Here is a 60,451-nt window from a genome sequence, read left to right as displayed (position 1 = left end):
CATATCTTTTATTTGTGTATAAAGGTGGTTTTACTAAAGTCTCCTCTCAATGAAATAAGCCAAGAAACGTACAGTAGAGGTATTCATAGTAAACCTCATAGACTGTTCCATACATACACAACCTGTACTTGAATATTGTTTATTGTGGCCTATTTAACATTGGAATCTACAATTATATCTTATACCTTATATTGCTGAACTTTACAGTGTATTTTAATATTTTGTCCACCTTGTTTTTTATGTTATTGATCAAGATGATTAGCTAACATTAACATAATGTTTTATAATGACAATACCAACCTTCTCATTTTATCATACAGAAATAGCCTAGTAGCACAAATGTGGTGAGTTAGGAATATGAATGTTAATTTTATCATAACCAAGGATGGATGTGGGCGTACCATACTTATTTTGGGGGTTTTTTTAAGCAGGGGCTTGTGACGTATGTAGTTAGCCTTGCATGTACAATGACCGGAAACACTGATTGTTTAACTCATGTATAGATAAGCTCTGTCATTTCAAAATGCCATTAAAGATGAAAAAAAAATGGAAGTGAGTTTGTTGAACTTTTCTGTTGTATTATTATTATTTTACTGTGAAATAAATATATATATAACACTGCTGAGCTAAAAAAAAAAAAACCTGTGTCATGTCTGGGTCCCGATTAATTTCCATTTTACATACGATTTACTGTAGTAACTCGGCAATAAAAGCAGTGCTATTTTAATATAGGCCTGTAATACACAGACGAGCGGTAAATGTAAGCGGAAAACCGCGTAGCTTGTCCCAATGTAATGAATGTTCGATTTATAAAGCGCTTATACAATCAAAAGATTGTCCCAAAGCGCTGAGAGAAAAAACAGAAAGAATTTGTATCTAGCCTGAGAAAAAACCACCCGTATGCTTTGCATTGTGGGTGAGTTAATGTGAGTGTGTAAATGGTCATGACATCAGGAATAACATTTATATTACCGCTACAGCTTGTCTGTGTAAATTGGCCTTTAGGGGTCATTTTTTTCCCTCTCTCACTTTTTGTTTTGTGTAGTTTAGTTTGCCAAAGCGTTAGGTTACATCTTTCCTTTAATCAGTCATCAACATGCACCTAATTACATAACCTATAAAGGTATTAAAAGGTGGTTTTAACCATTATTAAAATACCAAAGAATATTATTATTAATACTGTACTTAGTTAATAACTTAATAGCGCCCTCTATAAGTATCAACCAATTTTAAACCCACTGAACTGTAATTTTAACACTGTCGTTCGTCTTGAACGAGAAGGGATTGACTAATTTCCCTTGTAAATATGAAACGATTGATAACATAACCGTTCTGATCATATTCAATTGTTATTGAAGATTGACTCTTAAGGTAAGTTGAAGTTAAAATCTATATATTTTACTGATGATCAGATGGGAATCGTACATGGAAGTAGCTAGGTAAGTAGGAGACCCGAGCGAGAGGGTAAGCAAGAACAGAGAGAGAGAGGAGAGACTGGGTGGTTGAATCCTCTGATTGGTGGTTAAACTTTGCATATAAAGGGAGAAAGGTAGATGGCTTAAGACTATATAGGCCTAGATTGTTTTGATAACCCAGGTTAGGGCAAGAAAGGCTTCGTAGATGAGCCGGTGTTGCCCAGGCTAGGTACAGTAAGAATCTGGTTAGATTTTAAGTTCCCGTCAGTGAAAAGAAGTAGGCCTAGGAGGGCCGGCCAGGCCAGGTCTCAGTTTACAACAGTCATGATAATGATACTTGTTAATTACAGCATTTTTATTTCGTTTTGGTTCACCGGTAGAGGTCTATAGTTATGAATTATGGATAGGAATCATATCATCACTGCCAACCAACCAAAAGCTGCTGTCCAAAGAATGTAATTGGCCCCGAAAAATACTCACTCGGAAGTTTCAATTCCTCTTTTTTTTTGGCCAGAATACAGTATGGTAGAAACTTCCCTATTGGCTATTTGAAAAAAATTATTATTTTTTTCAATTTTTCCTTATTATTTCAATTTGAATATTGAAAGTCAACATTGACACCAAAGTGACCTCTACAAACTTGATAACGATTGCGATGTTTTGTATTCAATGATAACCTCTACCAGCCCAAATATTTTCTAGTCTGATAAATGTTGTTATAAAACATGGCAATGCTTTATAGTATTTGCTGTGGATGAAGTATTGTTAAATGTCCTTGATGATTTTTTACGCCTCAACAAATCAACTTTTTTTTTAATTCAATGAATTGGGACTAAACATAATAGTTTGACCTTCAGTGTATTGAATCATTGCCATCTTTGCATTTAAAATTAATTCTTTGCCAGTTTTCACTGAAGAATGAGCTACAAAAATTATAGTGTACACGTTTATGTTATGGTTTGATTATGTTAATATTGTCAAAAGCAGATATAAAGCTCTGTCTACACTATCAAACTAGTTTGACCAAAAAAAAGTGTGATGTGGCCAAATATGGCAGTGATATACCCAAATATGGGCATATTTTATTTTGTTGTTTTATAGTGTAAACAGAGCTTACAGTAAGAGAGTTGAGGACCTACGTCATGTTGAATCATGCGGGCAAGTTGAGACGTTTTTTTCAGCCTTTCTTGGCACTGTTTTGTCAATGTTCAATGCGTATACCCTATGACGTCGCATAAAAGCGAGATCAGCTTTGTTTACAATTTGTACCCAACTCACTAACGTCATTGCGGTTAACCATTACCCTCTATTGTTTTAAGGGTTTTCTAATCAAGTTGAATTTCTTTCTACTCATTTATCATCATGGCGTGTATTAATTAAGAATAATGAATTAAGAATTAATGAACATGACATTTTACGGCAACATAATGTTTATTGTTCCATAGAGTTTTGCATTCGGAATAATTAAATAGGGATGTCATTTAATAGACCTTTCCTTCGTGTCTGAGAGACTACTTTATGTGGTTGATTAACATGAACCATTGGTTACTTGGTCAAAGGCGCTTTTGTGCCTCTAAAGCTCTGTCTACACTCGAATATGGTAGTTATATACCCAAATATGGTAGTGATATACCCAAATATGGTAGTGATATGCCCAAATATGGTAGTGATATGCCCAAATATGGTAGTTATATGCCCAAATATGATAGTGATATACCCAAATATGATAGTGATATGCCCAAATATGGTAGTGATATGCCCAAATATGGTAGTGATATGCCCAAATATGGTAGTGATATGCCCAAATATGGTAGTGATATGCCCAAATATGGTAGTTATATACCCAAATATGATAGTGATATGCCCAAATATGACTAGTGATATGCCTAGTATATGTTAGTGATATGCCTAGACATGTTAGTGATATGCCCACATATGATAGTAATATGCCCAAATATGGTAGTGATATTCCCAGTAGTGATATGACATCATCATGTCCGTGGCATATTACACTTTTTTTGTCATACTATTACTAGTTTATGATAGTATGGACAGAGCTTTAGTGTTTAATTGTTTGTGTTCTACAATCGAAGAATAAGAACTGGATAAACAATGCTATGAATTGATTAATAATAATAGATTGCCTGCAAAACTTCCAGGCAGACTAATTCATGTTTCATAATAATGACCTATAAATGAACTCACTAGTCACTCCTAACTCAATAATTAATGCTTATTACATTTTGTACTCGATATGATTTAATGTGGGTTTTGTACTGTAAACAGAGTTGAACATTTTTAGATTTCTGGTTCGCATGTCCCTTTAAATTTCGGTATGATTTAATGTGGATTTTGTAGTTTGTAGAGAGTTAAAAATGTTTAGATTACTGGTTCGTACAGTAGGTCCCTTTAAAATTTGTTTCTGTAAAAAAGTAATTTCTTTATAATACCCTTCCTTTCCTCTGAGTAGGACATTATTCTCAATTGTCAAGACATATGATAATTATAAAATGCTATGGTGAAGTTATTTTTGTTTATAAAAAAAATGAAACAATGTCAATGGAGGATTCTTGAATGTGTTTTTTCTGTAAAAATAAGACTTTCTATCATAATGTTTCCTCTGGATCTTGTGATTGTTATTCCCAATTCTCAAGACAGACAAACAGACAGTAAGTTAAAGTTATCAATGCAAAGGGCAGTAGATGCCCTTGACATTGAGGGGAACATACTGTACTGTAACATCCAATATTGATTTTTAGTACTGTACAGCTAACTCGCCACCCTTGCCCTAATATGTCTGGTTTTCCAGAAATTCTGTTATTCCGATCCGAATGCTTTTTTACAAATGTTACAATAAAGGATTCGGGCCTTTAAAGCCTGGTGTACATTATCAAACTTTATGTGACAACAAAATTTGATGTGCCCATATATGGACATGAATGATGATGTCATATCACTACCATATCTGGGCACATCACTACCATATTTGGGCACATCACACACACCAGCCGGCCCGGTCCCCTCTAAATTTCCCAATTTGTAATGCAAAAGATAGGACACCATTTCAGTTCAGCACTCCATTTAACACCACTTTTAGGCCCTGGGGCTCCCCCTATTTCAAAATCCTGGATCCGCCACTATCTCTCAAGTCTAGTATTGAACATGGTTCTTCTTTTACAGTACATTACATAATACCAAAGTAATCAATAGGTTATTATTACATTCTCCTTGTCTTTATCCTCATTGTTGTAAATTGATTTTTTAATCTTGAATCTACTCAATGATAACCAACAGCAACTAACAACTATTTAACAATCAATTCTATACTGCTTGTCAGTACAATATGCAAATTCTAGCACTTGTCACTGTCAGACATTTTCTACACCTTTTTAAAAACAGCATGTTTTAAGCAAATACCGCTATCAGTATTAGAAAGCACATGAATCTAACGTCCTCTTGTTATCAAAGTTATTGAGTATTGTATAGTACACATGCATAGCACAGCTCTGATTCCATAGGTGTGGTAATAAGCTTGACGTTAACAAACACACCTTGCTATTTCCTTTCGGTAGTTCTTGTTACAATACATAATTATCAACTTTTGCTGGTGGTAATACCACCAGTATGTTTACAATGCAATTCATGGTACAGTACAAGGCTACTGCCAAATCACATTTGTTTTGATTAATAATAGGAATTAGGCTTTACATGATTAATCAATAAACTGACCTAATTATTAACTGGATAAACCTCTTGACCTATGTCCTGTAACACACTAAGTAGTGTAGTTTAGTGCTAGTAGTATGCTAGCATATATTTACATAGCAAGTATTGTAGTAACTATGGTGGTTTCCCCATTGTGTTACCTTTAAATATCTTATAAAATCTAATTTAGGGTTTTGTATATGATGACATACTTAGTGTACGTAAAGTAATTGTGCTTTAGTAATTGTTGATTTGAATTTTGAAAAAAATAAAAACCATTGTTTCATATTTTACTTTTCTAGTAGAAAAGGTATTTTGGTATAATCATGAACCTAATCAGTAGAAAGTAGGTCCATTAATAGTTAGTATGATTCACTAGAAGATTACAGTAGAAAAAAATTACCTGGCTTTATTTAAACACGAAAACTTGGCTCAAGTAGCAGTTGTTTTTCTGCAAGGAAGTGTATAAAAACAAAGTTCACAAACAAAAATCTTAACTACAATAGATTATACTGAAATATAAATACTAATAAACAATCTTAACTACTGTTTTGATGTTCATTTATGCTTAAAAATAACTACTGAATAGATTAAAAATAAAACTGGCAGAGATATAGTGTTTCCATTAAAATACACATATCTTAATACAAAGTTGTCATAATTTGTTTTTTAAATAAAGAAATGGTTTGGCAATTTTTAAGATCCTCATTAATTTCATTCCACATTTTTGCTCTATATGATAGGCTTTTCTTTTTATAATTAGTTTATGGTTTTGGTAGTGTTACAGTAATTTTGGGTTAGTTAAATAATTAGGTGCAAAGTTGTTCATAATTTTAAACATAATAATAGCCTCATTTATGTACAATTGTTGATCTAAATTCATCCATTTACAGAGTACTGTACCAATCACTATTCATTTTCCTATGTAATGTAGGCTATAACCAGACCTTGATTTATAAATATAAGAGGAGAGCTCCTAATGGCTCTCCTCAATATGTTGAGGAGAGCCATTATTTTGATTAAGTATTCGAGGCACAGGCCCACCATGGTTGGGCCTGTGGCGAGCCGAATTTTGATAAATGACACCTCTAGATGGCCGGAAATGGTACTCTCGCACGTAAAATTCATCGTAGGTCATTGTTCTCTGAACGTAGTCTACGATGTATTGTTGTGATAATTATCTACGCGTCGATCGTAGGGTTAGTAAACACCATTGTCATCGCCTTTACTTTAGAAGCATGGACAATGAAAACAAACAATGTATTGTTTGCTAATTAAAATCCTATCTAAAGATAGTAGACGTCAATTTTTGTAGCCACCCTAGCTAGGCCTACGCATCGGTTATCCTAATTTGGACGGAAATCCGCCGACGAGACGACATCGGGTCCGTGGACCTCTCAGCTCTCGCAGAGAGAGAGAGAGTCGAGGCTATCTATCTAGGCCTAGGCCTAGTCTAGTTTCGGCGGCCTACACTATAAATTATTTAATCCTACCTTGGGTTAGCGAATTATAAAAACAACGACACCTGGGCTAGGACACCAACAAAATATATGCAAAATAAATATATATTCCATATTAATTACTATAAGATTTAACATAAAGGCGACATGTGTATAAGAAAAGGCCCGACCAGAATTTGGAGGGGGGAAAACATGTGAGCAGTTATTAAGAGATCAGAGAGAGTGTTTCATGTCATGTGACACAAAATCCAGGTACACGATCTTAATTACTGTTTATCGTCGGCAGCCACCCTCACATACTGAGTTAAAAAAAAACCATGTGAGATGTTGCGGTAAAGCAGAGAGTATCGCATTTCATGCCATGTGACCAAAAAAACTAGGTCTGTATAATTACGGTCTTCTGACGGCAGTCTTTTTGAGCTACCGATTGAACATTCTGATACTATATTTAGAATGAATTGTTTACGATATTTTTCTCGCAACATCAAAGATCGTAGGCGCGCCTAGCCTATCGGGGGTCCGGGTAGCCATAACAAAGATCGTTTGCGCGACTATATATAGACTGTTTGTTGTATTCGGGGTTAATGTTCTTATCATTATATATATTTTTATGACGCACTGTAACAGGTTGGGGAGCGCTATTTTAGGCGCTCCTTTGATCGTTTTCAAGAGCGCCAAGGAGCGTCAGCGCCATGGCGCTCCTTTTAAATCAAGGTCTGCTATAACAATTTTTTATTGTAAATAAAACTGAAACATGCTTGTTTTTGATGTTGAAATCTGTTTTTACAAGAAAATGTATTTATTTACCGCAAGGTGGTAAATGTATATATTGACAATGGTAATAAAAACAATTGACATCCTTAAGGTTACAATTGTCATCAATATTTTTTTTTTTTATTGTCTTCGGATGTTGTCGGTGGTCACATAATTAGAGTTAATAGGTCTAGCATCAAAGCCTTTTGTTGATGTTAGTATTGCTAAACATCGCAAACACTGCAAACCTCTAAAAAACATACAGTTTAAAAAATCCCATCGAACCAACATAAAAGTTACTGAATCGTGTAGTCACATAGACCTGACTTCTGGTTTCATAGAAGGCAACCTTGGTATTTCCACATCATATCCTGATACTTAAAAACAAAAACAACACGGCATTCTGTCATTAGACATTGCACTTTTTTCAATGATTACTTGCGTTGGTAAAATTCTTGAGCTCTGTGAATATTTTAACTATTGAAACTATTTAAGGTATGGTATTTTTTATGGTTTCTGTTTAGTGGTTTAATGTAAATTTTAGTTGTTTTTTTTTGTTGTTTTAAAATGATGCTAGTTCTGTTAATAGTAGTATTTAATATCAAACTCGGAGACTTAACTAAGTACCTGTAGTACTTTAATTATTGATTTTTATTATTGATGTTTGTATTGTTTTGTTCATTTTATGTAAATGTACCACTTTGAAAACATGCATTTTGTACTTTTCCAGTTAAAAATATTTCAAGATCACTTTATCCAATTTTAAGGCTGTTTTTTCCTGAGGCCATGGTACATATTGTACAATCAACAAGTTGATTATTAATTTTAATGTCTGTTCAGTGTGTTCAACAACACTGTGTACTGTCATTTGGCGGTTTAATGCATCCCAACTCTACAAGCTAATTTGGTTAATTAATAAGTTCATTAAAATTGATTATAAAATAATGATTAATAATATTATAATATCTATCTTATAATATTTTTCTTGCACTGATGAAGGGCCAGTGTTGCCCGAAAGCTCTGCTAATTTTTCTGGCCATTTTACTTTATCATTTTGATTTAGCTTTTTGCTTATATTATTTTGTATCTCCATTGAAATCCAGCCACTGATACCCACAGCATTGTAAATTTTCCAGTGCTCATTTTATTTGTATCTTCATTGAGATCCAGCCACTGATACCCACAGCATAAATTTTCAGTAATTTGCCTTTGGATTTATAATATCTTTAAAGTATATTGATAATCAATAAAATTTGTATGACAGAAGATACAGTAAGTACAGTACAAAACTGTATCTTTTTTTCTACGCTGTATTTTGAATCTATCTTGAGCGTGAATAATAATAAAATGGAACATAAAACATGTTTGTGTATGCTTCAGAACACAGACACATTATTGGGAGCCTTTCATACTAATGTACTACCAGTTAGTATTAAACTGTTGTTTAGTAGTTGTACTTTACTGTGCTTAGCACTTTAGTTCATACTAACATAATTTTGTACAAAATACGGACAGAGATCACAATTATTTGACCTTCTTTCTGTACTTTTGTGGAGTGATGATTGAAATGGCTATTTAGGTGATCATTTAGAATAAAATGATCACCTATTGTTATTGTACAAAATCTTTATTGTTAGGTGATCATTTAGAATAAAATGATCACCTATTGTTATTGTATTAAATCTTTATTGGTTATCCGCAACGAAGTTGCAGGATAACCTCTTGTGATTGTACGAAATCATCATCTTTTTATTTTTCTTCTTTCTTTCTGTATGATTTTTGTGTAACGCTTTTCTCCAAAACTCGCAAACATAACATTTTGGTAACTATCTTAACATATTGACATTTACGTAACGTCGTCAAGCGAAGCTTTTCATGACGTTTACAATTGCGCAACGTGACTTACGCGCGATTTAACGATTTTGTCGTATTTAACATAGCTCGACAACCAAATAACATTTCAACTTGAAACTTTGCAAAAGTTTAATTTATATCATGCGCTAACTTTCTGTTGAAAAAAAATTGCGTGTTATACACAAAGTTACGCGTGCACGCGCATTTAAAATTTCAAAATGCGCAAAATTAATTTATAATCAACTTTCTACGCGTTTCATGTCGTTTTAAGCATGTCAAAAATTCCCACGCGTGCGCACATTTTTACGTGTGCGGTGCGCACGTAGAATTGAAAACATAATTTTTTCGCGTGATTTATGTTTTTTCAGCCTTTTCTAGTAATTTTACCAAATTTTAAACAATTTTGACTTAAAGATACGTCATACGAGCACGTCGAATTGGCCAATTTGCGCGCGTTTTTTATGAAAAGGTTAAAAAATTCGTTTAAAATATGACTTTTTTTAAACAGTCGTAATTTCTAAACTAGACGGTCAAATTTTTGTGGATGACATTTTCTAGAAGTAGATGAGTTGTAGATATCGGATCAGGTATTAATATGGCTAACCGGACATTGTGACGTCATCGTATGGCCACGCGAATATAAAATTTAGGATTTTTGCATCTTTCGTCATAGCTCATCACATTGAATAGAGCGCATCTCCACTTATCCGTTTTCCATTTTCACCCCGATTTTGATATTGTCTAGGTCAATCAACTATCTTTCGCATAAGTTAAAAATATTTTAATTTTTTTGACGTCATCATGCCTAAAAATTTAAATCACGTGTGGCATCAATTTCATCTTTACAGTAAATTTTAATCTGTTATAGCTCGTAAGAATAAAATTTGATAATCACGATTAAAACTTTTTCTGGAAGCTATTGGATTGTAGATACGAAATTATGTAAAAATGTTGCCAATCGGATGTTGTGACGTCATCATATGGCCAGTTAAATAAAAAAGGTCGTATTTTCATCTTTTGCGTCATAATTCATTACATTTAAAAGAGCGCGCATCAATATTTCACGTATTCAAATTTCTTCTACACGCTAATACGTTGTTGCTGAGATAATTTCCTTTCGGAATTGCTACCTTCCCGTTTCATTTTAAAACCGTCAACATGTTAAAAATTGCAATAAATAGCGGGTCCCGTAAGTTCACATATTCTACACTGTATGTGATATGGATACAGATTATACTGTGTATACTATATATGAATTTAAATAATAAAATTCAGCAATAACAACAGATCATATTCTTCAGTTCAGGTCATAATGCCAACGTGAACACTTCCTTTTGTCCTCAACCTATCCCCTTAATGTTAATGTTGCACCACTTGCGCGGCGGATAACCAAACTCGTCAAAGTGACGAGTTACATGTCTAGTTATTATTTTTTTTTTTTTTCTTTCTGTACACTTTTTGTGTAACAAATATCTCAAAAAGTTGAATAACAATGATCACAAAAATTTCACAATGTCTTTCAAATACTTTAACTTAGCCATAATAAGCTTTTCAGCGTGATCACTGACCCGTGACGTCACGTATACGCCATTTTGTGAAATCACACTATCAATCATATATCTATAATTCATTATCACATATTTATGAAATTCACTACACGTAAACTTCAGGTCAAGGGTAAAAATATTAGCAAATAAAAACGCGCGCGCACGTAGGGTGATACGCGTGAAATCGCGCATTAAAAATTTAAAAAGCTCAAAATTACGTTTTAATCAATTTAGAGCATGAATTAGGCCATTTGCGTGTTTCAAAAAATTACTGCGCAAAAAAATTATTTTGCGCGCGCGATACTTACAAAGTGTAAAAATTGCAATTTTTTATACAAATCGCATTCTACTCACCATCCTTAGTACATTCACCAAATTTGAGTCAGTTCCGACTTAAAATAACGGTATACGAGCAGGTTAAAAATATCAAAATGCGCAAATTAATTTCATCAAAGTGATGAAAATGGTGAAAAATAAGGCCTTTTTAAAATGAATATAACTCTTCAGAATGGCAGGTGACCCCCAATTTTTTTATGTTATTCGGGAAGCCATTGGGTTTTAGATACATATTCATGTACACATTAGACGTACAAAATGGTATGACGTCATCAAATGGCCACTTCAATTTAAAAATTAGTAATTTTTATCTTTTTGTATGGGTTTTCACATTCAATAGAGCGCATCTCCGTTATTTTAGCTCGATTTTCGGAGAAGTTTTAGTATGTGCTTGCTCAATTAATTATCTTTCTCAGGAGTTGTCAATATTTTTATTTTGATGACATCATCACGCGTAAAAACTTGAATAACCTAGGTCGTGTAATTTCAGCTACACCTTACATTTGAATATATTATAGCTCTTCAAAATTAAAGGTGACCTTGAAGATTATAACTTATTATGAAAGCTGATGAAATGTAGATATGAATTAATATAAAAATTAAGCCTATCGGATGTTGTGATGTTATCATATGGCCAGTTGAAGTTAAAACGTTGTTTTTAAATTTCTTTAGTCGAAGTTATACAAATTTCAAAGAGCGCGCATTGCGCTTCTACGTGTCAAATTCTCTTCCAATCCTTATATTTATTTGCTCAATTCATTATCTTTCGAAATTGTCATCTTCGAGTTTTTTTTGATAATTCCATCATACCGACAAATTTGAACATGATGTGGGTCCAGTAATTTCACCTATGCTACACTGTATATAGATATACAGTATATACTGTACATAATAGGTACAACTCAGCACTATAAGTGTATATGCATCATGTCATAGGATGGCGTACATCAACTTTTTACGATCGTATGTTAACGTACGTGCATGTTTAAAAAATGTTAATTTCATTAAAACGATAAATATGATCACCTATAATTCGTCAAAGTGACGAATTAAATTCTAGTTATTCTTCTTTCTGTACACTTTTTGTTCGTCAAATATCTCAAAAAGTTGAATAGCAATGATCACAAAAATTTCACAATGTCTTTCAAATATTTTAACTTAGCCATAATAAGCTTTTCAGCGTGATCACTCATCCGTGGCGTCACGTATACGCCATTTTGTGAAATCACATTATCAATCATATATCCATAATTTATTATCACATATTTATGAAATTCACTACACGTAAACTTCAGGTCAAGGGTAAAAATATTAGCAAGTAAAAATGCGCGCGCACGTAGGGTCATGCGTGTGGAATCGCGCAGTAAAAATTTAAAAAGCTCAAAATTACGTTTTAATCAATTTAGAGCATGAATTAGGCCATTTGCGTGTTTCAAAAAATTACTGCGCAAAAAAAATATTTTGCGCGCGCGATACTTACAAAGCGTAAAAATTGCAGTTTTTTTATACAAATCGCGTTCTACTCACCATCCTTAGTACATTCACCTAATTTGAGTAAGTTCCGACTGAAAATAACGCTATACGAGCAGGTTAAAAATAACAAAATGCGCAAATTAATTGCATCAAAGTGCTGAAAATGGTGAAAAATAAGGCCTTTTTAAAATGAATATAACTCTTCAGAATGGCAGGTGACCCCCAATTTTTTTAACTTATTCGGGAAGCCATTGGGTTGTAGATACATATTCATGTACACATTAGACGTACAAAATGGTATGACGTCATCAAATGGCCACTTCAATTTAAAAATTAGTAATTTTTATCTTTTTGTGTGGGTTATCACATTCAATAGAGCGCATCTCCGTTATTTGAGCCCGATTTTTGCCGAAATTTTAGTATGTGCTTGCTCAATTAATTATCTTTCTCAAGAGTTGTCAACATTTTTATTTTGATGACGTCATCATGTGTAAAAACTTTAATAACCAAGGTCGTGTAATTTCAGCTACACCATACATTTGAATATGTTATAGCTCTTCAGAATTAAAGAGGACCTTGAAGATTATAATTTATTATGAAAGCTGATTAAATGTAGATATGAATTCATATAAAAATTAAGCCTATCGGATGTTGTGATGTTATCATATGGCCAGTTGAAGTTAAAACGTTGTTTTTAAATTTCTTTAGTCAAAGTTATACAAATTTCAAAGAGCGCGCATTGCGCTTCTACGTGTCAAATTATCTTCCAATCCTTATATTTATTTGCTCAATTCATTATCTTTCGAAATTGTCATCTTCGAGTTTATTTTGATAATTCTATCATACCAAAAAATTTGAAAATGATGTGGGTCCCGTAATTTCACCTATGCTACACTGTATATAGATATATAGTATATACTGTACATATTGTATATGACACATAATAGGCACAACTCCGCACTATAAGCGTATAACAGGATGGTATACATCAACATTTTCCTATTGTATGTTAACGTACGTGCATGTTTAAAAAATATTAACGTAAGTAAAGCGATAAAAATGATCACCTATAATTCGTCAAAGTGACGAATTAAATTCTAGTTATAAATTGTTACTATACTGGTTTGTCATCGTAATGAACAATCACAGATTGTTTTTAAGAGTGGAGCACTTTATCACAAAATATATTTAATTCTGGTCTCGTAGTTAAAACTTACAGTACTGTGTTACTAATAAACAGTTTCACCAATCATACTTAAGTGAGATATTTCCCTTAAATATTAAGGTTTTCACTTAACTCAATAAATATTTCCCTTAAATTGTATTCACTTAGATAGGAGATTTTTATTTTATGGGTAAGTGTTTTCCTTAGCCTAGGTGTGAATGGTGAATACATCCACAGGTCCCTTACATACAGAGGTCTAACAATAATTTACATACATGTACTGTACATTCTTTGTTTTTTTTTCCTCAGTAGAATATAAGGAACCTAATGTTGAGAGAATTGTTGTTTCTTATCATTCTTACTGTACATTTTATTATAAACATTATTTTTATTTTAATTGTTAATATTTGAATTTTTGTTGACAGTGTGAAGAAAGAAGACGAAAACAAAATGAAGGAGAAAGGCGAATCAAAGGATTTAATAAATATGAGCTTTGAGAAGTTTATGACAGCAAGTACGTTTAAAGGGATCACAATCGCATTTAAGGAACTCTGCCAGGCCGTTGATCTAAAGCCTACAGATTATAAAACTTTCTATGTGAATTTGAAATCTCGGGTCAATTCGTGGAAAGCTAAGTCGTTATGGGCAAAACTTGATAAACGTGCAAATCGGAAAGAGTACAAGAAACCCAAGCCATGTTACGATACCAATGTTAGTATGGTGCTTTATTATTTATTATTTTCAAGTAAAATATTAGTTTTTTTTTAAATTGCAGTTTGTATTTCACTTCTTAAAAATCATAATGATAAAAGAACAGGGGAAAATGGCAAAATCAGCACTGTGGCTATGTTAGAAGGGTTACTGTAGATTATCTATTAAAACAACTCCTTGAATTTCCATTTTTCCCCTGACTGAGAATTTATACACACCAAATTTGCCAAAAAATTGTTAAATAATCAGGCCTATTGGTAGTACAGTAGTACTGACTGCAATTCATGTGTTTACAGTACTGTACATATTTTGTTTAAAACCTATGATTATTATTAACTGTCAACGACATTAATTTTGGTTTATGGCATTATTGGTTTGGTTTTATCTTGTTATTACAGTAAGCCTACAGTAATATGCATACTACAAATATTCATATTATTTATAGGAATATGTGATTAAGTAGAGATCATTGAATCATCAATATTCACACTCATTCAATAATACTGTACACCATACTTGTTTTAAAGCCTTGTCTACACTATCAAAGTTTATGTAACAAAAACATGGGTTTAACATAAAGTTTGATAGTGTAGACAGAGCTAAGAAAGTACATTTTTAATATTAAGATGATTATTAAGATTATCTAACATAATTAAGTTGATTGGTATCAATTTCATTGGAATAATTTAGTTACATCATTAATTATTTCTACCCTGACTCATTATGAATTTGCATCCTTTTCCTTGAAATATGTAAAGTTATGGACGTTTGGTCATCACTTTAATATTATAAAATATTTGAAATTATGATTTAACTCCATGTTAATTAAATGAGAAAAACATTCGTTAATGGAAGTTAAACTCATTGTAGATACTGTAATACGTTTTTTAGTGTAATGAATTGAATAGTTGTGTATAGAGAGTACTGCATTAATAAATATCGGAAAGGATAGAATGTATTCATCTTTATTTGTGGAGCCACAACATTAAAATACTTTAATTTGTTTGTGGTAGGTTTTTATAATAGGAGCAGGACCATGCGGGCTGAGGACCGCCATAGAGGCTGCCCTACTAGGATGCAAGGTGGTGGTTGTTGAGAAGCGCGAAAGCTTCTCAAGGAATAATGTTCTACATCTCTGGCCGTTCCTGATTAATGACCTCAAGAACCTCGGAGCAAAGAAGTTTTTTGGCAGGTTCTGTGCCGGTGCTATTGATCATATTAGTAAGTATATTGTCATTGTCATAATACAGATAAATAATTAATAAAAATGATGGGATATAATTATTATTTTCATATTTTCCTGTCAAATGCCTGTTCCACCTAAAACTATGTTCAGATCCATAGAGTTATGCTTTCGTATTTCAAGCAATGTCATATTATAATTAGCGTTGTAACAGCAAAGTTTTCAGATTTGCTTAACTAACGCTTTTGTTTGAGGCTGAAGTTTCACCAATTTAAGTAAACATCTGGTATGCAGGAGTAAATTTGATTGGTTAGAGGTCCAAATCGTTGCATGACTTTCGTATCGTAAACGTTGTTCAATAATCTTTGAGCTATCGTAACGAACGAAAGTTCAGTGCCGTAAGAGGTGGCTTCCACTAACCTTTCCTGGATCACACCATGTACAATACGGAAGTGTAACTCCGTAGCTCTGAACATGCCCTAAAAGCTAAAAATAATAAAAACTTCATATTCCTTTGTATTTCCTTGTATTATATACAGGTTGGTTATATTCTCTTGAAAAATATTGTTTTGTTGACCTTTAAAGTTTAATGTCAACAAATCATATTGTATGATATGTCAGTATGAACATTTTTATGTGATAGATGTTGCTATGCGAGAAATATTGAGGCATTCAATAGTTGTATAGAAAACACAATACTGCAAAAATAACAACAAAAAAGACAATATGTACAGTATATTAAAGTCAATTGCAAGAAGACATTCCACTGTATGCATTCTTGACACATTAAGAACATGATCAGAGAATTGACACTTGCATTCACACGATTTTTAAAACTAAAAACTTATTTTCTATTGAACGCATCAACTGATGGAACATACTTTAAAACAAACAAAATACAAGCATTGCAATTTCTAGGCTGCTTCAGCAGTAAACACAAAGCATTGTTATAGCATACTTTCAATGATCTCAAAGTGCTCTTATATCTTAATATTCCTTTTGACAATTCAAAACTTTATACAGATGTTGTAATGAGACTCCTTATAGGTTTTTGACCCAAACAGTTTTTTCTTCCTAGGTAGTACTACATCACACTTTTTTCGTTTCACAAAAAGATAGACAGCGCCATTAAATTCTCTGATTTCCCATTATTTTTATTATTTCCATCAAAGCGGCAGCATCTTCTTTATACTGAGACTTAAGCTCTGTCTACACTATCAAACTAGTTTGACAAAAAAGTGTGAGGTGCCCAATACGGTTTTGATATGCCCAAATATGGTAGTGATATGCCCAAATATGGTAGTGATATGCCCAAATATGGTAGTGATATGCCCAAATATGGTAGTGATATGCCCAAATATGGTAGTGATATGCCCAAATATGGTAGTGATATGCCCAAATATGGTAGTGATATGCCATCATCATGTCTATATACTGTATAATACATCACATTTTGTTTTCACATAATGTTTGATTGTGTGGACAGAGCTTAAGTGTAGAGTAAAAGCTAACACTTTGAACAATAGTAGTTAGTAGTTCCATTTTAGACACAATATCGACAGCCAATTTTAATGATACTGTTTAATATTTATATCAAATATTTTATATTCTACTATCATCTTGTTTTTCTCATAATACACATTTATTAACATTTCATGTTATCCAGGATATTTGACGTTGTTTTTGCCAATTTGATGAATGTGTGTTGGATAATCAGACATTACTAATCGTTTAAATTGCATTACTGTTTACAGGTCATTAACATTTGTTCCGTAATTAACAATACATTTAAAACGTGTACAATATGGCAATTGCGTAATGACCTCAAGTTCTTTGTCAAACACGTTGTAGTCTAGTGTCATTAAAAGTTGTAAGATCCTGGACCTTTCCGTCAGTTTTGTTACTCAATATTTGTTCACTGTGTTTATTAGTTCGCTAGTGGTTTGTATTTGATTTGTCTGAATATGATAATAGTACATGTTTAAACTCTGTCCACACTTAATTTTATGAGCGAATAATATTGTATTTTATGTTTATAATATATAGTTTTTTTTCTATACTGTTTATAATTGTGCCTCTTTTACTTTAAATTATATATGTATATTGATTGTAAACAAACGCTATCAGCTAATGGCTGCTGTTTTGTATGTTATACCTGAATAAATAAATAAATAAAATCAAACTTTATGTGAAAAAAAAAATGTGATGTGCCAATATATGGACATGATGATGTCATATCACTACCATTTGGGCATATCACTACCATATTTCGGCACATCACACTTTTTTTGTCAAACTAGTTTGATAGTTTACACAGAGCTTTATGTATTAAAAGTGTTTATATTAGGTGTTATTGTCCAACATCTTTATAGGTCTATTTACCCATGGAGAAATCAGTTATTTCTCCATGATTTACCATATTGATGACTACTACATATTGATGACATCACCAATGAATAAATTACCTTATTTCTCGGTTATTGTAATGGTGATCATGAAAGGAATTGAAACAAATTCAGTTTAAGATTAATCCAATATATACCACCTGTTTAAGTTCCAATCACTGTGAGTTATTTTGTTTTCAGGTAAAATTCTACAAAACATATTGCAACATCTTTAAAAGTCATTTTCATGTTTTGAATATCTAACGCATTAGTCATTCAATTTCATAGAAACAACTGTAAACTGACTTACAGTATTTTGTTGCATTTATTATTCATTGTCCCTTAGTGTGGGATTCTAATAATAGAATGTCCCGCCTAGTTTTCCCAGATAAACCAACATTTTCCTTATTTTCTCTGAGACGAGCCCTACAACTCAAAATATATTTCATTAATTTGACAACCCATCAGTTAATGGTACAATCTGTAAAACCCACCTGAAGTGGGAGCTACCAAATCAAAATAGTTCTTTAACACAGTTATTATAAACAGTATTGTTAGAACTGTTGTACATGGGAATTTAAATGTCTCTTTTTACATGGTTCATTAGTTATGTATGACAGCAAGAAAAATGATCAACTGCTTTTAAATTCGTAGACTATACTCTCTGAGTTAGAGAGAGTACAGCTAAATACAACAGTAATGTGTGACGTTTTTAACCTCTAGTTACCTTTATACAGATAGACCATGACCCACCTAAAATGGCTTTATTCAAGCTGACCATGTTGCGACATAAAAACTTTAAATTTTTGTTATCATTGTTTAGTTCCAGTCCAGGATTTAACGATATACTGTACAAAGGTCATTTTAATTGTATTATAAATAGTGTAAACATTTTTTATCGGTGCGCTGTGCTGTGTGGTGGTCAGTTAAGTCTGCGAATCAGGAAGTGGTCATTCTTAGACACCATTTGGTTTTGAACATTGTTTGACCAACAACTACCTTAAAACTCTGTCTACACTATCAAACTAGTTTGACAAAAAAAGTGTGATGTGCCCAAATATGGTAGTGATATGCCTAAACATAGTAGTGATATGACATCATGTCCATGTATCTGCACATCACATTGTTTTGTCACATAAAGTTTGATATTGTATACAGAGCTTAACGTATTTCTGTTTACCCACCATATATGGTATTATACATAAACTACAATAATGTAAATATTGAACAACCGAGTTTGTTACCTAATAAAGTTTTCTTGATAGAGATCTAAATGTACATTTAAATTTGTAAACGTCAGAGAATGACCAAAGTTTAAATTGATAATTGTGTACTGACAGCTACATTGGAACCTATTGTAAAGATGACAATACAGTATATTAATGATGATTTGACAATTTAACCAGTATACAATATAGTTAGACTGTATTTGAGTTATTTTAAAAAAACGCCGCTCATCATTCTCATGATTAGAACCGTCTACATGCATCTCAATATTAATTTATCAGCAAATGTTATCATAGACTCTTTTTTTCCAGACGTGCTTTAGGGTGTGCGCATGCCCAGTCCGAATTTTCCAAATAATCATTTTTTCAGCCTTTAGTAAACTAAGTACTGTATAAGCTACCACATGTTACTGTTTCCTAATGCTTCTGTTCTCTTGAATATAACTGCCTAAAGGCGCGACACGAAAACAGTAAGTTCAGCTTGAACTAATCTTTGTGTTATAACATACAGAGTTTAATGATCCCAATTTGCCTGCATTTATTTAATACTGAATACAGTAATAACTGATTTATATAATTTATAATAATATTATTACTGTATTACTTTAATAGTAATACTGAATTAATAATTGATATTATTGATATTATTACTGTATATCTTTTTATTATATTTTACCTGCCATCCAATATCACACAATGATGTTAAGCTCTGTTTACAGTCCACTATCAAACTTTATGTCAAAATGTGATGTGCCCATATATGAACATGATGATGTCATACCAATACCATATTTAAGCATATCAATAATATATTTGGGCGCATCACATTTTTTTGTCACATAAAGTTTGATAGTGTAGACAGAGCTTTAGCGTATGTTCACATATTTGTATTTGATGATATAAAAATTGAGCTACAGATTTGATATATACGATAGTAAATTGCCTCATTAGCATAATACATATTATATTGGTGTGAGGTATGGCAGAGTAAGTAGTTTTTGATAATATTAGACATTCATTTAAATGTATGAGGACATGATAGTCGATACTGTACATGGCCGACGACTCTACCTTGAAATTTAATGAAACAGTTTGAGAAATCCACCATAATCATATTCATCATTTCTAAGTAGCTTACTTCAAGCGCTTAAGGATACTTAACTATTACCGGCATAATTATCAGTAACAACAATTTTTTGCCGCATTGATTTACCGTATATTTCGGTGTATAAGTCGCACTTTTGACACGCAAATTTGACCTCTAAATTAAGGGTGCGTCTTATACACCGAACATAAATGCCTCACCACACAGATTGTACATAGGCCTAGCCTAGGCCTATCGTCACCTCGTTTGCTAGGCCTGAGTAGGCTAGGCCTAGCTAAAGTAACTAACTAACGTAACGGCAACCTGCTTCTGCCTAGTTTTCAAGGCATTTTAGCATGATGTTATACTAAAAATATGATGAAAAGATTTGTTCATTATGGCGATAAAATTTAATTTGTAAACGTTTACGTACGATTGGAATAGTATTTATTTATACAGTAGTTATACGCACGATCGCCGTACCCCCAGCGCAAGCCCTTCTTGGCGGCCACATGGTGTACGGTATTCGACTAGTATATTCTCCAGGTGATTTTAGCATGGACCTAGCGTATACACTTCTTAGATACATGGATACTAATCGAATACGATTGTCCGTGAAAACGTCCGCCCTCTCGAAATGATCGAGCGAGGCTAGCACACATGTACGTGTATACACACATGGTCATGCACTCGATGTTGCGGCTTGAGGCTGGGCGCGGCCGAGCCTAGGTAAGAAAAAACCTAAATAAAGGACGCCGTTGCAGATATAACAAAATATATTATTACAATAATATTGATTACAATTTAAAAAAACATTGTTTTGATGAAATATAAGGTGCGTCTTATACACCGACGATATAAAAAATACCGATATTTTACTCTCAGTTAGGGGGTGCGTCTTATACACAGGTGCGACTTATACACCGAAATATACGGTATTTTATTCATTAACAATATCTTCAAATCAATATTTTCATATTTCTTTTTGACATCCATTGGTCAGTACAGTACATTTGTATACAATATTTTAATTTTGTTAACAAATGAAGATTGTAAAGTCTTGGTTATCACATAAAAAACTTTATTACTGAAACTAAATCAAGTAAATCATTTAAAACAGTTATGGAATTCACTCACCTATTTTGTTCAAAGCTCCTCTTCATTACAATTATTTAAACAGAGATCAAAAGGTTATTTTTGTGAAATTCTTAGATTAAGAGAAATTTAATTTGCTATTTGTTTGTGTATTATGTTTAAGCAATTGTGGTTTTCCTTGTTTATTCTGTTATATTTGTTTAGGACCACAATGGAAATAAGTTTGCCGTCTCGGTACTTTTTTGTGTTTTTATCCTATTGATTTTATATCAGAATAAAGAAATAAAATAAATAAACACACTTACAGTACTGTGTGCCGTAAATGTTATATTTTTGATATTAATAATACTAAAAAAATAAAATAAAATTTGATATATATATGGTATTTCTATTTTTAAAATCTCACATTTCAGATAATTTTATTTATTGTTCTTGTAGGTATACGACAGCTTCAAGTGATACTGGTGAAAGTTAGTCTTCTTCTTGGCGTTCAAATTCATTCCAACGTAGCATACTTAGGTTTAGAAGAACCTCCAGTAGACCAGTCATGTGAAAGTAAGTTATTTTAATTTTGAAAACCTATGAATATTTAAAGTCTAACTTTTAATATAAAACAATTGTATTTATATATTTATTTATTCTGACTTTGTACTAAATGACACTTTCAGTGCTAAAGCATTGATTTCCAAAGTGGTTCAGTAGAGAAACATTAACAATATAATAAAAATAATTAAAAGACAACTAACAAAGTAATTTACCTTAGTACACACACATTTACAAAAAGGTAGAGCGTTCATATACATCCCATGAGCCTTTGCTGTAGTATTTTCTCACTTTGTACTGTATTTAAAAAAAAATTATTTACAGTACAAACAGTAATGTAATGACAATAAATTCATCGAATTAAAACAATAATAATGATGCAAGTTGATTAAATGATGGTTAAAATTGGAATCTATACATGTGTTACATCCAATCTACAGGTGCCTATTTTTATATTCTTAATAATATTCCAGACCAGCAAAAATTGTTATAAGCTCTGTCTACAATATCAAACTAGTTTGACAAAATAATTGTGATGTGCCCAAATATTTTAGTGATATTCCCAAATATGGTAGTGATATGCCCAAATATGGTAGTGATATGCCCAAAAATGGTAGTGATATGACATCATCATGTTGTGTGTTGTAAATCGCACTCCACAGGGGCAGTTTAGGAGTGTGTTAGGTGAGTGATCGCACTCACTCGCCTTAAAAAAGGCCTGCATCATCATGTCCATATGGGCACATCACATTTTTTTGTAACATAAAGTTTGATAGTGTAGACAAGGCTTTATTTTATTCGGTGATAAAAACAGAAATAACTTTTTATAAAACTTAAATTCAAATTGCGATTAACCAGATTACCTGAATCATCCTGACCAATGGTTAACAGTAGTATCACTTTCATAGAGTTTTGTTTGAATGTGTTCATGTCAAACTTATCGATGAACCCCAGGGTGTTATTATAAGATATGACTTCCTGTAGATTAATGAAATACTTCCCCGTCTTCCTAGGTGAACATCAAAGAATAATCTGTCTTTTCCAGCCACATCAACTTAGTATGCTTGGTTATTGGTTGTTGTACTTTAATAATAATAATAATAATAATTGGTTTTTACAATGTCACACCATGGCGGAATTGTTTAAAGATGTATTGTCCCACAAAAACATGAAAAATAAAGATTAATAAAATCAGATTTTGAATAGGCCATTTTGCAGTTTTTCACTTCTGTAGTAAAAAAAATGAATAAAAATAATTATTTCACTTATATAAAAAGAAAAGTAACGGTTAGTTAATTTTAACGTAAAAAAACATTGCCTGACACTGACAGACAATTTAGGTATATTTTGCTTTAAATTACATTTTTTTCAGGGAATTGGTTTTTTTTTCAATCCAGTTTTTGGTCAAAGTGAATAATTATTATGTTTCATCATATCTAAAATATTATTTTTTCAGGGGGACAATCTTTAACTCTCATCACCCAAATTATTAACCTTTCCACTGTTATTAGCATACTGTACCTTTACTGTCAAGTATACAACATACATTATTTTTTTCCATTTCAAATTATGATTTGCTGCTCATATTACATTGAATGATGCAATGTCAAGTCTAATAAGCATCTTCTAATTTTAAATATTCATATCTAGTATTTAAAGATACTTTTTTATTAAAAATATCAGGTACATTTATGATACTAAATATAATTGATCCACCAAGTGCGGATATATTTATAACCATAATATGTCATTCAGTCATATTGTATGTTCTGCATCATAAAAGCTCTGTCTACATTATCATTGACAAAAAAAGCGTGATGTGCCCAAATATGGTAGTGATATGCACAAATATGGTAGTGATATGCTCAAATATGACAGTAGTATGACATCATCTTGTCCATATATGGGCACATCACATTTTTTTGTTACAAAAATTTGATAGTGTAGACAGAGCTTAACATTCAATCACGTGATAAAAACTAGTTCCCTCAATCACTAATGCAGTTATTTAGAACTCCAATTTGTTCTTAAACGTGAATACAAATTTAAATTTCTGATCTGATGTTATAAATAGACTGCTAAACATGTTAATTTGTGTTCACCTTAGCATATGTTGATGGATATAGGAATGGCGGTGTGATCTCACACACATGTATGGCCAATTGCACACATATAAAAGAAGTAGAGATACTCCATTAGATCTTGTAAACGAGGACATCGAATATCAAGTACAGATTACATAAGAATTGTTTTGCAATTTGAGGATCTTAAAGTTCACAGTTTCTCTTGGAATTTGTCTATTCTCATTTCTGAAAAACTATAAAAAAAATTCTACCATGTTTTATTAAACACGTAGCCTCATGTTCAAGCATGCTTAACTTTTAAGTTTGAACATTAGGTAACCAGCCTTAATTTGGATTGCGTTTTGTTTACATCCAATATTCAATGGAAGCCAGCAAGGCTATTAAATAAGTTTTTCTCAGGCCAACTCAGACAGCATTGTATAACAAGGTCCGACTAACCGTCATTGGTGCTGTCTGAGTTGAATCCAGACGAGACGAGTGGTCATTGGGAGAACTTTAAACATGTTTAATTTTCTCTCGACGAGAAGACTCGTCAGGCCTCGTCATACGATGCTGTCTTAGTTAACATTTCAAAATTGTCCATTGCATCGTACTGTGTTGAAAACACACGTGTATATGTATAACACTGAAAGTAATCAAACCTTAATCTTATCACAATCTGATCAATAAATGATATTTGCGATAAAGGAAGAATAGGAGACTATATATTAACAACTTTATCTTTGCAGAGATTGGTTGGAGGGCAAAGGTCGCACCACAAGACCATCCCGTCTCGGAGTATGAGTTCAACGTCCTCATAGGAGCAGATGGCCGTAGGAACACTATAAACGGCAAGTCAATATTTGTAACAAATATGCAGTTTATTTTATTCTGTATTACCGTATATATATATTTATCTATTCAAATTTTGGCTTAAAATTTAAAATTTTACTTGGAATTTAATTTTGATTTAAAAATTAAAATTTTTACTTAAAAATTGTAAATTTTTACATTAAAAATTTAATTTTGGCTTAAAAATTTAATTTTGTCTTAAAAATTTGTAGTTGAGGCAAGTGATCATATCAACTTTGGAATGTTTTTACAGATATAAACAAACTAAAAAAGTCAAAATATGCGATTTCAAAATTATAAAAGTCCTTCAGATTGTATAGTTTGAACTTTTCAGTCCCAAGAGTCTGTATGTCCTCTCGGATTGAAACATAATTTTTTTTTTTTACTGAACTAAAGGGAAAGTAGAAAGAGGAAGAATAATCATTTAAATGATGAGTCAAATATTCCTGGTTTCGAAGTGACAGATTGTTAATATAAAATAAAAAACATGGGGAAGGAATATCAAAAAATTTGTGATTAAAGCTTTGTGCCAGAACAAATTTTACTGAGAAGGTAGAAACAATAGATTCATTGTACCATAATAAATGTATTAGAAAAATCAAGTAAGTTATTTTTAGCCGACGACTCCTTGTCCCAAATTACCTTTTGTCGTTCTGGATGTAAACACAAGAACCATTGTGTTACGATGCAACTTGCAGTTGAAATTAAGTTGGCCTACCATAGTTTGTTTGTTTCAGCTTGAAGCAACAAAAGCAAATATACTTTTCCACTCCTGGGACTTGCGTAGTTTGTTGGTTCTGTGAGTTTTATACTATCAACATCTCGTTACTAATAGTAGTCAAAACAAGTAATGTCAGTACAATATCAGCTAGTCGTACAGTTCCCTACGCTGTATGAAAATTTTAAATATATAAAAACAAGGCCATATATATGGCTGCAGTCGCATGCTCAAATTTGAGTTAGTGTTTACCAACTGACCATCCGACTGACATAGTGAGCTGTAGAGTGAAAATTAAGACTTATTATTTTACTAATACTAGTAAAGTTATGTTTGCAGTTACATCATGTGTTTTAAAAAGTAAAGTCATGAAGAGAGGAATAGATTCTGTAATATTATGTAAACAATAACATTTTTATTGTAAGTTTTTTAATGTCTTTTATGAATGTTTTTAATCAATTGCTTTAAAAAACAGGACCATATGTAAAACAGTGCAATATCTACACCTGATATGTTTTTATCCTGTCTAAATATGTTTTTAAATAAATGAATAAAAAAAAATATTAAAAAATATTAAACATAATAACATAACTAAAACATAACCTAATATAGTAATATCTAACAATATTAGGCCTATTATTTACCATATTTACTCCTTTGCATAACCGCCACTTATTACAGTATATCATTATGTTAGTGGTGTTTTGTTTCTTTATATTGAATAGTGTGGTTATGCCCACATCATTATATAACCTACAGTTTCCTTTCTCTACGATTATAGAAAAACCAATTTCAAAAGACATAATACGCCATTTCACGGTCACTTTACCTTTTCCAAGGTCAAGACCAAAAGGTCTTAAACACCAAAATCCATGTATTATTGTTGTTTAAGCTATATGGATTGTAATTTTCAGTTTTACCTGTATGTCAACTGACCTCTCAAAAAAACCTGTGTATAAACCATATCTCTATGGTAATACAGTAATTAATTATTGGTTGTTTCAGCGTCAGGCATGGTTTGAAAGAACAATGATATACTGTAGGTCTACTTTTTACAATGTAAATAAACATTCACACAATATAATAATTATTATTTTGACAACCTCATCTTGCGGTTGGAAGATTATTGGAACCAAATTGTTAAGTTTTCCCTTTATCTAAAGTCTGAAGGTAAATTGTCTGGTCATTTCCTTGCATTTCTGGTTTTTAAAAAATGTGTAATAAGACAACGGTGCGACTTAATGGCAACTATTGAATGATTAAGCGATATTGGAAAATAACAAACCAAAACATTTAAGGAACAGTTTAGGGAAATTGTTTTTCTTTTACCAGTTTGGTCATTTTTAATCTACAGAAACATATGATCTTCATTTAATAATGGCCTTGATCACTAGCTTTTAAAGATTACATGGTATTAGCAAAGAGAATGTCAATATATCTCACAAAGTTCAAACCATTTAATATCTTCCTTATATTTGACAAGTAATTTAAATGTCAATACAGTAGTAATAATATTTGACAATATTCAAAATAATAGTTTATAATTCTTAGCGCATGTAAGCAAGCTCTCAATACGCTGTACATTTTACCCAGGTAATTTTTCGAAACAAATTATGTATGGAAACATACTCCTATAATAATAATAATGCAGCTAGTAAACAGCACAAAGTTGTGTCTTGATCGATAAAATGTTTTAAATAGGAAAATAAATAAGTAGTGAAAGATTGAGTCAACCAATGTAAGAATATTCTTGTTGCAGTTAAATATGGTTGTGTTCATTACTTCATTTTCTAAATCAATTTTCTAAAAAACACGGAGGTGGTATAAATACCTGATCTTTATGTAATATAATATTAACTGGGAGAAATTTTAAAGGTTATATAATTTTGATTTGGCATGTAAGCCTTATTAGTTGGCAAACTTGATCTAGTGTACTCTAATGTGATCGGGAACATCAATAACAATCTCAATGCTTTGTCAAGTGTGTAAAATAAGCTGATTAATTAATTTGAATAATGTGACTGGTGACCCGATGTAAATAATCGCAAACAAAAGTAGTATAAAAAGTAATAATTTGACTGCGATTGACTCCAATTGTGTTATATAAACTAGTTTAGACCGGTGTTTATGTGCCCAAGAAATATAATAAATACTACAAAATAAAGGGGAAAAATTGAAAATTAATTGGGTATCAAAATTACCAGCTTGCACTGAGAAGGTTTGAAGCTAACCGCCTAAGGTTGGGAAGTGGGGAGTGGGTACCTGCTCTAGGATGGATAATTTTTTTTCTAGTGATATGATTTGCTTACAACATTTCAGTTGATATGATTATGGAACTATTTCACAATATTTTAATTCAATTCAATTCAAATAAACATTTATTTCTTTCATATTCATATTTGAGTAAAATATTTGTAAAAACTGGACACTAGCTAGTAGCATACTATAATTTTTCTGAGAATATTTCAAATTATGGATTTGCTTGATATTTGATATTAACGTCTTAATGGGGTTAGGTTTCTGAACTACTTATTTGATTGGCAGGTGACCTGATATTATTAAATGGTTTTTAAATCATATGAATATCACTTAAATCTAATTTTTATCTGCAAGGTTCTATTAAATATGTATTGTCCCTCAAAAACATGAAAAATGAAGATTAATAAAATCAGACTTTAAATTGGCCATTTTGTTTTAATAAAGTTATTCACTTCTGTAAAAAAAACAAAACAAAATCATTATTTCGCTTCACATAAAAAGACAAAAGAAACAGTTAATTTTAACCAAAAAAACCATTGTCTGACAAACAATTTAAGTATTTTTTGCTTTAAATTACATTTTTTCAGGTAAATAATTTTTTTTTTCAATCCAGTTTTTGGTCAAAGTGAATAACTATTATGTTACATTAAAATGGCATATTAAAAAAAAATTGAAACAAAACAATTTTTAGGGGGAACAATAAATTTCCAAACTTTTGATAAATTAACTATAAAAATGAATAAATTGATGAAGAAATTCTTGTTGGCGTCCAGCAGACACAATCAAATTTGATCTACTTTTAATGTGTTATGCTCGACATAATGACATTACTACAGGATGTTACAAATGAACACTATTTCATTATATACTAAAAGTAAGCTAAAAATATTGCCCCATTTTAAATACCGGTATGTACATTTTTTTTAAATAGGTTTTGAGCGGAAAGAGTTTAGAGGAAAACTAGCTATTGGAATCACTGCGAATCTGATAAACCGCCATAGCAGTGAGGAAGCTAGAGTGGAGGAAATCAGTGGGGTTGCATTTATTTTTAACCAGAAGTTTTTCAAAGATTTGAATCATGAGACGGGAATAGATTTAGAGAATATAGTTTATTACAAAGATGATACGCATTATTTTGTGATGACTGCCAAGAAACAAAGTTTAATCAAGAAGGGTGTAATAAAGAAAGTAAGTTTTATTTTGTGCCTAGCTTACCTGGATAAACCGACAATAGCCCTTTCTCCTCGAAGAGCGAGATATAACTTGAGAAGTGGACATTTTCTTTGAACACAATATACTATTATTGTGTCTAAAGGCCACTGTGACATATTTTGTTATCGTTTGCCAGTAAAATTTTGGTCAGATCTTTTTGCCTTTTGCCTTTATGCAAGTAATTCTCAGGTGGGTTTTATTTCACAAGTATTCTCAATGTACTTATTATTAAGTACGAATTACAACCAAATCAATTACTCAACACCTTAAAGCAAAGCTACTCCACAGTAGTTAGTTACAAACAATTAAAGTACAATTTCCTTAACATAAATTATTATTTTGTTAGGATTACGCTGACGTAGCCAGTCTTCTATCGCAATCAAACATCAGCCAAGAAAAACTACAAGGATACGCATCGGAAGCTGCCGACTTTTCAACGAACCGCCAATTACCACATTTAGACTATGCACTGAACCACTATGGCTTATCAGATGTGGCTATGTTTGATTTCACATCTTTGTTTCAGGCTGTCAATGCAGCCAGGATTCATGAACGAAATGGACACCATCTTTTAATGGGTCTTGTAGGAGACAGTCTGGTTGAGGTATGCTTTTGACAAATTAACCATTTTAAAATTGTTATATTCTTTACCTGTATATAATGCACTTGTCAATTGTATGACCCACTATATGACCCCGGGAGAGGTGCCTCATGGGTGCGTCATTTACAAATAATCAAGATGGTACGTCACATCAATGGACAATGTCCGTCACTTTACCACCCACCATATCATAAACAACATGTCACAGTGCGTCAAAATGGGTGCGTCATTACTAATGGAATGTGTTTTTCATTATTTTCACCATTGGTATTATGCTATCTAAAAATTTACAATAGTTGTCTTTTTTTTTCAGCCCTTTTGGCCAACAGGATCTGGTTGTGCCCGTGGATTTCTAGGAGCATTTGATGCTGCCTGGATGATCAGAGAATGGTCTATTGGCAAAAAAACGCCGCTTGAAGTACTTGCTGAAAGAGAGAGTATATACCGGCTCTTGCCGCAGACCACGCCAGAGAATCTTTGCAAGGATTATGACCAGTATGGAATTGATCCTAAAACCAGATATCCTGCCATCAACCCTAAAGCAGTGCTGCCATTTGAGACTCTGCAATACTTTGATACCACCAATGAGAGGCTAAAACAAGAATTGAAAACTATGGGCCCTATTGAACAACCACAGTTGAAGCCTAAAACAGGTAATTTTAGATTCTTGTCACTACTTATATGATATTTATTTCAGTTAGTGGGAATTAGTATAAAGCCATTTTTCTACTAGCCCAATTTGCTCCAGGTTATACACATGTGTATTCATGTCTCATCTTCCAAATCCCTCTTTACTCATGAATATTAGCTGACGCTTTGGATTCGCCAAATTTGTCTAGTTGAAAATCGATCTTAAACCTTGGGTTTTCAACAGGCACTTTGCAGGCTAAATGCAACCTGTGAGTGCATTTCTTAGATCCTCCAAAGAGATAATATTTTTTTTTTAAAGTTTAAAGTAAGATATAACACCCTCCCCCAAGTATAGGTGTCGATGGATCACCTAAGCCATAACGCTAAGTATTATTAAAACCCTGGTTTCTAAACTAAAGTAATTTTTTTTCATATCATTACTCTTCACTAACAAACACTATTGTCGCATGCTAAAGCTCTGTCTACACTATCAAACTTTATGTGATGTGATGTGCCCATATATGGACATGATGATGTCATATCACACTTTTTTTTTTAAAACTTGTAGACAGAACTTAATACTTGCCTTTATCCAACAATATATGCCTACAAAATGGTTTTATATAATATTGTAAGCAAATTTATTGCTCAATAAAAGTGTTTTTATAGATAATTGATTAGTTATAACCAATTCCTTTTGTTTCAGTTCCGGTAATCAGATCTAACAAGCTGCTGATGTGGTGTCAACGTGTCACAGACAGTTATAAAAATGTCAATGTTGAAAACTTGACGACATCGTTCAAGAGTGGTTTAGCTCTCTGTGCTATTATCCACCGATACAGGCCGCATCTTATGTAAGTGGTTACCGTCAACTCTCACAAAACCAAACCGTGTGAGAACGGCAAACTTTCCCTTTAACTAATATGTACAATTCTGAAAACTAAATTTCCAGGAAACCATACACTCCAGTTTAAGCCTTGTCAATCCATATCTGATTTTGAGGGATCTGACAGTAGACTCTTTTGGAAAGCTTTTGATTTGTGGCGAACTAGGAACAAGTTAGATCAATATGTGTTGTTAATTTAAAATAGAAAGCACCAACACTATGTTGAGGGTAAAGAATCGCATCTTAACTCCCCCGCACCTAGTTAGGCTGATAATCTCCATATTATCTCGCATTTAAAGATCTGTCTACACTATCAAACTGTATGTGACAGAAAAATGTGATATGCCCATAATATAGACATGATGATGTTCAAGTTCAAGTCAAGTTCAAATTTATTCACATAATGCAAACATATACAAAATATAAAGATACAAATGGTTGGAAATTACCATTATTTTAAGCATATCACTACCATATTTGGCCACATCACACTTTTTTTGTCAAACTAGTTTGATTATAGCTTTAAACCACCTATTTATGATTTGTATAGTAAATTTCCAATACTCCCAAATATAAAAACTAATATTAAAATTAGAAACATTTTACATTCAAGATTTAGATTTTTTAAAGATTAATTTAGTGCAACATAACTTGTAATATACAGGCTTAAAAATATCTGGTTTTAAAAGTCTTATTTTGAGGCTTAGGAAGTACTACTTATCAGACAGACCATGATGCCTTGTACTTCCTTCTTGTATGAACCATTTGTAATTGTAACCAGGAGTAGTAATGTGTACATGATGGAATGTCTTATGTTTCAGTTAATTTAAACAATTATTAGTTTAAGTGAATTAAGAAAAATATTATTTTTTTTATTTAAAAATTACAGTACTACCGAAATATCTTTTCGTGCCTAGCCTACCTGGATAAACCAACAATAGCTGTTCTCTTTTGAGGGAGAGCCATGACACAAATAGAATAAAGTTCCTTAAACATCCTCATATAATTTAAATGTACCACTGTCATATTCGAGCTACAATGATATTGATAATGTTTAGTATAAAAGACCTCAACACATATATTTATTGTTTGACAGACCTTTTCATAGTCTATCTCCAAATGACGTAGCAAAGAATAACCAATTAGCATTTGACATAGCGGAAAATGAGTTGGGAATTTCACCCATAATGACAGGCAATGAGATGGCTACGGGCAGAGAGCCAGACAAGTTAAAAATGGTAGCGTATATAGCACAATTCTATGATACATTTAAAGAAGAGGTACCAGGAACTATAGGTAAGGACAAGCATTTGTAATTATTTTAGACTTTATAACTAGTACCCATTTATTGTCATTTAACATCCATTCTAAAGATCTGCCTACACTATCACACTAGTAGTGATATGCCTAAATATGGTAGTGGTATGACATCATCATGTCCATATATGGGCACATCACATTTTTTTGTCACACAAAGTTTGATAGTATAGACAGAGCTAAATATTGTTTAAGTAGCGTCATTTTATGGACCAGCGTGGAAAAATTAGTAGATTTTGTATTTTTCTATGCTTTTATTCTTAAACAAACCTTTATTAGTTGTCTTTTTGTGTTAATTTGATATTTTTGCACTATTAGCAGAGACAGATGCAACGACTTCGCCAGTGATGCGAACAAGCAAACCTCGTCATTCCATCCTAGCTAGGCTCAGCCATCGATTCAAGAAGTCACCCAAGGCCAAAGATCGTGAAATTGAAGACAAAGACGAAGCCAACAAGGAGAATAAGGAAAATAAGAAGATAAAGAGTCCAGGAAGTAGCAAGAAGTCCAAAAAGGTTGGTTGATTTTTTTTTTATACGCATCCCAGGGATGTCACCAGCTTTTTTTGAATGCCGGTTGCCAATAAATTCTCCTCGTGGGTCGCCATTATTAGGCCTACATGAATATCGTAGTAATAATAGTGGTGGTTGGCAGCCTGTAAATCCTGGTTAAAAACTTTGAGTGCTGGACGGGCCTGTCCGGCTCCAACATGGGTGGTGACATCCTTGGCATCCAACAGCGACTAACTCACCAATTACAGGGTAGATAAACTATTTAATAATTTATCATACTATTTCTTGTTTGGTTGGGATCATTTTTTAATTTTTGTTTTCTTGTGTTAATTACTTTTTATTGTCTTGTGTTAATTACTTTTTATTGTCTTGTGTTAATTGAAAATACCCACTTTGATGTAGCACCATTCTTGCTTTATTTCATTGTAGGTGTTATATATAAATCGGTACTCAATGTAAGACTATTAGCACTTGTGGAATTATCACCTTGGATTAAGTGTAATTTTTTATAAATGATATTTGTGACATGTGTTTTCATGACTTTTTATGAAATAAACGATTTTTATGAAGTAAAAGTGTATAGCATGGTATAAATGGTAGACCTTCAGTATACCAGCAGTACCAGAAGTATCCGTCAATGACGGCCATGTGTCTTCAGAAGAAGACGGCTACAAGAACAGTAACAATATGTAACAAACTAAACAATAATTAATTTACCATAGTTAAATTGTTTTTAATAAACATATTTTCAACATTTATTTTCTAGGTTGAACAGAAGGATAAGTATAATGGTGGAGCTGGTCTCGCCAACAATCAAGTGCAACTGAGGAACAAACAACCACCAAAGGACCTGAAGGTTGATGTCAGCCAAAACCGTGTGAGTGGCTTACGAAGCCAACTCACGACGCAATTTGAAATTCTAGCTGGTGTACGGCGTGAGGATGGCACGCCACTCAATCAGCAGCAGCAGATCCAACGACCAGTAAGGCCGGTTAGTGAGATAGTCAAATCACTGAACGAGGCTTCCGGGGTAGGAAAAAATCATCTGAAAATTCTTTTTATCAAAATTTTTATTTTTGCAAAAAAAATATTGCTTCTTTTCTAGTCAGCATTATATTATGCACTAAACAAAAAACTGAATGCTTTAGAAATTTTTTTTATTATTATTAACGCATTTTCGTTGGCTATAAAACATGTAACTGCATGTAGATTTTAAACATTTTTTTCCTACTTTCGGATATTCCATTGTAATTTCATTTTTTAATTTGTCATAATGAGCAGTGGGATCAAAACTGGAAGCCGTTCGCGCAGTGTCTTCAACACGTCTGTAGTGTCTAAAGGCATTTAGAGAGTGTCACAACACATCTATAGTGTCTAAAGGCATTTAGACAGTGCTTAAACACATTTATAGTGTCTAAAGGCATTTAGACAGTGGTTAAACACATTTATAGTGTCTAAAGGCATTTAGACAGTGTATGTTGTGTGGCACACAATGCTATAAACATGTCTATCATTGTATACACATGTAGACATCTGTAGTATCTAAAGGCATTTAGACAAGATCTACAGACACATTTTGGTATTTTACACTTTTGTCTTCCAAAGGCATTTATAATAGTGTAAGCACATGTCTACAGTGCTTGGTTTTAAATAGTGTTTATTAGCATTTATGCTAAAGATTTAAATAGAACAGGAATTGCTTATAGAACAAGAATCAGCATTGTTTCTTAAAATACAATTGTCTTCATTGTAAGTATTCTTTTATATCAATAAATTAATTTACTAAATAGCATAAAAGAGTGCTAAAAATTGTATAAAACAAGTAGCTATATATTAAAATTCAAAAATGACATAAAGCAATTAAAGCAAATTTATTGCAGTAGTGCTTTGAGATATATAATGATTTATTTTTTACAAAATACCATCAAAAACTTTGAGAATGAAATAAGATCAGGTAAGTTTTGATGGTTTATGACTATCAATATTATGTATCATGCTTTTAAATAGTGGATTTTGTATTTAATATGAAAACTAACTGATTGTATTTTTCTGCTAACACTGTACCATTATTCCCTCCAAACCTTTGCTTACTTAGACCTCTAAGCATTTTGAGCCGCCACCTCCAGCCATCAACAATAGTGACATGTGCTTTTTCTGCGGCAAGCGTATTTACGTTATGGAACGTATGAGCGTTGAGGGCCTCTTCTTTCACAGTTCATGCTTCAAATGTTATTACTGCGGAATCTCACTACGTGTTGGAAGTCACAACTACACGCCAGACGCCGAGAATAAACATGATGGTAGGTTAAGAATAATTTTATACTTCAATCGTAAACAAAACTACACATTTTAGTATTATTTTTGTTTATTTCATATACAATCATACATAATTTAATTTAAGCTCTGCTATCTCTGTGAACATCTAAACCTTTTACCGCAGTCGCCGTTGCTGAAATGACAGTCACCCTGATATTTCAAAATGAAGATGTTTGGCAATAAAATTCTCTTGTTTAGTTGCTTCCTTTTTCCTATATTTTCTTCTGAGATGGCCAATTTCATTTAATTTTTTATTCAAATTTTTTGTGCATTATTTTATTTTGTTTATCTTTATAAATTCTATTTATTTAATTTTAATTGTTACATGTTTTTGTCTGGTCATATTGTATTTTTGTGAGGGTCTCTAATGATCAGCCTCGGCTGGATGGACAACCCTCGTAAAATATTGTTGAAATAAAAATAAAATAATTAATTTAAATTGATAGTCTGTAGGATATAAAACAGAAATATGATTTAGGATTATAAAGATAACATCAATGCAGACACCTGTAATAGCTCACTTTCTGTTTGTATCTAATACTTGATCAAAGTAATATCTGTATTGTGTAGCCTACTACGATATTGCTCAATAACCATGCAGTAATTGATTTTTAAAGGCATTAAAATCCCAACCCTATAGGTCAAATTTACCTCAACATGTATTCAATTTATGTTGAGACAGATTTAATACTTAATAATAACTTTTTCTCATTCTCACAGATTTCCTCATCTTTATCGTTTCAAAAATTAATTAAATAATTTTCAGTGTATCACCGGGCAGTTTGGAATTTATTTCTAAGCCTGTTGTGTTTATAATATACAGGACTGTTATATATTTATATATAATATATATAAACACTTGTACTGATGAAGGGCTAGTGTTGACCAAAAGCTCTGCTAACTTTTCTGGCTGTTTTACTTTATCGTTTTGATTTAGCTTTTCGCTTTTTTGTTTGTATCTCCATTGGGATCCAGCCACTGATACCCACAGCATTGTCATTTTTTCAGTGCTTATTTTATTTTGTATCTCCATTGAGCCCCAGCCACTGATACCCACAGCATTGTCATTTTTCAGTAACTTGGATTGATATATAAAAGAAATAGATATTAAATTTAGGATATAAAATCAAAGATTTTATGAATCAAAACATAAAATAATATGTGTTATGTGGCATATTGTGCTATGTCGGTTAAAAGTTAAAAAAAAACCTGTTGAGACTGAGTGGTCTCCAATCAGCTGTTGCTTGCTGCAATGCCAGGATGTAGCAATTAAGGCTTTAATTATCTTATTCAGATTGTAGGTCACGGGGTCAATGAAAGTATCTCGTGTATCCTACTAAAATGTATAAGAAAAGTGATTATAGTATTGTGTAGATGTTGTGATAGGAGTGAATGACATGGCTAATATGCAATTTAGTTTTGTAACAGTTTTGATTTAGGAATTCAATTAAAAAATGAAAAGGAAAAGTAACAGTTTTTATTGCTTATTCCAAATACATTCATTTATGAGTATTAGTTTATGTAAAGTAGTTCAAAATGCTAATAAAGAACTATTAATATTTTAATTTAAAAGAGTTCAGAAATTGTAATTAATTATATAGATTATTACAGATCATACAACGATAACATTGTTATGACAAAATTAGTTATATAAATTCAGTTTGATATTTAAATCTGAAATGTTTAAACTTATTTTTCTGAAAGTATTTATTTTGAAGAGATTCTTATTCTCAAATGGTTTATATCTCTAATCTCTAGAAATGGAATATATAGTTATGTCCTCTTCTTGTGCTAATCAATTTAAATAATTATTTAAGGACAATAGATTTAAAATCTTAATCTCAAATTGTTTTCTTTTATAGGAAAGTTTTTCTGTCGCTTACATGTTGGTAAACAGTACGCAACACGCAAAAGACGTATTGAAGATACGACAGACGCTTCAATACCTCCTCCTGCTATTAAGATATGTACACCCACAACACCACAGTTACCTGAACTGACTCCTCAAGTGGCAACCACGCCCACTCCTAAAGACAACTTGATTGCACCATTGCATAAGAAATATAGAGCAACGCCTGAGAGGGTTGGTAAGTAGGGGTAAACTGATTCTGTGATGATGTCAAGAAGATTGTGATGATGTCATCAAGATTATGATGATGGCACAAAGGTGATGATGTCATCCAGATTATGATGTCACCAATATAATGCTGTAAAGGTCATACAGAAATCATATTTAATCGGTCCAAATTGATATGATTATTATGTAAATGGGAGAATAACCTGCAACTTGCAGCCTACTTGGCTGAATTGCGCACAGGTGTATGAAACATACCGCAACTTTGTTTTCCCCTTCGTGTTGAGTGGTGCCACCAAATGGCGCCCGTTCGTCTGTCCACAACGACATTACTATATTGTTTAATTCTTTTTCTGCACTCTCTGTTTCTAATAGAACTTGAAAATATGCACGCAAACATAAAGGCAGGACTGGTGGAAGTATCTGAGGAACAGTTGGCCCTCTATAACCTTGGTAGCTCAATGATTATGGACTCGGAAGACTTTAGGTATATTTCGTAACTATCCATATATAGATATTGGTTTCTATTAAGCCTACTAAATTTGACCAGATTGTGTGTTCATTAAGCTCTGTCAACACTATCAAACTTTATGTGACAAACAAATTTGATGTACCCATTTGTGGTCATGATGATGTCATATCACTACCATATTTGGGTATATCACTACCATATTTGGGTATATCACTACCATATTCAATACCATCATGTAGCATACCAAGAACGTATATCAAGCTAATACACCAGTATATTATAAGTACAACTCCACACATATTATTTGGTTATTTGTACACCTATTATACTGCTTCATTTAATAACAGTATTACATACGTAACATAACACAAATAATTTGACCATCTATAACTTCATTCAATATGTCTACTTGGTACTCCAAACTATTTACTAAAGTAAAGTTTTGATTCTTTTTCATTTTTCCAGCTCTTCTGATGAGTACGATGCTGAGATAGAGTATGAGTATGAGGGTGCTGTGAGTCGCCTCTCTGCCATGGTTGCACCCATCACAGATGACATGGATGAAGACTTTGAAGATGATGATGAGGAATTCTCTGAAATTGATGAAGAGGATGAAGAATATAGTGATGATGATGACGAGGTATATGATGAGGACGAGGTAGTAGATGAAGAGGAAGGTGTGTTATTTATATTTGAATATTTATATTGATATTCTTTCATTATTTAATATGTATTCATGCAAATTTGCCAGGGATCATACAGCACTATTTATAAACAATTTCAAAGTTTCAGTTCATTTTTATTGTTTCACACAATATAATATAAAAAAATATACAGAACATTTGATTAATTAATAATTATAATTGTGTGAGGAGTACACATTAAGGAAGGTTTTAAGTTTGGTCCTCCAGATCATATAAACAGTTTTACATTTATTTACCCCAACTAGACAGTTCAAAATCTTTCAAAATCGGAAGAATGAAAACAAATCTAATTTCACGGTATCTTTGGGGTGAATAGATTGTTGCTAATTGAATCATGATATCGTTTTGCAAAATTAAAAGTGGTAATAATTATTTCCAGGTTCAGAGGAAAGTGAGTATTCAGATGATGAAGATTCTGAATATGATGAAGAGTCTGATGAGAGTGATGAGGAGGAGGAGGAGGAGGAGGAAGAAGAAAAGCCAATTGAAAAGAGACAATCGTTTTCTCACCAAAAGAGTGTGATAGATTTAAAACAACAATGGCTTATGTCTCAAGCAGTTCCAACGCAACCATGGCGCCCTCCTTCTCTTGTTAATCTGGCTAAAACCGAAGAAGTGAAAGAGGTTGACGAAACGAAAGAGGATGTTATAAATGATGACATTTCAAATGAAGATCAAATTGATATTGAATTAGATAATGAAATGAACAATGATGTGGAAGAAGTGATTGAAGAAAAAGCAGAGAGATGGCAGGATGTAATGGCAGCTGCTATAGCATCTTATGAAGATGATCTTAGTGGTAATAGATGGCATGAATCTGTTGGCAGAGTCAAAGATGCCATGGCAGCCAGTGAGGATCAACAAGAAGCTTCTGATACAGAAACTTCTTCCAGGACTTCTACATTAAATAAAACGAATGATTCTACCGCTAACACTGGCAAAAGGAAACCAAAGCGTACAAATTTTCAATCTATATCCGCACTTTCGGAAATTAGTTTAACAATTTCAACTCCGTCCAGTTCAATTCCTTCTTCTCCAGTTTCCTCGGTTAATTTAGAATCTATGTCTTATCAAGAAGACACTTTAGGGGAATATTTAAAAGCAAGTCCCAAATCGGAACTTGATGTTATCTCAGGGTCACCACTTTCTACTGAAAGGTTAGACATGTCTTTGAATATGAGCCAGGACGTGGATAATACTTTACACGAGAACGTGCTTTCGGAGGAAATGATATCGTTGTCCCCAGAGACACCGGAGCAAAATGTTGTATCATCTTTGCAAGAACTTTCAGAAACTCCAGAAGTTGAAGATAAACCTGTATTGTTACCTAAAAGACCTAAATCAATTTTATCACCCAGATCAATTTTAACACGTAAATCCTCTGCGACTCCTCCGACAGTCACAAAACGTACTGAACAAAAAATTCGCCCACCAAGTATTATATATGGGTCGTTCCATGATTCATTGAGGGATGTTCCTTCAATTGATGATGTTGAGGATGAAGTGCTTCAAAATGAAAGCATTGGCATGGTTTTAAAAGACAATAATGACGTTTTTGAAGACGTTTCCCATCTTGAGGTGCCAACTCTGCAGGCAGAGTCTCTTAAAACGGACACTTTAAGAACAAGGAGTAAAAAGAAAAACACAAGCGGAACCACTAGAGCTATTCTGGATAAAAGACGCGATACACCTCGTTCACCACGAAGAACTGGTGGTGTTAGAAGGAGTCTGCCTTCTTCTCCTAGTGAGAACTCGTCACCAACGATAACGTGTAACGAGAAAGAAAAAGCAAAACAATTACTTTTAGAAAAACTAGAAGGAACCTCCACTACGCCTGATGTGTGTCCTGCTGGTGATGTGTCAAGTGACTATAGAGACATTTCTGAACTTGTTACTCCAAAATCACCAGATCTTAACCTTATAAGGTACGAAAATGGCATTCCATCGTCGGAATCTAGATCAAAAGAAAAACGTTCAAGACTTAGTCGAATGAAACTGAAGAATGCCAAGCGAAAAAGTACATCAAATGATCGTACGACAGAAAGGGTAAAGAAAAATAGAAAGGGTAGGAAATCGATGGAATACATTGGCACTTCTTCTGAGAACATGTCGTATGTAGATGAGAAACCTAGGAGTGAGAGGGCGCCCATTGTCAGTATTGATGATGATGAGGTAGACCCATCAATGCCAGACGTTGTTGCTGGATCAACACCGAAGTTTGGTAGCAAATTCCATAGGCCAGGTTTGTAATATGAAGGATTTTAAATTATCTATAAACAAAATTGAACAAAAGAATGTACCAAAATACCTAATAATGATGAACTATTTTTGCTTTTTTTACTTTACTAATACTTTTTTCCTATGTTCATTTCGGTCCATCATTTCTTGTACAAATAGGTAACAGTTTTTATCCAGCTGCCATTTGGGCACCGAATGCTTGTCAGTATGTGACATTTTGAATTGTAATTTTTTTTTTTTTTTTATCATCTGTTTTTGTATATCTCTGTATATTTTGACATCAAAATAATTTTCCACTGATGAATTTTTTTTGTTTTTATTTGTTTATTTATTTAATCACACTCTTAGTGAACAAATATATAAATTATAATATTAAAAAAAACAGAGATAAAAACATCATAAAATAACAAGTTTTAACTGTTCTACAACACCAAATAAATAATGATCAAACGAGTTCACTCAACATTTTTTTTATTTATTTTTTTCCCCCGAATGATGAATGAATGTAAACAAGTTATATTTAATATTTTTTAATAGCCCGTAGACTTACAATTGACCCCAAGTTGAATGCAAACATTGATGACCTAGCTGAATCGAGTGATGATGATGATTATTCAAATCAACCGGTGGTTGTATCTGATACTAAACCAAAGAAGTCACCTCGACGAATGTGGGGCAAGAAGTTTAAGGTGAGAAAACGATGGTTTACTCTTATGTTCTAAACATGGTTCACATCTAATTTATGTCTGTAATACGCTATACTTGATCACAATGTTGCATAAAGGCGAATTTACACAGACGAGCAGTAAAGGTAAGCGGAAAACCTTCACGCTTACTGTTACTGCTCATCTGTGTAAATTCGCCTTAATGGGGATTTGGTTTACATTCAATAGCTTTTTAAACAACCTTTTTACGCCTTGTGATATTAAGTACGTATAAATTGCTTAATGTGGGTATATGCGGCCAATTCATAAGGTGTATATAATTTCATAAATATTTTATCAATTCAATCATTTTTTATTATTAACATACATTTTTCTCAGGAATAAAATAAAACTCAATATATATTTTTAGTATTTATTTAGTATAAAATAAAATTATATTTTTATATGAAAACCTGTTTATAGGCATATAGATTATTTTGCCTATATTTTTTCACTGGTTTTGGTAGAAGAGTAGGTATGATAAAATTTATTGTCATATAGAAGATATACTATGTCTTTTGAAAAGTACTTTTAAATGACAATCTAATTTGTGACATATAGTTAGGCAAAGAATATATGCTATATAATATTTTATAAGATTTTACACCTTGCAAGTCGGCAGTGCTGATCGCTATATAGGTATCAGCATGATTTTGGCTATTTATAGACACGGTAAGCTAGCCAATCAGTGCACAGAATAATCGCCACGTCACTAATCTCAAAGAACATAAACTTGCCGATGGAACTGCAAAGTTTTTGCTTATTGGGAAAAAGTATTTAGTTCACTTTGCAGGTTAACAAGACAAGAGTAGGCAATTGAAGACACCTTATTAATACCTATTGTATTATAATGATATGCAAATTAAATAATTCACCACAGTATGCAAATAATATGGTAATATTCACAAATACTTGGCCTTTTTTCCCACCAGCTGAAATCGTTTAGAAAGGTAAACAATTTCTTGCACATTCTTGAACTACTTGTCTTTTATTTGCTGTGATTTTTAGTGCATGAAATAGATTAAGCTAAGTCTGTCTTCTGTCTGTGCACAACTCTTACTTAAAGTCTGTTCACACACAGTTCAAAACACACACAAATTTCTGTTAATTACAGTGTGTTCCCACACAATTAGTCACACACACACACTTTTCTTTTTCCCTGTTTTTTTTCCCTTAGTTTTTCCCTCCGTTTTTTTTTCTTCTTTTTTCCCCTGTTTTTTCTTCTTTAAAAAGAAATTGAATATTAAGAATGTACTGCTGTTTTTGAAAACAAAAGTCTTTAAATTAATAAAAACATTAATCTGCAAATTCTTTTTCGCAATGCCGTTAGTTTACAATTAAGCAAATCATAATTTAGTTGCAAATTAGCATTTTAAAGCACTACAATTTCAAACGTTTTCTTTATCATTTTGGTGAAGGGTGTCATTTGGTTAATTAATGCTGAGAAGTCTTTTATATTTTAATTTTAAAACATTTATTTTACAGTGTAGCCAAATAAATAAAAAATGTTTTTTTTTAAATCTAATTATTTAATGCAATTCGTAAATTTTCATAAACAACTTTTTTTAACTTTTCTTCTGCAATTTCAACATAACTATTTTCTTTAGATATCAAATGAAATACTTTATAAAAATAAATTAAATATCATTATTTGTGAAAATCTTAAACATGAAAACATAAACAATTAAAATTGTTAATTTATTCCAAACAAACAGTATTTTATGTTTGTTTATAAAGTAGAAATTTTATTTTAAAGCTTTTAAGACATTTTATTTTTAAAGATATTTTATTTTTATTAAAGATATTTTATTTTTAAAGACATTTTATTTTTAAAGACATTTTATTTTTAAAGACCTTTATTTCAAAGACATTTTATTTTAAAGCTTTATTGCATGTAAACCTTTCTATCCTTTCTCCCAAAAAGTGAAAAGCTTTACAAATGTTGATTTCAGCAAAATATAAACAAAGAAATCTGCTACAAAACTCAATGTTGCTAAAAGTTGCTAAAAAGTGGTCCATTTGCTGTTGATTCCAATCCAGGCTTAGCAGATATATAGCCTAATATGTAACAAGCATCAACTGCACATGACCATGTCAAACAATAAAAATAATTTTGAAAAAAAAAGATTGTATTAAAGACAAGAGGCACTGTATGTGTATGTACCAGGGAAGAACGCTTCCCTGATAATACGTACCATTTTTAAATAATTTTCATTTGCAAGAATTTTGATGTTTTTTCGTGATATATTATGCAATCACAACCTAAAACGCTGTGAAATGATCAACCAAAAGTTCAAAATACAAGTGATTTTGTTACGCAAAAATTGTGGAAACAGTACTTCAGGTATTCCTTTTATTTTTTTACTGTGACTTGGTCATGTGCAGTTACAACTATTATGTTAAGAGCGTGATTATAATTGACCACAATTTTAAAAACAGTTAACAAGGTAAAATGGTTGTAGTACCATGGTCGTCGGTACGAGTATGCTAATTGTGTGAGACACTGGTATCATAGCATAGACTTATGATTGTGGTACACATGTTTTACTGGTCCTGGTATTTTCATATTGGTAAACCATGGTACATTATACCTGTTTTGGTATCATAATTATGACACACCATAATTTGATGTTGATATACCATGGTATATTGGTTTTGGTACATTGAATGAAATGGTAAATGTACACTTGTAATGGTAATCTGGTAAACAAAACATTGGTACTAACCATACACCTTTGTTATGCCTGTACCATTAATATTGAGAATATTAATACGTTCTAATCTGAATAACACATCAAACCTTGTGACATTAGTATGTAAAATATGTGAATTATAAATTGTGTATATGTACAACATCGCTATTAGTGAATGTATTGCATGTGTTTTTTAGTTAAGTACTTCAGTTTAAAAGAAGGGTGAACAAATATTAACATGGGACATCATTAAGTGTGCTTTTATTTACTTTAAATTAATGTTTAATGTGTGCAAAAGATTCAAAATCTAACGTTTGTATCTTGTAAAAGAACATTGATCCGCAAGATTGATGTTTCATGGACCTTATTTATTACTTAGTAAAATACTCATTGTTATTCTTCTGTTTGTAACTCGTTAGTTTCAAAGTAAATGTTTTGTTGTATAAAATCAGTCTCCATTCTTGTATTGTCTTTGTATTGTGTCTTTGTCTATTTTCTATGTTATCTTTTTATAAATGTTTTTGTATTTACTGCCCTCTACAGTTATTTCAACTAAGGCGTTTGTTTGTTATTTAGTCTCTATTCTGTGTACTGTACATTTCCTCTTTCCTTTCTACGTATAAATGTTATCCGTTTCTGTATTGCCGCCCTCTACAGTTATTTCAACTAAGGCGTTTGTTTGTTATTTAGTCTCTATTCTGTGTACTGTACATTTCCTCTTTCCTTTCTATGTATAAATGTTATCCGTTTCTGTATTGCCGCCCTCTACAGTTATTAAATCTCTGTGTCGACACTATCAAACTTTGACAAAAATATGTAATATGTGCATATTAGTTTGATAGTGTTGAAAGATCTTTAGTTTCCTATTCCGTGTATACATTTTATTATCATTTCGCAATCGACAATTAATCATTTGAACTTTCTCCCATTTTTTTACACTCCTTAGATACTACTTTATTATTTATTACTGGTAAAAAATACCATAAATGGATTAAAGTTATATTAATATAATTTTGATTTTAATTTTAAGATAAATCAACTAATATGAAAGAATGTGATTTGACTTTTGTTCAATGACAATTCTTTTACAGGCAGGGCACTTTACCATTATTGCAATTATTAATATTTGAATATAAAATGAAAGATATAACACATTTTAATAGATTAATTATATGAGTTAATGAATAATTTAATAAATATAAATTTCCACCATATTTAAAAGTCCCTTTATTTTTAAAAACTAAGGACAAAATAGACACCAATATCATTTGTCGTCTCTTTATCATGTGATTTACTTTTGATTTGTCATTTGTGTATCATGTGATAACTCTCGATTATCATTTGTCTACTTTCTGTAGTGTTTCATTATTTTATGTTCTGTTTCTTGCTATTCTTCAATTTCAATTAGTGGAAATTTCAATTTTTGATATTAAGGGGCTTTCTCTCGCACAAAATTTGTTTGTTATTAAGTATGCTTAAAGGGTGTGAAATTTTACTCTAAAGCGTGGTTCCCACTAGCGACGCAACGCAAGGACGTAACGCAACGCAAGTGAATTGACCAATCACAAGCGATGGCTTATTCACTTGTGATTGCTAACTGTCTATAACTTCGCTTGTCATTGGTTAAAACGCTTGCGTTGCGTTTACGTCCTTGCGTTACGTTCTAGTGGGAACCAAGCTGTATGTCATAATCCTGAAAATTCAAAATATAAAAATTCAAAATATAAAACCAAATTATTCGTGACGGGCAAAGTAAACGATTAATTCTGTGCATGCTCGGAAACATATGAGTATGCGCAGAATGTCCTTTTTACTAGTGGTTAAAAAATAGAATTGATAAATGACAAATCTTCCACAAAATTTATATTAACTAATTAAATTTTATTTTAATTATTCCTTCTTAAAAAAAAAAAATTATTTTGCCCATATTTCCTAGTTATGTTTTAAATTTTCTAATAACTTGCATTTATGAATCATGTCGAGGTAGATGAATTTAAAAGTATAACAATCTGAATTTTGTTTTTTAATTTATATTCATATTTTTTTGCTTTAGATTACTAGAGGCATTTCACCCAATTATGTATATTTTCAAAATATAACTGCTATGCTCAATCAATTATTTTCTGTTAATTTTTTTCAATTATAGTTTTATATTTATTTTTCTGAATAACACTTTTTTAACATCAGTTTTTATGTTATTTTCATGGCATTGCTTACAGGTTATAAACAGGAAAGCACTCAAAGCAGAAAAGGTATATAAGAAGACAAATAATACACCCCTATTATCATTAGTATATACCTCCATTTATATAGTGTTTGTGATGTGTATGCAGTGGCTGATCCAGGGGAAACTGAGCTCCAACACAAGTAAACAAATCCTTGTGGTCATGTGGTCCCGTTCAGGCTTAGTTAATTTACCCACCGATACCCTTTTCACATCTGCATAAATTGTTACAACTTGTTACAAGGAGAAAGTATTGTCATTGCATAGTTGGGGGTACTATTTAATTATTTGTGTCCTGTGATTGGTCAGTTAAATTCCAGGGCAACACACATGCACAGTACAAACTCAGGACATCTCGGAGAGAAGAACAGGCCTCTTGTCGGTGTGTTTTTCCCCTGTGAAATCTTAGGAGATTTTCCAGAAAATTGTCTTCGCACTTAATAAACCTGGTTACAAGTTGTTACATTTAGCAAATGTGAAAATGGTATAAGTGGATTTCATGGAACAATTATCGCTAACTTTGATGGTTAGACTTAGCCGAGTAAATTACTAAGCCAGAAACTGTGCACTACCCCAGCAAACAAATGCTAAGTAGTGAGCAAAAGAACGCATCAATTATTTACGCCTGTTGTCACCACCCCAAGCAAACAAATCCTGGATCTGCCACTGCTACCAGCTAATCCAATCCACCCCTTTATATTATATAGTATTTGTATACATAATGTTATGCAACTAACTGCTTTTAATACATTATATATTTTCTGTTTATCAATATATCAGTTTTATTTATAAATCATTGTCAAACCTTCTTCCCATTCATCATGTTTCCATTTAAATTTAATCTAAATGTTCAACATATATAAAGTCTACTGGTGTCTGTTTTGTACAATAATATAAATTATTCTATAAGTATATATTATTAAAATATTATTTTAAAAAAGTATTATATTAATTATTATACTATATTTTGAAAAGCTCTTCCTTTATTGTAAACTCTAAAACATGAATCTTTAACCAAAAACAAAGAAAAGGATGAATAAAATCAATATTTAATGATTTAAAAGTTCAATTTAAGATGAATTTTGCAAATCAGAAAATAGTATTAATTTTTAAAGAAAAAAAAAAATATTTGAGAAAGAAAGTCAACACAAATACCCTCAGCATCCTTCTTTAGTTAGTCAAAACAGTTTCTTTATTGGAATTTATTGATTTAAAAAGTTCTATTCAAATTTAAGATAAATTTTGCTAATTGAAAAGTAGTGTTAATTCTTAAAGAAAAACAAACCTATTTAAGCAAGAAAGTCAACACAAATACCCTCATGCTATTTCTAGTTTTCAATACCGTTCCACATTTCTTTATTTGAATTTCATACTGGTACACTTTCAGTGCATATTTAGTGAATCACTATAAAGAATTCAGTTAAGTCAAAATAGTGTGAATTCACTTAGATCACTAGATATGTCATTGGTTCACCCCACCTGCATGCTAATTAGGCGATACTGATTTGCATGTATACATGGTGTTTACAGTGTTACATTTAATCAGAACTGTACTATTTTTAATGTGTTTTAAGGAGTTATTATTGTTTATACTATAGTAATGTTTGTGCTTAATTTATATATGCTACTTCGATAACTCCAGAGAGCGCCATATTTAAAATGTAAATCGGGACAAAACAAGTTCCATAGGCGTAAGGCTAGCGCGATGATGTAAATTTATATCACCATGCTAGGGCCTAGATTGACCTTCTAAATACGGCTCTCTCTGGAGTTATCAAAGTCGCTGATTTTACAATCCATGCCCATGTGTTTTTATAAGGAATTGTTCTGTTTGTGAAATTTTTCAGTTAATATTCAATATTCAAATTTACAGTGCTAGCCTCCAAGTACCATAATGTGTTCAGTCACGGTAACAGTTACAGTCCATCTACAAATTGCACATCAATTATATTACACTGTCAACAAATTGCATTAACTACGACACCTAGTCGCACCTTGACATATATTATTCTACTACATTTTGAGTAAACCAGAATTTTTAATCTTAAAGAGCTTGAAATCTTTAAAGAAAGTGAGAGACATAATAGGTATCTCACCAGACCAATCCTAAAGCTTTGTCTACATTACCAAACTATGTGATAAAAAAGTGTGATGTGACCATATATGGTAGTGATATGCTTAAATATGGTAGTCATATGACATGTCCAAATATGGGGACATCACATTTTTTTGTCACATAAGTTTGATAGTGTAGACAGAGCTTAAATTACATAAGGGATATTTCAACAGATTACACACAAACCTGTTGTGTGCCATTTTGACAGCACAGCACTATTTTGATTGTTGTTTATATAATTAAGACTGTGTTTTTGCTAATTAAGGCTTTGCGATTGTTTGCTCCTTTCCTGATAGAGTTCCACCACCACCACTCAGAGTTTGACATTTCATTGTGCTTTATTAAATGTGTGTGAAATAACATAGCCACCCTACCCTACCTTTTCATGCATGCTTTCAAGTTGTTTTTAAAACTTTATTAATTTAAGAAAAATCAATTTGTTAACAATATTGCCTTAATATCATTGTAACATTATTTAAATAAATAAATTGGTAAACAAAATATCATTAATAAAGATTCTTTTTAAATAATGGCAAGTGTGTTCCTCTAGCTTCAAATGCAACTAAATTTTTATAAATTTCGAATCATTTCATAATAATATAATTACTTACAAATATTTTAATATTTCACTAAAATATATTTATCTAATGTTTAACATGAATGTATTTCTAAATATTAATCAACTTATTTACTGAACCTCAGGAGAAAAGGAAGATGGAAGAAGAAGAGATCAGTGAACAGCTGACGAGACGAGTACAGAGAGAAGCACGGCGCCAACACAAACAACAGCAACAGAAACGTCTGCGTATGGCACAGGAGATACAGCGGCAGTTGCAGGAAGTTGAGGTTAAGAACCGTGAGCTGGAAGACAGGGGTGTTGAAGTAGAGAAGGCACTTAGGGGTGAAGGAGGTAATGAAAACATTAAGTCCTGTCTACACTATCAAACTTTATGTGACAACAAAAATGTGATGTTCCCATATATGGACATGATGATCATGATCATATCAATACCATATTTGGACATATTGCTACCATATTTGGGTACATCACACTTTTTGGTCACATACACTTTGATGGTGTAGACATAAGTTTATGCAGCTCTCTTAAAGTCAACGTGTATACCCTTTAACATTATTCCACAAATCGCAAATTCTTAATATTTCTATGTTTGTTTGATTGTAGATATAACGGGAATGGATGAACACACACTCATGCAACAGTGGTTTCAATTAATCAATGAAAAACATGCCCTTGTAAGATTCGAGTCAGAACTTATGATACAGTAAGTATATCTAAGAGGTCTATTTTTCTTTGTAGGCATGTAAAGAATAAAGAGATGAATTAATAATATAATTTCAATTCAATTTGAATTTCAATTTATTGTCGCAAGTTATATCATAATAACAATAATCAGTAGTTGTAAAAAAAAATATAAATAATGAAAGTATGGTGTACCACTCATTGGGCTTTTTCCTGCCTTCTTTCCTGCCTTCTTTCCTGCCTTCTTTCCTGCCTTCTTTCCTGCCTTCTTTCCTGCCTTCTTTCCTGCCTTCTTTCCTGCCTTCTTTACTGAATGACTTTATGATTGCATTAAATTATTTAAATTGTATGAATTGTTTGGTATTAATTGTTTAATATTTCTTTTTATAATATATAGTAAGAGAGAGCTAGAACTAGAGGATAGACACAGTATGTTAGAGCAGGATTTAAGGCAGAGAATGGCAGTAGATGGTAAGTCAATTGATAAATATTATCTAGGATAATTAAAGGTTCAATCATTTGACATTTATAAATATGTGTAAGAGCGCAATGAAAAACTGTGTGGCAATAAATTAATTAGTAACTAAATTCAATAAATTATCATATGCAAGTTGTAAAAATGAGATTATGAAGAACAATATAATGAGTGAAGAATGAACCAAGATTCCTGCTTGATATGCAGGTGCCCTGCCATTAAACCATTGAGATTTTACTGTTATTACTTTATTTAAATAGATATAAAGCTCAGTGACACGGAAGTTATAAAAAAAATTGTTTAAAACTAGCAAGGAAATTATCTATTGTGTAATAAAAACATTATGAGTTCGCTGCTTAGACTATCGGTTTCACAACTGCTGTACAAACAAAACTAGAAACCATTTAGAATAATAATGTATCCATACTAAGAAATTGTAATAAAATAATGCTTTTTGCTGATTTTCTATGTTAAAAGCATAGCTATTGCTTTCTATATGTTATAGTAATTACAAAAGTTTTTTATTATTGAAGAATATATTAAACAAATATTGTATGAAACATTGCACTACTGCTTCGCTGATATCCAATCTAAAAAAATATATATATATTAAAATTAAATTTATACTTAGATTGTAGTGTAAAGTATAGTAGAGTTAATTATTTGTAAAGTAAAAATCTATCCCAGCAGTTAAATATTGGATTAGATTTTAATGCACACATTTTCCACAAACACTGGCTGTTTAAGTCGTCATTAGGTTTATGGTAGAAATTTATTCCAGATTATGGAAAATCAGTTAAACAGACCTAAGTCTGTTTTGCTTGTATAATTGTGATGGTAGAAGTTATTAATACTTTAGTCAGTAATTCAGTGGCATGCTGTTAAAATAAGTCTATGATTTGATTGTGTTTATTGCCGTTTTCATCTCTACTCACATTCAATCCTCTTATTGCTCTTACACCCCCTGTTAGTCATTCTCTTGTTTGTTTACTAAAAGCTCTAAGATAATATGATGAAATATATGCTATGATTATATAAACTGATTATATTTATTGATTACCTTAATTATATTTATTGATTGCCATACCTTACTTTATATGTAATCGCAACAATGTTTCTTACTTCTGGTTTAGAGTCCTGTAGATTTAAAACCCTATGTATTCTACAATATTACTATATAATATCTACTACTATATATTCAAGTATTTGAATATTACATTGTCTTTATATGCATAGACGAAGAAGAGGATTTAAATTTAACATTTGAGTTTGTTGAGATTCCAAATGCCGGAGGGCAGAGTAAGTGCGCAATGTATGCTGTATGCCCCTAATCGCCTGTATGTACGACCTCCTACAGCAGATTTACAAGCATGGAATATCCCCTCCCCCCTCTGTTGTTGCCATCATTGAAATCACTCTTCCAGTAGGTGTGCAGCCTCCTGCTGCTCAGCATGACATGACAATGTATATTGCATGAGAAAGTATATTCAGCGTGCATGTCAATTTATGCATATATAATCAACGCATGGAATACAATAAAAAACATTATAAACTAATTCTTAAGATTCATATATCATTGTATAAAGAATAATTTGATATATATAATTTATTTAATACTGCTATATCAATATTATGCATTGTACTGTATGGAAATGAATGGATTGTTTTTTTATGTTTTAATTATTTTAATAAATGTTTATATTTTTATTGTTACAACAATTTAGTTTAAAGTTGTAACTTCAATTATGTAATAACATTCTTTTGTTGTGTATTCAATGTCCACAGTTTCAATCTTTTTTTATACCAGGTTTTTTTTTTGATTATTATAATTTGTAATTTATTTTTTATGTAAATTGTTAGGTGTTGACAGTTTGGTATTCTGTGTCCATTTAATTTCTAAATATATTTATTTTGATTTTTTCCTTTCAACTGTTTTGATTCTGTGTTATAATAATTTTTGACTCCCGAAATAAAAAACCTTTTTTGTTAAAATTAGATTCAAGAAAATCGTCGGATGACGTTGCCCAAGAAAAGCTCCTCCTTGAAGAAATGCTCGAAGTCGTCGAGCAAAGGGACGCGTTGGTGGCGCTTCTGGAAGAAGAAAGGCTCAGGTAACTTTTGTTTTTCTATGTGTCTGCAAAGTACGGTGTTGGGATTTAGTTATCAGACTAGGATTATTCATTTTTTTATTAATGTTTCTTTCATTATACCAAATGTCAATGATAATTCATACATTGTGTAAGTTTTTAAAACTTTCTTTATATTTTCCAGGGAACAACAAGAAGACAAAGATGTCGAAGGAATAATGCTTCGAAAAGGTTTCAATTTAGCTTTGAGAGAAAAAGCACGCTTCTCAGCTGCGGCAGCTGAATTCTTATAGTGTTAGACATCGTATATCCATTTATATAGGCTAAAAAATAAAATAGATTTTTTTTTTCAATTTGTCAATGTACACAAAGACAATGAATTCAATCAAAATGTTTTCATATGAAAAACATTTAAGAATTAAAAAAACAAATACACCTATATTTATATCAATTATGATAAATATGACAAAGGGGCTGTAAAAGTGCTCAATGCAGAGAGTAATAAATAAATGTTAATTTTGATAATAATATATAATATTTATGTGCTTTTTGTAGCAGAATAACAAGAAAGATTTTATGAGGTAAAAGACTGAACCATGATTTAAGTGACATGTTGTTCGGATGTGAATTGTAAAGTTTTAGTTGAAAATCTATGTACAGTATATGCAGAATTTGGTACAGGTTAATGTAAAGTAATTCATGGTGTTGTAACACAGACTCCTCTTGTGGCCCACCCCTATTGTGGCACACCCCTATTGTGGCACACCCCTAAGGGACTTTTCCTGTGAAACAAATGGGGGAAGAATATATTTTTATAGTAAACCCCTATTCCGCGGACACTTATAGTGGCCCCCAAGGTGTCCCCTTAATAGAGTTAGATGGTATGCATTATCCATTGATCTTTGTTCTGTTAAAACTTGATGCAATAATATCTTATAGGGAGCAAATTCCAACAATTAGATATTGTACTTTTCGGCACCATTGAGGTTACTCCATGTAATATATGCTCTCCCTAAAGCTCTATCTACACTATCAAAATAGTTTGACAAAAAAGTATGATGTGTCCAAATATGTTAGTGATATGACATCATCATGTCCATATATGGGCACATCACATTTTTTTTGTCACATAAAGTTTGATAGTATAGACAGAGCTTTAGACTAAAAGTCATGCTAGGTAAAAAAAAATCCCTTGCATAAGAGACTGTGTAAAGACAGTCATGAAATGTATTTATGTTATTTTAACATTGTCCTTTTACAAAATATGTCGTGTTAAAAGGTTCCAAATACCCATTTATGATACTGGGTGATAACTTGATCTTGGCGCATAATGCGTAAGCGCTTTATACATTTTTCTGTATAATCTAAATTGATATCAACTGAAGCTAACTAAAATATTAATAATGTCATATGGAACACAGTGCAAATGTCACTTTGAATTACCTGATGTCAATCTATTTTACAGTGTTTTTTTTAATTTTATATAAATATGTTTTGTCTGTCAATTTTTATTTTTATATTGTTTGTATTATTTTTTGTTTCCATATCATGTTAACATTAGTATTTTGTTTCCTAAATAATTATCATTTTTGACAGTATAGAAGTATTAAGTGTAATATCTTAGTACAGTATGAAATTTTAATAAAATATAACATTGCAATTTGGATAAAAGTACTTTAATGGTAAAAATATTCCAATATATTTCATTCCCTACTTAATGTGACCAATGTATTTAGTACAATACAAACGTTAGGGAGGTAATAGACTTACTTATTTATTACAAAGTTAGGGAGGTCATACTTATACAATACAGTAAGTTAGGGAAGTTTATTTATTTATTACAAAGTTAGGGAGTTCGTACTTATACAATACAGTAAGTTAGGGAAGTTTATTTATTACAAAGTTAGGGGGGGTTGTACTTTACAATTCAATAAGTTAGGGAGGTTTATTTATTTATTTATTACAAAGTTAAAGGGGACTAACTTATTATAAGTTAGAGATCGAGGTCTGGTATGAAATTTACTTCATTTATCAAAAACATGTAAAAATTAAACTTTTGTTCAGTATTGTTTTCGACTGATCATCATACACGGTACAAATATTGCGGCACATAAAATCTAACAAAGATAATTTAATTTGTTTCTCACATTCAATTATTTTGGAAATATAATTATTATTTTCAATCAATAGTAGTTGCAGTAGTAAAACGTTGGATTTGTCAATTGTTTTACGACCTGTTTGTGGTTGATCAATTCCTTTGCCCACCGTGTGAATGGTCAGTAGTTTTTAAATGGCAAGTGTGCGATTGGTCAGTTATTTTCGCATGGCTGACTTTGTTGTGATTGGTTAAAAGTGGAATGCATTTTTACAGTGTTGTTGGGGAACACTTGATGTTTTTAGGAAAAGCTTTATCACCGATTTTAAGCTTCAAATAATATAGAACAAGTTTGACGATATTAAATAAAATATGACGCATTGTAAACTATGTATATTTGTCTTTATTCGGCAAGGAAGCAGTAATAACAGTTCATTTTAAGAATATAGCATCAAATATTAGTTGGCAAATTAACGCTTCTAATGTAAAATCCTGGGTACTGGTAGTTAAATTGCTAAATTTATACATCTGTTTAGTTTCTATATAGGCCTACTATTTCTATTTTTAGAATTTATAGACTATTATACACTTGTTATATATACAGTATTAGTATTTTGTTATTATTATATAACTTGTGCTATAGTAAATTTGAGCATGATAATCTGAGACACAAAATTCACTTATTATAATTCATTTTGATAATCCTGGTTGTTAGCCTACATTGTTAGTTATAAATGTAAATTTCCGAAAATTTGTAAATTACAATAAAAAAGCTAGAACAAGTTTATCACCTCAATAAAACCGATATAATAATAATAATAAATAACATTTATAAAGCGCAAGAGACAAAGGTTTCAAAGCGCTATGTTTTCCAAGATCTGTGCAAATAGTAGCGATTATGCTTCTCTGAAGAGATGAGTTTTGAGTTTAGTTTTAAATGTGATTACAGATTTTGATGAGCGTATTTCGATATAAGGGATGTCGACCACTTGACCAAAAAAGCTGGCTTACCAAATTTAAAGCCATTTCATGTCCATTTTGAATGACAAATTTATAACTAATTTGTGTTCAATTTAGTCTATTACACAAATGTGTTTACTCTGTTTGTGGTATTGGTGGTAAGGTATCGTCCTGTCGTCGCTCTCCACCATGTGGTTCAGTCAGCAATACTACAGAGCCTGGTTGTTGATAACTGGCAAACTGTTGTGATAAGTTACATTTGAGTTGCTTGGAGAGGGAAGCCGGAGCTTCCACTTCAAGCTCCATCGCAAAGAACGTTCCATCGTCGTTGCTGGCAAGAGCCGAAATCTTACCCACTGGAACATACTTTTTGGGAATTTTGATATATTTTTTTATGCAAATGAGAAAGACAATAGTGATGATTCCCGACATTATTGAACAAATTACCAACAGGTTATATATCAGATCATCATCGGATTCACTGCTATTGTTTGATGTGGTTTGAATTTGCATTGTTGAGACATCAGGATGAACTTGATCACGATCCAGGACGTCAACATTCAGTATCGTCGTTGCTGAACCCTCTGAATAATTACCTAGTCTTACGGTGCATCTTACTTCTGTCCCGTTTAAACCAGCAGTTACATTGAGTATTGTTAATGTGTTACTATTGTTAATCATGTCAATTTCAGGGAATGATTCCCATATGTACTCAACCTCAGTGACATCATTGTTATTTGGTAAAGAACAACTTAAAACTGCATTGTCACCTTCCATCAGATTTCCTGGTGTTAAAGAAACATTCAATCTACTTTTTATTGATACATCGACTGTGCAAGTATAAGGTGCAAATTTCACTTCTACAACACATGCAAATTGCACCATGTCTGTGACATAAATTTGTCTTTCGAATAAAGTATCATTTCCTGATGTATGATTATACCCTTTCGTCGTATTTTCAATATTCATCTGCCCCAAACGTTGGAGTACAAGATCTGGATAAGAGAAAATACGACATTGTACAGTGACGTTGCACTCACCAACACAATATTGTTTGTCAGATGAGCACTGTGGTGCAGGTTGTGGAAAAACACTCACATTAAATGGTCTGGATTCTTCTGTAACATTATCATGACGAGTTATGAGAATGCTGTACAAACCATTGTCAGAAATGCTCAAATCGGCTATTTTGATCTCAATTTCACAATGGTCATAAAACGTTTTATTAGAAATATGAATACGTGCTTCATCCAATAAACATAAATTCTTCTTTAACTGATAATACTTTACACAATTGTTACACTTAATAACATAACATTTAGTGAATAGTGTTTTTCCAACAAAAAAGTAATTATCAGGTGAATCACAATCAATATTTTGTTGCTGCTGCTGTGTTGACATATAACTTGCATTGAAAAATATATAAATACATAGGCCTACAGCATTGGTGGTTTTAGACATAGTTATTGTCAGCATGTGAGAAAATTGTCGTCGTGTCGTTTTATGCAAAATGTGTGTCTGCAGTTGATTTAATAATTGCAAATAGTTTTACGTCCTGGTTTTGATATTGTTTGTCATACACAATTGTACTGAAACTGAAAGTTTGTTTCTCTTTGATAGTATTTTATAAAATAGATACATATTTCATCAAATAGTGCAGCAGTACCATATTTATGATATATTTAAATTTGTCATTTTCATGAGTATACAGTATCAAATTTATATTATTTGAAGGTTTGCATGGCGAAACCAATGTTGATATAAAGTTTGCGATACATCACGTTGCAGCAGTACCACCACGTGGTGTACCGCAAATAACATTTATTTTTTTATTTAGCTCTTTGCTGTCATGTTGTTATTACATATCCACATATATAAATATAAAGCTGGACAATTGAAGATGAAATAATCATGTTTTTGTATCTCATAATTGTTCATACTGGTATATGATCATTTTTCCTTTACACACAGTATTAATGTGTTTTTGTTTGTTGCAGGCATCTCCAATGAATGCTTTAAGAGATGTGGCCACTAAGTGCGGTAGATTTGATACAAATTCTAAATCGTCCTGGTGATAAACTGAATATTAATTAATTCATTTTGTCCGACTGTTGAAGGGCTTCCTTGACTGGGTTTAGCTTCTTAGCTTGGCTAAAAAAAAAAGAATGAGAAAAAGAAATTCAAACTTGAAACTAAGCTTCTTCTTGATATACAGATATCCTAACCATTAGACCACTGGAGCTTATACATAGTCATGCCCAATTCTCGATTATCAGATTTCGTCCAGGCTCTAATATAGATTGTAGAAAATTGATGGCTTACCGAAAACGGAAATGATAAAACCACAATGTTTCAGGCATCAGAAATATTTTATTAAACAGCTATGGCTAATTTTACAAATGTATTGATTTGTCAATATACTGTAATTACATTTGTTTTTGCAAGTACTGTATTCTCAATGTCCTAATAGTCCGGTGGCAGGAGGGGGAATCACCACCAGAAAGGGGACAAATTGCCATCCAACTTTTCTAGACCAGAATTTTCCGTAGATTACGAATATGGAAGGTAGGCCTAATCGATCAGGATAGGAAGCGTTTTCGAGATATAAGGGGTCAAAGTTCAAAATTGACCAATTACAACAATGTTATGTAAATGTATTATAACAAATTTATTGAAGCACAATTTGGTCTTTTATTACAGTTTTTCAATTCAATTCAATATTCAATAAACTTTATTGTCAAACTCATAAATGGCTTGAAACTTTGGCTGAAAGTACACACATTAAAATTGTCTAAAAACATTGCCGCACTAACTAATTAACTAACTAATATTTTTATGATTATAGGTGTCTATTCAATCACCTTATGAAAAAAAAATCCTTTGTGATTAAGGGTCAAATGTCAATATTGACCAATCATACGTACGTACCTATAAAATCAAAATAAAACTAAAATTTAATAAAAATTGGATGTTTTCTCATCCTGTTAATCAGTCATACGCAATGTAAAAGAGTGAATACATCATTTCATCAGTTGACATAAGGTAAATTTCATCAGTTGACATAAGGTCAAAGGTCAACATTTTAATACGCGTATTAGTTAACAAATAAATGCAAAGTTGTCCAAACTATGATATTGATGGTTTTACAAGTAAAAGTAAATTATTTGATAAAGTTATGTTATTTCATTATAATTTTGATTAATATAATTATAATACTGTACCGTATTTACGCAAATGAGACTTCGATCATGACAGGAAGCGAATAGGAAGAGATAAGGGTCAAAGTTCAAAATTGACTAATTATAACAATGTATTATATACATATGTATTATAACCAATTTATTGAATTTCAATTTGGTCTTTTAATACATTTGTATGGTTATAGGTATCTATTCATTCGCCTTATAAAACAAATACTTTGCAATTAAAGGTCAAATGTCAATATTGACCAATCACAATATTTGCATAAAAAAACAAATAAAAACTAAAATTTAAGACAAAATGTTATGTTTTATCATTCTGTTAAGACATCAATCATACACAATCAACGGAGCACATTCATCATTACACCAGTTGACATAGGTCAAAGGTCAACATTTGAACAAGTGATAATACTAAATAATGCAAAGTTATTCAAACTATTTGTTTGTTTGTTCATTTTTATACTGGGTGACCTCTTCAGTCAAAGACTGATCTCCCAGAGGACCCAGTTGGTGATCAGTGGCTGTGATGTACTAATACACCGGGGTAACCCCCTACTCGTCTCGAAAGATGTACTAGGTTCTTTAAAGTGCACACGAGCTAGTTGTGTACACTGGACCTACGGTTTATAGTCCTTATCCGAGAAGACTCGTTCTACCACCAGAACCATGGAGTGAGTGAGCCTCGAACCCTTGCCGATGTTATGGCTACGTAATTACGGTTCCACTGTCTTAACCGCTCGGTCACTCACTCACTATGAGATCGATCGTTATTTGATCAGTGAAGTTATGGTATTTTTTCTAGTGCGCATTATTTTAAATGTATTATAATACTGTAAAATAAATAATAAAAATAATATTATGACTGTTAAAATGTTATGATGTTAAAATGTTGCGCTGACCTTCAATGATTTGCCACTATACAGTTGCATTTATTAGGGCTACAATATTCGTTTTTGGAAAATAAACTACTATACATCAGAACCAGAGAATACCAATTCATCCACAGGATAGGGCATAGGCAGATCCAGGTGGCCAAACTCAATCCACAACTCACTACACAGACAGACCACAATTTTTATATAGCCACAGATAGTTTGGCCCATACGGGAAAGAATACACAAAAGATTCTAAAATAACCCATATAGATTTGCCCGAATAAATCCTCTATAAGGACCCTTTTGGAAACTCTATACATGTATATACTTAACCCTTCCCTGGTGATGTGCTACATAAGGCCCTGTATTATAAATTAATATGGGGCAAAAAGTTCATAGATGAGCTATAGAATAAAACTAAATTTGCACCATCAATCTTTAAATAACATTTATGGATTTGCCCAAATGAACCCAAGGGCCGACCTTCATGGACTTTTCGGGGTTCTCTATGTGGGGCTACAAGAGACCCTATATTTGAAATACTGTATGTGGGTTCATAGAGATATAATCATCTGTGCACTCTCGATCATCCATAATGAACATTTATGGATTTGCCCAAATTAACCCAAGGGCCGGTCATCCTCCATGGATGGACATTAAGCCCCATAATGGAAATATAAGGGGTGACACTGTGAGTTCATATAGACAGGCGCGGCCCATGGAATAAAGCTGCCTGTACACTCTCAATCCTTAAGGAAAATTTATGGATTTGCCCAAAATAACCCCCAAGGGCCGGTCCTCCATGGATGGACATTATAAGCCCCATAATCGACATATGAGGGGTGACACTGTGGGTTAATAGACAGGCGGGGCCCATGCAATAAAGCTGCCTGTGCACTCTCAATCCTTAAGGAACACTTATATGGATTTTCCCAAATTAACCCAAGGGCCGGTCCTCCATGGACATTAA

General features: G+C 32.0%; 1 protein-coding gene across 8 annotated transcripts; it reads left to right on the top strand.

The window, feature by feature from the left end:
- Positions 1–1,245: 1,245 nt before the first annotated feature.
- LOC140040999 (protein-methionine sulfoxide oxidase mical3b-like) lies at positions 1,246–54,998 on the top strand. 8 transcript variants are annotated; one of them, XM_072087332.1, is made up of 26 exons: positions 1,246–1,371; positions 14,134–14,419; positions 15,433–15,640; positions 21,830–21,946; positions 24,747–24,848; positions 28,758–29,014; positions 29,385–29,642; positions 29,953–30,292; positions 30,976–31,123; positions 32,252–32,451; positions 32,794–32,987; positions 33,751–34,014; positions 35,080–35,284; positions 37,163–37,387; positions 37,750–37,861; positions 38,312–38,523; positions 38,930–40,792; positions 41,326–41,477; positions 42,425–42,442; positions 46,405–46,437; positions 49,228–49,435; positions 49,709–49,808; positions 50,184–50,257; positions 51,498–51,560; positions 52,258–52,372; positions 52,533–54,998. In XM_072087332.1, exons 2-26 carry the CDS (start codon positions 14,159–14,161, stop codon positions 52,639–52,641), a joined length of 5,838 nt encoding a protein of 1,945 aa, XP_071943433.1. In that variant the 5' UTR covers positions 1,246–1,371; positions 14,134–14,158; the 3' UTR covers positions 52,642–54,998. The 8 variants fall into 8 exon arrangements, with proteins under 8 accessions (XP_071943433.1, XP_071943435.1, XP_071943430.1 ...); XM_072087334.1 differs by having other exon boundaries at positions 32,791–32,987; positions 33,751–33,975; XM_072087329.1 differs by having other exon boundaries at positions 32,791–32,987.
- The last annotated feature ends 5,453 nt before the right edge of the window (positions 54,999–60,451 follow it).

The sequence above is a fragment of the Antedon mediterranea genome, chromosome 2 (genome assembly GCF_964355755.1).
Source record: "Antedon mediterranea chromosome 2, ecAntMedi1.1, whole genome shotgun sequence".
Lineage (NCBI taxonomy): Eukaryota > Metazoa > Echinodermata > Crinoidea > Comatulida > Antedonidae > Antedon > Antedon mediterranea.
This window is presented reverse-complemented; position numbering and strand designations above follow the sequence as displayed.

Bases quoted from the DNA above. Each gene is read 5' to 3' on its own strand.
- LOC140040999 (XM_072087329.1), top strand. From the start codon at position 14,159: ATGAAGGAGAAAGGCGAATCAAAGGATTTAATAAATATGAGCTTTGAG. The intron at 34,015-35,079 runs GTAGGAAAAAAT...TTGCTTACTTAG, and splicing joins CACTGAACGAGGCTTCCGGG to ACCTCTAAGCATTTTGAGCC. The intron at 35,285-37,162 runs GTAGGTTAAGAA...TTTCTTTTATAG, and splicing joins CGCCGAGAATAAACATGATG to GAAAGTTTTTCTGTCGCTTA.